The sequence below is a fragment of the Myiozetetes cayanensis genome, unplaced genomic scaffold, assembly GCF_022539395.1.
Source record: "Myiozetetes cayanensis isolate MyiCay16 unplaced genomic scaffold, myiCay2020 scf76, whole genome shotgun sequence".
Taxonomy (NCBI): Eukaryota; Metazoa; Chordata; class Aves; order Passeriformes; family Tyrannidae; genus Myiozetetes; species Myiozetetes cayanensis.
The window spans coordinates 1-57303 of NW_026088031.1; the positions used below are offsets into that span (position 1 = coordinate 1).

Genomic DNA, 57303 nt, shown 5'->3' on the forward strand with positions numbered 1-57303 from the left:
ACAGCACTTCTGGGATGTCGTTTCCTTCCCTTGACCACTAAAGGAGGAATCTCAACCTGGGCTTTCCTCCAGGGGCAAAAGGGAGAAGCCTTTCTGTGCAGGTGAGTGCCAGGACTTGCCCACACTACCTGGAAACTAAACCCTGCCTAACACAAAGAAGATACCAAGACCTGTTGTGCCTGAGGGCCCAGCACAGTGAGGTCCAATAATCCCATCTGTCCCTAAATTCCCACTTCCAAGGGCCTCCAGCCAGTGCTTTGTTGTATTTCCCAGCCCATGCAGGCCCCCAGGCCCCAGGGTGCAGAGCTGCCCCAGAGTGGCTTTGCCAGCCCAGCCCAGCCCAGCCTGGGCTCTGCTGGATCCCATGGTCCCCAGGTTGTAAGGCAACTGTTTGTCTGTCCCTGCTGTTTGCAGCTGGGATGGGGGCAGGGGAATGTTCTTCCCTCAAGGAACACTTGGAAATCAGCATGGCCTGGGCTCTCAGCCGTGGCCAGGCCATTGGGGAGTGAGGGGGCCGTGGGGTTCCTGTCAATGCTCCTCCCCAGCAGCACAGGAGCTCCAAGCCCGTGTTTCTAAGGGCTCCCAGTGGTGCTGAGACTCCTTTCCACAGACAAAAGCTGGAAGAGAAAACAGTCTCCGTGTCCCAAGGAAGAGTGGAGCCCCAGGAGAGAGACCAAAGCTCCTTCCCAGAGCAAATTCCTGGTGGAAAAGGATTTGAAAGCTGGGGAAGAGATCACTAACAGTGCCCACAGTGCATCAGCTTGGGAATTGCCCAACTCTTCTTTTTAAGGGATGAGTGAGTCCTTTTCCAAGACTGCTGAAATTATAAAGGGTTCTCTAAAGAAAAAGAAGTGTGAAGCACACAGATTAGTAAACAGGCCAGACTGAGGGAACTGAGTCTGAGTTTCTTGTTCCCTCCCTGCATGAAGAAGTAAGGCAAAAAATCCCATTTCCAGTTTGCACCTTGAGTGCAAAGTTTAATTCCTCTGGAGTGAGTATTTTTCCAGAGGAGAGGAATTAAAAAGACAAACCTGCAGGAAGGCCTAAGAAGAGACTCTCAAGGAGAGACTTGTAACCATTGAGGATTTGAGCATCCTCAGGGATGATGGGTGGTCTCCCCTTCAAGGGGACAGTGTCCATCTCCTACTGAGACCTCTTTTTTTTCACAGAAAGAAGAAGGGAGGCCAATGCCTCAAAGGTCCAGGGATCATGCATGAAGGAGGACTTGCAGGAGCTCATCCAACAAATGAAAGCTTTGCATGAAGATCTCCAGAAATTGCAGGAATCCAGTAAGTGTGATGTTCAGCTGCTCAGAGCAGACTGGAACAAAGAATTAGTTGATCAGGGCCATTCCCAAGCAGACTTCCTTTTCTCTGAACACCAAAGCTGCTCTACAGGCAAACCACTCTGGGAGCTCATCCTGCACAGCTCCTCAGAGGGGATGGAGAAGGATGGACCAGTAATTTTTTCCACTGATTTCCTACAGCACAGTTCTAAGCACCCACACTGCCCCTCCGACCTTTTTTGTGACCTGTGACACTCCTTGTATTGCCTTGCTTGCTACTCCATGAAAAGGTGCATGGAATAGTTCATCTTCCTAAAGGAAGGCGTCTGGCAAGGGTCAGAGGTGAACTGCTCCGGCACATGTGCTCTGGAGCCCAGGATTGCACCAGGGGAGCATGGGGAGCTTTCTGAAGTGGGAAAAGCCCTGAGTGAAGTGCAGAGAGAGGCACCCAGCAGCCCCTGAGCAGGAAGCAGTGGATGCCTGAGGAGAGGCAGCTCTGCTTCAGTGTGGTGGGGCCAGGAAGGATGGCATCACTGACAAGCTGATGGCCACCATTTCAGCCAGGGCAGCCAGGTGAACTGCTCCACAGACCTGCTCTGGAGTGGAGAATCTCACCAGGGGGGCCTTGGGAGTCTTCTTAAACAAGGAAGACTTTGAATGTAGTGGAGAGAGAGGAGCCCCAGCCCCCCTGACCGGCGAGTGGTGAAACCCTCAGGAGAGGCAGCTCTGCCTCAGCATGGTGGGTTGTGGGGCAGGGGCCGGAGCAACAGAGTCAGATCAAAGCCCGATGAAACTGCTGCTTCCTTGGGTCTCTGTCATCCTGGCTCCCAGAAGACTGTTTTTTCTGTTTTCATGATGTATAGGGAGCAGCTGGCACCCCTAAGTTTATCCCTGTAGGGACAGGACTTCCATACCTTGGTGTCAGCCCTGTCCAACTCCTTCTGCAAGTGCAGATTCTCTTCCTCCGGGTGAGCCTCATGGGTTCCAGGAACCACAAGAGCAGTCCTAAGGCATCCAAAATTTAATCTGAAACATGTCTGATCCTGCATCATTTTTCCCCTGCTTGCTCCCAAAACAGCTCTTCCCCCTTTCCTACAAGCTCTGTGAAAGCAAAGCCAAGCACATGGAAGCACTGGAGAATTCAGCTGAGAAGGGGCCTCCCTAAAGCAGCCTCAACTCCGAGGTCAGGCCATGCTGTCCAGGGCTCCTTGCACTGCTCTCCAAAGTCCCCACAGATGCGGCTGCACAAACTCCCGGGGCTGTTCACCCCCTGACCATCTGCATGGCAGGGAGTTTTCTCCTCAGGTGCGGTGTCAGCCCCTCGTGTCCCCTCGGACAGTGTTGCTTCTCTTTCTGCCAAGGCTTCCCTTCAGAGCACTCAATGCCCCAACTGTGCCTTGGCTTGAACCTCCCTGTCCTGCAGAGCAGCCCGGCTGCTGAGCTCATGGCAAGTGTCCCACTGGCTCTGGGGCTGTGTGGGGAGAGGGCACCACACACAAGGCTTTCTTGCAGACCTCAGAGGGCAAAGGACGAGCCCCTAAGCTATGAGAGCAGCCAAGTGCAGACCTGCTTTCACCAGTCACACAGGGAACAGCTTCCACGTGGCTCCTCCTTCTTTTCCCAAGCCCATTGCCATGCCCCTCCTCTCAGTCCCACTTTCAGACTACTGAGAAGACCTGGGTGCTGGTTTGACAAACCCCTCACCTCTCAGGCTCAGCTTGAGCATGCCTGTCAGCTGCTTTGGTCAGAAGGCACTGCAGAATCTCCTCATGCTGGAGGAAGGCTGCAAGTTTTAAGGGGGTAAATCCCCACTAAAAGGAGAAATAATCCCCATTAGAAAAACACAGACAAGCTCTGCACCTGTTTGAAAGAGCAGCTTTACCCACACGCCAAGGTTACCTGGTTCTGAGCATCACTCTTGGCATTATGCTGGAGTAACAGCCCTGCTACAGCTGTATTTTTAGACAGCACAGCCAGGTGAAGGGCAGTGTTGCCGTCAGCATCTGCCAGATTCGGGTCGGCACCGTGTTCCAGCAGAACAGCAACACATTCTTCCTGCTCCTGCTGTACTGCCTGGGAACAACACACAGAAAGGGAAAGACTTGTAACTTTTACATCCCCCTCTGTCACAACTCCCTCAGCTCCTGAATGCTAGGATAGAAGATCATCTTCAAAGATTAGCTAACAGAGGTTCATGCCATGCTGAATGCAACTTGCATGTTTCTATGGGCCTGCGGGGCAAGGAATCCTGCCAGACATCTCCTCTTTAACACAGCAGCACTAACCCCACCTACAAGATCGTAAGGCATTCCACACACCTTCATCAGTGCTGTTCTCTTGAAGCTGTCAGCGAGGTTCGGCTGGCTGTTCTTTCTCATCAGATATCGAACGACATCTGCATGGCCATTTGCCGCAGCGAGATGCAGAGGGGTCCTAAAAATTAAACATACGCTCTTAACCTGGACAGACAAAGGAAAACCAAAGCTGTGTCTCTACCCAGCACCCTGGGGACCCTGCCCGGACACTGCTCCTCCTGCTTGCTGCTCTCTGCTGCTGCTGCTGCAATCCTGTGCTGATGAGCCACAGGGCAGAAGAGAACAGGTGAGGGCTGAGCAGCTGCAAGACAGCCCTGCAGAGAGACCACGGTGAAGCGGCAGGTCGGGGACACGCGTTTCCAACAGTGCTCGAGCCCAGCCGGCAGCTCCAAGCAGTGAAAAGCTCCAGAGTTCACTCTCCCAGCTGACAGGGCACAGCTCACTTTTCAAGCCTTGTCCTTCAGAAAGGGCTGCCGAGGACTGCTGCAGCTTGGCTCAGGAGCAGCCCAGCTGTGCCATCAGCGTCCCACAGCACTCACCGCATCTCCTGGTCTCGCCTGTCGATGCCAACTGCCCTCACAAACCAGCGCCACCGCCTCAGCCAGGCCAGGTCGCCGCGGGCGGCCGCGCGGTGCAGCCTGCCCAGCCCCTTCTCCCTGAGCTCGGAGGCACTGGTGGAGCTGGGGGCAGCCCAGGGCTGCCCACTGGTGCTGCTGGACGGCGACTGCCGTCGCTTCTTGCTGAGAAGCCACGGCATGGCCCTGCTCGGAGCTCCCAGCAGCAGGAAGCGCAAGAAGCCCCCGGCGGGGCTGCCGGGAGCCAAGTAGGGATGAGGAATGGGACGAGGGTGAGGTTTAGGGTGAGGGTGACAAAGGGGGCAAGGATGAGAATAAGGATATAAAGGGTATAAAGCACAAGGCAGACGAGGTCGCCCTGCGCAGTGGTCGTGGCTGCAGCCACCAAGCCGGCAGAACAGGCGCGCAAAGCTCCCAGAGCGGGATGTGCTGCTGCTCCCAGAGAGGCCACAGCAGCTCTGAGCGCCGGCTCCGGGCACCACCAAAGCCGTGCCCTGCTCACACCTGTGGCGTCACAATGGCTGGGGGGACGCTCAGCACGTCCCGTGGCGTGTCCCAGAGGCCACGGGGCAGGGCGGGGCCGGGCGGGACATGGCCGGGCCGGGCAGGCGTGAGGGCGGCCCTGCTGGGCCGTGTGGGAAGGAGGCGGCCTGGGCCTTGTGAGGGCGGCCGGCGGGAGTGGGCACTGCCCCGCTCAGGGTGCCCGGGGCAGGGCCCGGGCCGCTCCCACCGGGCCGGAGGCTGCGGGAGGCGCTGGAGCAGGTCCCGCCTCACCCGCTCCGGGTTTTGGCTTCAGCTGTGGCCGGGCTGCGTCGGGACACACTGCCATGGAATGAGGCTCAGCATGGGCTCGGATCCCAGCCCGAGCAGGCGGGGGGCACCCGAGCTCTCAAGAAATGCCCACCGAGCGCTCCAAGCCTGCCATGCCAGAGTTCCGGGACAATTCCCCAACGCCTTTGTCTTGGCCCTCTTGAAGAGCAGACACCTCACCCCCCACCCCATCGTCACTGCTGGCACCTGCTGCTTTGCCAGATGCCAACAGGGAATTTCTGCTCTGCTGCTCCACCAGCCAAGCGGCAGCACACAGCAGGGCAGGGAGAAACTTTAAAACACATCTTGTCCCCGTTTGTCCCCATGACAACACAAAGTAAAGGCCCAGAGGTTCTGCACCAGCTTTCTCAGGGGAGAGACGCTACAATGTACCACTGTTATAATCTGCTTAAATACTGTAGAAAGAACTTCCGATTTGGATATTCCCTTGAGCAAAATTAAAACTCACATAAGTTATCTGTTGATACCAAAATCTGATTTTATTAATTGCTAAGAAATGCAAAGAGAAAAAGGAAAAAACAAGAAAAGATTGGAAAATGCTTAAGATTATATTTTAGAAGCAGAGAAAAGATATCACCATACCACCTTTCCTGCCAAGCTACTGTGTGTGTGAAGGGGGGGAAGTAGTTTTCTGCCTTTTTTTTCCTCTGTCTCTGCTGCTTTTTTGATGTTATCTTTTTAGCTGCAGGGGGTCTGACAGCTTTAGTCCTCTGGAACTCACACCCAGCCATGTCCCAGGCTGTGCAGGGTCCCACTCAGCTGCACTTTTAGGCCTTCAGAAATATGACAAGGCTGGAAGGACAAGGTAGAACTCCCACATGTGGCACGGTGGTCTCAGCTCTCTCCAGGCTGGCACAGTTCCAGTCTCCGGTGGCAGGCAGGCAGCACGCGGTGGCGGAGAAAAGGGGAGGGGAGGTGGGGAGAGATTCTCAGCTACAGTCACCAGCTCTCTCTCCCTTTTCTGTCCCCTGATTTTCCAAAATTTTTCCTCAATTTTTATAGTGTTCAAAGCAGGTTGTACGTGGTTTCTTGGTACGTAGCCAGTTCAGATGTTTGAGGAGATATGGTAACCTTAAACAATGGCAGGATCTATTGGCAGGAAAAGTGCTGTGAGAAGTCCTGGTGAGAAATTCTGGCAGAAAGCTGATAGAGAATGTTTGGTAGGAAGTTTATGATATGCAGAAACAATGGAGAAAAGTATTTTTTGGTATTTCTTTATTATCTGTGTGGTACACCTTCCAAAAGCATGTCCCTTTGGCTGCCTCAGGGCTTCCTGCAGTCCCTGGGTTCTTCTCTTCGTCAGCTCCAAGAAAGGAAACCAAAATCAGTGCATGACTTTAGCAGCACATCGGCCAAACCCCAACCATTCCCACACTCACCGTCTCCTAAGTGCACCCAACTCCTCGTGTGTCTGCTTCCAGCAAGAGGTGCAGCTTGCAGCTCCCACTGCATGGCACACCTGCAACAGGGAACAAAAGCTTTCAGTGGCATTTCTGACACTTCCCTGGACCCCTGCTCCTCCTCCATACCTCCCTGACTCACCTGGGATGCTCATTTCTTGCCAAAGGTTACCGGGCTGGCACCTCAAAAGAGAAGAGGGCAATGCTTAAATGCCCACCCCTGAAGTCCCTGCCATTGCCCACAAGGCCAGCAGAAGAGCACCTGAGCTTGTCGCTCGGCTCCTCGACCCGTGGCTCTGCTCCTCTGGCAATACGGATGGGCACTGCAAAGAAATCACAGAGGCAAAAGCAACTACAGACGGATCCCCTCCGAGTGCGACATTCTGACCAAAGTTCCCCTCTCAGGTTCCTTTACACTCACCTCTTACTGCAAGGACCTCCTTCCCATTCTGCTGATGCTTGTCAGGTTGTGCACCATCAGAAAAAAAGCAAATGACAAAGGATGTGTTTCGATTCACGAAAGTTAAACCCACCAGAAGTATCGTCTGATTCTTACTGGCAGGAAAATGCTGACCTTGCTCGTCTGCACTCCAGTGCTGTTAGCCCCAACAACCACCTGCATCCCACCTCGAAAGGAAGAACAAAAAGAGGCTCACACAATGACCTCTGATAAGAAGTGCCTGTAAGAACTGCTAAGACAGACCCACAAGAATCTTACATGGGGGATATGCTGTGCTCTGCCCTGCACACCCTAGTGCTGCCCGTAATACTCAGCCTCTCCGCTTCCCACTCCTATGGGGCTTCTTCTTTGACATCCCCTTCCCTATGCTCATTTCAAAAGCTCTCTTGGAAATTCCCAAACCTGTACCCAGCTCTCATCCCCCTCTCTGCCTCAGAGCCCTTCACTTATCTGGCAGAGAGATGAGACTGTCAATCCACCTTCCAAAAGCATGTCCCTTCGGCTGCCTCAGGGCTTCCTGCAGTCCCTGGGTTCTTCTCTTCGTCAGCTCCAAGAAAGGAAACCAAAATCAGTGCATGACTTTAGCAGCACATCGGCCAAACCCCAACCATTCCCACACTCACCGTCTCCTAAGTGCACCCAACTCCTCGTGGGTCTGCCTCCAGCAAGAGGTGCAGCTTGCAGCTCCCACTGCATGGCACACCTGCAACAGGGAACAAAAGCTTTCAGTGGCATTTCTGACACTTCCCTGGACCCCTGCTCCTCCTCCATACCTCCCTGACTCACCTGGGACGCTCATTTCTTTCCAAAGGTTACCGGGCTGGCACCTCCAAAGAGAAGAGGGCAATGCTTAAATGCCCACCCCTGAAGTCCCTGCCATTGCCCACAAGGCCAGCAGAAGAGCACCTGAGCTTGTCGCTCGGCTCCTCGACCCGTGGCTCTGCTCCTCTGGCAATACGGATGGGCACTGCAAAGAAATCACAGAGGCAAAAGCAACTACAGATGGATCCCCTCAGAGTGCGACATTCTGACCAAAGTTCCCCTCTCAGGTTCCTTTACACTCACCTCTTACTGCAAGGACCTCCTTCCCATTCTGCTGATGCTTGTCAGGTTGTGCACCATCAAAAAAAAAGGAAGTGGCAAAGGATGTGCTTAGATTCAACAAAATTAAACCCATCGTGCTGCTGCGGGACGAGCTGACCCCTCTGCACAGTCTCTGCTGTCCCTTCCAGCCAAGTTCTGCCCAGGCTCTGTGCACGGGGATGGAGCGCTGACAGTTTTCAGCCCCCACACTGTTCCACAAAGGCTGTGATGTCACAAGGCCCTTGCCTGGCACCCAGGAGATGGGCAAGGCAACACAAGGACAGAGTCCGGGGATGGAGTAGGTGCAATGGGAAGGAGGTCCTTGCAGTAAGAGGTCAGTGAAAAGGAATCTCCTGAGGGAGGACCTTTGGTGCAAATGTTGCACTCTGAGAGGATCTGTCCAGATGTGCCTTTGCCTCTGTGATTTCTTTGCAGTGCCCATCTGCATTCCCAGGGGAGCAGAGCCACAGTCCCAGGAGCCCAAATGACAAGGTCAGGTGCTGTTCTGCTGGCCTTGTGGGCAGTGGCAGGGTATGGCAGGGCTCAGCAATGAAGCATTTCCCTCTTCTCTTGGGAGGTGCTCTGCTGAGCCCTGGCTCTGCTGCTGAATTGGACTGGCCTTGGATGCTGCCTGGGTAAAAGAGTCAGGAGACACTGGGGAGAGGTGAGAGAGAGGGGTCAGGCTGGTGGGATGGTGCTTGGGGGGGCCATGGGTTTAGAGCAGCCACGGCAGTTCCCATTAAGGGGCCATATTTTGAGGTTGTTCAGCTTATCCACTGGCCACCAAGAATTACAATATTCAACCAGTTTCTCTGGCATCAGGGCATTCCTCCCCTTCCCCACCCCCGCCTTTACCTTTTCCTTAAAATACAACCTGCAGGGCAGCTTTTTGGGATCTCTTCTCTTGGGAATTGTGAAGATACAACCACTCCCATGTTTAACCCCCCCAGGCCAAACCACCCTGTGAACACCTTTCCCAGCCTTTCCCAACTTTTCCCAAAGCCGAGATTTTACGGGCATCCCGTAAATATCTCCCAATCTTACCCAAGCCTGCAAACCATGACAGAAACCTCTCAGCCTCACACTGCATCCCTCCGATTGGTGTGACTGATGTGCTGGCAAAATACCTTAAAAACCAGTACCCTGAATTGGTGTTTTGTTCTTTTTCCCAGAAAAGAAGGCGTGGTGAACTCTCCAGACCAGGGAATTGGAAGATTACCCCAAAACTCTTTTGGTACCCACTGCAGGGCCAGCAATTCCTCTGGTCTGCCGTGCTGGCATTGCTTTGTCTCATCGGGGTCCCCAGAGACTGTCACTGAAAACTGGGGAATAAACTCTCTAATCACATGGTTAGGGTTGAGAGTTGACCTTACTTTATTCAGCACTGAAGGGACATGGGTATTGCTCTCTAACACCTGGGCATCAGTTCTCAAAACTTTGAATCTTTATACATTTTAGCAAACAAAGGAATTCGTGTCCATTGGCTGACAAGTTCTGTATCTCTCTGCATTAATTCTTATTCTCTCTTCTATTGGCCATGGATTTCTCACTTTGCATGATACTTATTTTACAGTTTTTGTCCTTTTCTTATCTTTTCCTTAGATAGGCAGAGTCTCAGTAATTGTCTGTGTTAGTTTTGTCTTCATCTCTGGTTTCTCTAAGTGACTTTGTGGTTTAAAAATTCTGCATTTTTGGTGTCCAAGTCTCAAAACCTGATTTCTATCCCAGGTCTAGGACCACTGAATTCTGCCAGGCCTTAAACTTTTAATTTGGTTTTCTAACCAACGGACATGGCCCAGAACTTTTTCATCATCCATTATCTATCTCACCGATTCACTCTCCTGCCAACAGTTTCTCCCCACTGCTGCGTGGGCTCCTTTGTCAAGAAATGGAACTTGTTCAGCAACAAGTCCACTCCTGTTTCATATTTTTCTTGGGGATCTGCATGAGGGGATCGAGTCTTCCATGAGCAGATTGGCAGATGACCCCAAGTGGGGTTGCAGTGTCGATGTGCTGGAGGGTAGGAAGGCTGTGCAGAGGGACCTGGACAGGCTGGATCTCTGGGCCGAGACCGTGGGCATGAGGTTCAAGAGTGCCTTTGGTGCCTTTGGTGCCTCTGGCCACAATAACCCCCTGCAGCTCCAGGCTGGGGGCAGAGCAGCTGCAAAGGGTCCCTGGGAGTGGGAAAGGCCCTGGGGGTGCTGGTCAACAGAGGCTGAACCTGAGCCAGCGGGTGCCCAGGTGGGCAAGAAGGCCAAGGGCATCCTGGCCTGGATCAGAAATAGTGGGGCCAGCAGGAGCAGGGCAGGGATTCTTCTGCTGGACTGGGCACTGCTGAGGCCACACCTGGAGTGCTGTGTCCAGTTCTGGGCCCCTCAATTCAGGAAGAACATTGAGGGACTGCAGTGGTTCGAGAGCAGGGCAATGGAGCTGGGCAAGTGAATGTCCTGTGAGGAGCAGCTGAGGGAGCTGGGGTTCTTCAACCTGGAGAAGAGGAGGCTCGAGGCTGACCTGCTCACTGTCCACAACTTCCTGACAGGTGGGGCTCAGCCTCTTCTGCGAGGCAACAGGTGATAGGACAAGAGGACATGGGGACCTGCCTGTCAGGGGATGTTTGTCAGGGGCAGGAGCAGGAATTTTTGGACAGAAACAGGGATTAGGTATTGACATGGGCTGCCCAGGGAGGCGATGGAGTCACCATCCCTGGAGGTGTTTAAGGAAAGACTGGACATGGTACTTTGTGCCGTGGTCTGCTTGACGTGCTGGGGATGGGTGGAAGGCTGGATGCCAGTTGATATCCCCCAGGCATTTCCAATCACCCTATTTTTGGAGTCACGGGCTCTGCTCCTCTCTGCCTAAAAACAAAATCGAAAGATGAAAGGAAAAAGGCCTGTCTTTATTGCACATTTTTTTCTCCTGCTTCTTTCTGTGCACTGGGAATTTTGCTTTAAAAGCAGAACAACTTTTAATTAATCAGAGATTTGAGACTCGAACAGTGAGTTTCATCTGCTCCCCAGCAGGTGCTCCTGGGACCTCGTTTTCTCCAGGCTCCCTCTGTAGTCAGTGGAGACAAGAGAAGGCTCTGCAGGCTGGGTTCTCCCAGTCTAAAATTGGCAGGCAAAAGAAAGCTTACAAATCTCTTCCTGGCACTGTTCTCTTGCTCTGCCTTTTGGTTGGAACATTTGAGAGCAAGAGCAAGGAGCAACTGCATGGAAACAAGTGCCTTTTTGTGCAGATGGGTGCGAGGTGGGACTCTGTGACACACTGTGTGGATCCATAACAAATGCTGCTCATTATTTGGAGGACTAAAAAGGCAAGTTATACTTGGGACAATCTCTGTGCTAGACAGGAAAACTGCAGGAAAAGAAAGGAGCAGAGAGGGAAGGATGGAACATTTTGTCCAGACTGTGAAATTATCACCTTGGGTTTTGCCACGTTCCTGTCTCGGCAGGAGGAACTGAAATTCAGCATGGGACCAGCAAATGAAACAGCAGTTACTGAGTTCATCCTTGAGGGTTTCCCAGAGCTTGATCAAAGGCTGCAGCTGCTTCTTTCTCTGATCCTTCTGTTCATGTACCTGACAACAGTGACAGGGAATGCAATCATCATTTTCCTCGTGCATGTGGATCACCACTTGCAAACCCCCATGTTCTTTTTCATTAGCAACCTGGCCTTCCTGGAAATCTGCTTTACATCCTCCACAAGCATCAAATTGTTTGCCATCCTGAGTTCTGCTCAGAAAACCATCTCCCTGAGCAGCCCTGTAGTTCAAGACTCAACAATGCACTACATTTCACAACAACCGGTGAAAACTGAATTGGATATTGCCCCCACTGTGGGAGAAACTCTTCAGGCCGTACAGCAGGTGAAAACTGGCAAGGCAGCTGGGGTCGATGGAATCCCACCTGATGTCTGGAAGCATGGTGGCCAAGCACTCCATGCTGAGTTTCACGAGTTCGTGGTGCGTTGTTGGGAACGAGGCAAAATCCCATCAGACCTTCGTGATGCAGTCATCGTCACCTTGTACAAGAAGAAAGGAGATAAATCAGATTGTTCAAATTACCAAGGTGTTACTCTGCTCTCCACTGCTGGTAAAATCCTTGCAAGAATTCTTTTGAACAGATTAATACCCACTATAGCAGAAGAACTACCTGAAAGCCAATGTGGTTTCAGAGCCAACAGGGGTACCACAGACATGGTATTTGTTCTCAGACAACTGCAAGAGAAGTGTCGGGAACAGAACAAAGGACTCTATGTAACCTTTGCTGATCTCACCAAGGCTTTTGATACTGTGAGCAGAAAAGGTCTGTGGCAGATTTTGGAATGTTTAGGATGTCCCCCCAAGTTCCTTAAAATGATCACCTCGCTTCATGAGGACCAGTGCGACCAAGTCAGATATGGTGATGCACTTTCTGAGCCCTTTCCAATAGCCAGTGGTGTGAAGCAAGGCTGCGTTCTTGCACCAGCTCTATTCACAATCTTCTTCAGCATGGTGCTCCAAAGGGCCACGGCAGACCTCAATGAAGAAAACAGTATCTACATCCCATATCGTACTGATGGGAGCCTTTTCAACCTAAGGCGACTGAAGGCCCACACTGAGACCTTAAATCATCTTGTCCATGAGCTGCTTTACGCTGATGATGCCTCCCTCATCACCCACACAGAAGCAGCTCTGCAGTGTTTAACATCCTGCTTTGCAGAGGCTGCTGAGCTTTTTGGGCTGGAAGTCAGCTTGAAGAAGACAGAAGTTTTCTATCAGCCTGCATCTCAGGAAGTCTTCCATCATCCCCATATCACTACTGGCAAATCAGAGCTCAAATCAGTCCAGCAGTTTAATTACCTGGGAAGCATCATCTCCTCGGACAGTAAGATGGACAAAGAAATAGACAACAGGTTACCAAAGGCATACAGAGCTTTTGGTAAACTCCATAAAAGAGTTTGGAGAAACAAACACCTGAAGAAAAGTACAAAGTACAGAGCCATTGTACTGTCTACTCTTTTATAGGTATCTGAATCATGGGTCATTTACCACCACCACTTGCGTCTCTTAGAACGCTTCCGTCAGCGCTGCCTCCATACAATTCTAAACATCCACTGGACGGATTATGTGACCAACATGTCTGTCCTTGAACAGGCAGTAGTCACGAGCATTGAGGCCATGCTGCTGAGAACACAGCTGTGCTGGGCAGGGCACGTCTCCAGGATGCAGGACTGCTGCCTCCCTAAGATTGTGCTATATGGGGAACTTGCCACTGGTGCCGCAAGAGAGGAGCCCTGAAGAGGAGATAAAAGGACTGCCTGAAACAGTCCCTTAGCCTTGGCCATATTGATCATCACCATTGGTCTACCCTGGCTTCCAATCAGGAGGCCTGGAGACACCATCTATAACACTGCTGCTGCTTTTGAGAACACACGCAGGATCACTCTCGAGGAGAAAAGACAACGCAGAAAGAATCGCGTCTTGTCGATATCACCTGGGGAGTCTTTCTTCTGTGCTTTCTGCAACTGGACTTGTCTATCTCGCATTGGCCTTTTTAGCCATCAGCGCGCTTGTAACCAGCATGGGTAGAGCCCTTCTCAAATTTTTGTTCGCAAAGCCCAGCCTTGATGATGGTTTTCACAACTAAAGCTTGGTTGTTATCTCTACAACAGTGACGGTTTCCCTATAATTCATACATTCTCAGACAACAAGGCCCCTAGAAGATCAGAATTCTGCCATAATTCATTTTAGGAAAGCAGAGATGGTTTATAACTTATGACCTTGATGACTTTACAAATGGTCTACCTTATCTCTTTATGGGGGTGTAATTAAGTTTTGCAATCCGTTTCTTTTATTCTTTTATGAGGCTCTAGTAATTCATTTGTTTCTTTTACTGAGGTGAATTATAGCGGTGTTAACAACACTCAGTGGGGCTCCTTAATGCTTCAAGATACTCAAGGTTTGTTTAGGCACTTATTTTTGACAATCTCTGAGAGATTTGTGCAATCATGGCCTCCAAAGATCTGCTTTAATTAGGCCCTTGAGAGCCTTTGTCAATGAGGAGGCTCAGTGGGGCTCGTTAATGCTTCAAGGGCCTGCAGGTTTTTCAAAGTACTTTTCATTTTCCTTTCCACACTGAATCTCCAAGAGGTTTGTGCAATCCTCTGCAATTATCTGCTTTAACCAGTCCCTTGAGAGCCTGTGTCAGTAGTGACACTCACTGGGGCTCATTAGTTCTTTCAAGGAGTTCAGTTTTAAGGGGGACTTGGGTTTTGCTTTTGATACCGAGTCTTTGAGAGCTTTGTGCTATCGTGGCCTCCAATTATCTCCTCCAAGCAGGTCCATGAGAAGCCTGTTTTGGGAATGGCCCTCAGTTGCACCCACTAATGCTCTGAGATACTTGGAGTTTCTCTTTGACCCATGGGAAGGTTTGTGCAATCTGCTTTCAGTCCCTGAGGTTCAAAGGCTGTGGGGAACCAAAAGCCTGATGGTTATGAGATGTGGAAGCGTGAAGTGGAGACTAAAGAAGTCTATGAAACTTCCAAGATTTACACATTCACTACCTTCAAGTGATTACCCGAGCTGTGTGGACTTATGTTAAACTATAAACTTCATATTGTTGTATTCTGTACCCTTGAAATATACTCCCCGTCCTTTTGTCATTTTTATGAGGGGTCCCCTATGTTCAGTACCCTGTGTTAACCCCCTTTTTACCTGTTGCCACATTGGAATGTACCTTATTTATTATTATTTATATTTTTTTTATTTTTTACATGTTACATTTATTCCCTATTTATTAATACAGTTTTGTCCCTTCTATGGTCACTTCCATGTTTTGTTAGCACCACCCCCATTTTCCTTCTATGTCCCTGGATGGTTTGCTCCTCCCTTGCTACCCCCACTTTGCTCCCCCCACCTTCCCTCAGAACCCTCTAAAAGCCGGTGCTACCCTGTAATAAAGGACCATTTGGCTTTACCCCAGCTCCGTGGTGGGGCCCATTCTGCCCCCAGGCTGTGACAGATGGTGCCCAATGCGCAGAGGAGCCAGAGGTCACTCATATGGAGGGAACTCGCCCGCCTCACACGGGTTTCTCACTGTTCACTGGGGGTTGTTCAGCACCGGCAGCTCCCTCGGTTCACCCTTTGTCATAGGCTTGATTGAATCATTATTTTCAGCGTATACGCTCACCCCAAACGATCTGCCAACAATAGCTAAGGCAATTTTAAACACTATGCAATTTGCTTTGTTTGAAAATGAGTGGTGAGATTTAGTAAAAAGGTGTGCACAAAATGCTTTGGCAATGTGATGGTTTTGGTCTAGGCCTTCCTGGTAACCAGCTTTTAACCAAGGAAGTATTCCCAGTATTCCATACGATTTTTACATAAACCAGGGTATAAATAAGTTGGAGATCAGAGACCCCACTCTCTTCTCTTCCAGCAAGGTTCAGGGCAGGGGGTCCTTGCGTTGGTCTCGCTTATCTAAGGCTGAGACTGCATCGTCCGCTGGCCTACCACATGGAGGTTTGGAGAGTGCTGGCCCTGTCTGCCAATCCTGCTTTTTGATTTGTTTTGCTAGTTATTAATATAGTTCTTGAGTTTGATTGTGTATATCTGTTTGGTGTCCCTTTTTGTCCCTTTTTATCCCTTTTTCCCCTTTCTCTTTCTCTTGGTGAGGGAGTGTTTGGATTCCCTGCGCTATGTACATAGCATCTTAACTGTATGTAACTGTAAAATATGTAAATAAATATATTTTTATATAAGTAGCTTGATTTTGGCTTCTTTAATTTTTTTTTTAATATTTTTTTTTCCTTTGCCCTAAGGGAAGGGGGGGAAGGGGGGGAAGGGGGGTTGCTACTGTGAGTTTCGGGCATTTGGCAGGGAACCAGGTCAGAACCATCACAGATTTTTGGTGGCCCTGTACAGGGAGATTGTTTTGGTTATCCTGGTTTGTTTTGGAACAGGTACCAGGAAAACTACCAAGAGAGGTTCGTTTATATAAACATACCTTTTGTTTAAGAACAGAGAGAAAGAATAATATAACAATGGCTATTCTAACTACTTGTTTCATTGTATTAGCTGTATTTGTGCCTGTCTTGGGCTATCCTGTAGGGAAACGCCCAACTGGAGATGAATGGGAAGAGTATGTCCCTTTCTTTGATTGGGATGAATGAAAGGAGTATTTCACTTTCCTTAATTAGAATGAATGGGAGGAGTATTTCACTTTCCTTGATTTTGACATCAAAGGCCTACTAAAGGAGATCCCCATCATTACAATTGGCTCCAATTTTTACTTAAATTGTTCAGTAACAATCCTAGTACTGGTGAAGGTAGTGGAAGTGTTATTTAAAATTGGAAGAATGGTGGTGTGTTGCTTTCCATGTTGTAGAAAAGGCCAGACCTCGAGAAGATTTGCTAGAACTTTGGGAAGGGTCTTGGAAAGGCCAGTTTCTGGATGGCAAGGAGCATGGGTAAATTTTGGCAAACTGGTAGGGCATGTGACACCTCCCATTGCTTTGGACTTCACGCCAGGACAAGTGTCCGACCCTGACGAGATGGCACGTTGTTTAGCAGAAGGGTGTCTTTCATACGATGACCCAAATACGCAGTTCCTTGCTTTATGCTGGGGTCTGGCGATGGCTTATAGAGCTGCCATAGACTACTCTCGAAAGCCTAAGGCTGAGGCAGGAAGTCAGACTATGTCACCTGAAACAAATGATACCCCTACTGAGTCCGCAGACATGGGGATCCAGACTCAACTTGAAGCCAGTGGCATCTCTATTAAGTCGACTGAGTGTGGGACTCAGACTCAACTTGAAGTCAGCACAGCTTCTGCTAAATCTGTTGAAACTGGAGTCCAAACCATAGATCTCGTGGACACTGGAATTCAAACTATGACATCTAATGTTAAGGTTACAAAGGAGATGGAGACCCAAACTACCAACCTGAGAATCACTATTGCCCCCCTAACTAAGAAGATATGGGTAAGGGATAATGCAGAAGCTACAGGTCTAGTTCCATGATTAAGGCGTATGGAAGGAGAAGAAGGAGAAGAAGAAGAAGGAGAAGAAGGAGAAGAAGAAGAAGAAGAAGAAGAAGAAGAAGGAGAAGAAGGAGAAGAAGAAGGAGAAGAAGAAGGAGAAGGAGAAGAAGAAGAAGTACTCTACGTTGGTGAGGCCGCACCTTGAGTATTGTGTTCAGCTCTGGGCCCCTCAGTTCAGGAAGGATATTGAGGTGCTAGAGAGGGTCCAGAGAAGAGCAACCAGGCTGGTGAAGGGACTTGAGCACAAGTGCTATGAGGAGAGGCTGAGGGAGCTGGGGTTGTTTAGTCTAGAGAAGAGAAGGCTTAGAGGTGACCTCATCACTCTCTTCAACTACCTGAAGGGAAGTTATAGCCAGGTGGGGGTTGGTCTCTTCTCCCAGGCAACCAACAACAGGACAAGGGGACATGGGCTCAAGCTCTGCCAGGGGAAGTTTAGGTTAGATGTTAGGAAGAAATTCTTTACAGAGAGGGTGATCAGGCATTGGAATGGCCTGCCCAGAGAGGTGGTGGATTCACCATCCCTGAAGGTTTTTAAAAAGAGATTGGACATGGCCCTTAGTGCCATGATATAGTAATTAGAGTTGGATCAGGGGTTGGACTTGATGATCTTGGAGGTCTTTTCCAACCCAATCTATTCTATGATTCTATGAAGGAGAAGGAGAAGGAGAAGAAGGAGAAGGAGAAGGAGAAGGAGAAGGAGAAGGAGAACCAGCAGCACCAGCAGCAGCAAAGGGACTTGCTCCTTATGCATCCACTTACTCCAGTGTAGGCTCTTCCACGAGCAACATGGGGGTCTTTATGGCTGTTATTTTTGTTTTCTCCATACTTCCTCTCATACTTGGAGCCTCTAATTTTGGATTTACAATTGCTTAGAGGGAGGAGTTTGGTCTTTCTCCTAACTCATCTTCCTTAGCCAAACGCTTGTGTTTCATTAAACTGAGAGGTGCAAATTCATGCTTTGTTTACAGCCCAGAGATCTTGCAGGCTCTTCTGATTTGTCTCTGCCCTCTCAAAGAACTCATGTGGACACCTTCCCTGCCTGCACAAGAGGATTTCACAGAACTGGGAGTGGGGTATTTCATGGAGAAGGACTTGGAGGTGTTTTTAGGTCTGTCCAAGTAAATGTTTCCTTCAGGAAAGCTAAAGCCAGGACAGTGGGGGGAACAGCAGAAATGTAGCTCCTCCAGGAATGGCAGCACTGTGGGGATGTAGGGCACTGGTTCTTTGGTTGCCAACATCCATAGTCGAATGGAGGGGATATGCCACGACATCACAGATGGGCACATGGCACATGGCTTTGTGGCATGTGAGCCGTTGGTTCCTTGGTTTCCAGGCACAATTGTGGAATGGAGAGGATAGGCTGTGAAATCAGAATGGGGCCCATGGCACATGGGTTGGGTTGTACTCTAGGGTGTGATGCGTTGGTTCTGTGGTTTCCAGGAGCCAATCCAGAATGGAGAGGATAGGCTGTGACATCACAAAGAGGTCCATGGAAGGCATGTTGGACTGCATTCTTGAGGTATGAAGCATAAGTTCTTTGGTGTCCAGGGGCCATTCTGGAATAGAGATGATTGGCCGTAAAATCACAAGGTCAATGGCAAAAAGGAAAGGCTGCAATGTGAGGGTGTGGCGCATTGGTTCTTTGGATTTCAGGCAACATTCTAGAATGGAGAGGGTAGGCTATGACGTCACAAAGGGAACCATGAAACACTTTTGTGGCTGCAGTGAGGGGGTGTGCACTGCAGTTCCACCCAGGAAAGAAAGCCCTGAGCCTCTGTCTCTCAAGTGCAGTTGCTGCGCCACTCTCAGCACTACACAAAGAAAAAGAGCTTCCTGTGTGGGCACCTTTGGTCTGGCAGGTATCTTCATCCGTATTGAACACTAGACCTAAACTTAAAAAAAATCCTAAACCCAAACCTAACGCTAAACCTTAACCTGTAACCATAACCCTATCCTTACCCTAATCCAAATCTTCCCTAAATCCTCTCCTAATCTAACCCTAATGCTAAACTTATCCTAAATTCTAGACCCTAACATTAACCCTAACCTTGACTCAACATCTGTCTAGTGCAGTTGGTGCATGACTCTTGGCACTACACAAAGAGCAGGAGTTTTCTGTGTGGGCACCTTTGATCTGGAAGGTGTCTTCATCCATACTGAATTTTGGCTGTCTGTCTCAGTTCAATGAGACAGAAGGGTTTTGCTAAGGAGTATGAGTTATGAGGAAAAACCAGAAGTCCTCCATCTAAGCAATCGTAAATCTGAAATAAATAGGCTCCGATTGAGAAAGTGTGGAGAAAGGAAGAAAATAACAACCCTTTAGTAAAGTATATATGTGTATTGGCACAACAACGAAAGAACACAAAGAAAACAACCAAACAATAATCCTATGCCCCAAAGTCCCCTTCAAACAAAAAAGGAAACAGCTCAGTTTGTCCTTTTTTGGTGTAATTGGAACCACAGCCAGCAGGGGGCGCTGTTGGATCACTGGAGGAGCAGAGCCTGCAGTGTTCTCTGGTGTCCAGCAGGGGGCGCTGTTGGATATGGCGGTTGCCATGGGGGGTCCCCGGGGGTGCAGGAGAAGCCGAGAATGGAGATTTCCCCACACACACTAAGAAGGGGAAAGAGGAGAGAAGGGGTTCTTCCCAAGAAAACTCACGCTGTCTGTGGCTGGCTAAGTGACTTCACCTTTTTCTTCAGTGTGTTTAAAAAGAAAAAAAAAACAACTGCCAAAAACATGGGAGCAGAATAGGGAAAAAAGGGTGACCTCCTTCCCAGATAGTTCCTCTCTGATGAAACCTGAGTAGGTCTGGGCTGGGGGTAGAAAACAGGGCTCAGGCAAGCTGCCAAGCTGAGAAGAAAGCAACCTTGGAGTTTTTCCAACCCCCACCTTGTCTCAGTTCAGGCAACAATGAAGTGTCTTGTTTCCCAGTGTTATAAGTAAAATGAAACTGAGTTGAAATATAGTAATAAAAATTTATTGAAGATTTATAGAAAATGCAAATAAGCAAAACACCATGCTGGGCGGCCGGGGAGTCTCCTGCTCCACTCACAGCACGCAAGTGCAGTAAGCAAAAACAGTAACTTTTATTCCCTTATCGGTTCCCCTCCCATATGTAATGAGTAGTAGTGGTTTAATTTACTCATCAAATTAGTAATAGTGGCTTACTCATTAAACTGTAGTGCATGTTATATTCTTATATATATATGTCATTATAATCACTGTTCTGTTACGGGTAAGAAACTGTAAGTTGTAGAATGGTTCATTAATCTATCAGCATTGTAAGCTGAAAAAGCATGAAGTTTGCAGTTCTAAAGCTAGAAAGACAAACCATTGTGCCTTGTTAAGTAAATATTTTTGTATCTTATTTTTCTAAAAAGCTTATTGCCACAACACGCATAAAGTAACGAAAGAAAGGAGAAGGATTGAAGAGTCAGGAACTGAAACGATACAGAATATCCAAGATGGACATCTAGAGATGCCTGCACACTAGGCCTCAAGGTCTAGGGACTGATTGGAACTATGGGAGGAGAAAGCACCTGGCAACCGAAGCGAGAATGCAGAGAGGCCAACCAGAATCAGACCTGCAAAGCTCAGATCCAATAGAAAAACAACAAGTGACAATGGGAGGGAAACCGATAAGGGAATAAAAGTTACTGGTTTTGTTCACTGCGCTTGCGTGCCGTGAGTGGAGCAGGAGACTCCCCGGCCGCCCAGCATGCTGTTTTGCTTATTTACATTTTCTATAAATCTTCAATAACTTTTTATTACTATATTTCAATATTTTTATATATATAGATAGATATATAGATATTTCAATATTTATATATATATATAGATGCAGTTGGTGCACCATTTTCAGCACTACACAAGGAGCAAGAGCTTTCTGTGCATGCACCTTTGGACTGGGAGGTATCTTAGACAGTACTGAACCCTAGAACTAATATTGAAAAAAAAATCTAAACCTAAACCTAAACCCCAACTCATAACTGTAACCATATCCCTTATTCTAACCCAAAAGTTATCTAAACAATAACACTAACCCTAATCTAATCCTAACCCTAACCCTAATCCTAAACCTAATCCTAACCCTAATCCTAACCCTAACCTTTAATCATAGCCCCGAACACTAACCCTAACCCTGACTCACCATCTACCCAGTGCAGTTGGGGCGCCTCCCTTGGCACCACATAAAGAGGAAGAGCTTTCTGTGAGAGCCCCTTTGGTCAGGGAGTTTTCTTCGTCCTTACGGAATTTTGGTTGTCAGACGGCAGTTTCAGCCCAGCGTCCCTACAAGCGAAGGACTGGCATTGCACCCGGGAAAGAAAGCCCTGAGCCTCTGTCTCTCAAGTGCAGTTGTTACGTCATACTCGGCACTACTCAAAGAGGAAGAGCTTTCTGTGTCTGCACCTTTGGACTGGGAGGTGTCTTGAGATAGCACTGAACCCTAGACCTAACCTTAAAAAAAACCCTCAACCTGATCCTAATACTAAACCTTAACCATAACCCTAGCCCTTACTCTAACCAAAATGTTACCAAAAACCGAATCCTAACCTAACCCTAAAACCTAAGCCTAAACATAAGCTTAAGCCTATCCCTAAACCCTAAATCCCTAACCCTAACCCTAACCCTTAATCCTAACCCAAACCCAAACCCTAAACCCTAACCCTATCCCCTAACCCTAACCGTAAAACCTAAGCCTAAACCTAAGCCTTACCCTAACCCTAAACCCTAACCCTAACCCTAGTGAAAGGGACGTTGGTGACATCATTAGGCATGAGTGTCATCACAGAGGATTGGTGAAAACAAAGACACAGCTGTGATGTCACAGGAACATCGGTGAAGTCACAGGGGACCGGGGTAACATCGCAGAGACACCAGTGACATCATCTAGGACACTGGTGACATCACAGGGGACAGTGGTGCCATCACAGGATGTCGATGACATCACTGGGGATCAGAGACATCACAGGGGGGTGTTGAAAACAAAGGTCAACCCTGATGTCACAGGGACATTGGTGACTTTACAGGGACAGGGATGGCATTACAGAGACACCATGACTTGATCGGGGACATTGCTGACATCACAGGGGACAGTGGTGACATCACAGGGGACCAGTGACATCACAGGGGACTGCTGACAACAAAGGGAAAACAGTGATATCACAGGGACATGGGTGACATCAAAGGGGACATCGGTGACTTCACAAGCACAAGGATGACATGACAGAGACACCAGTGACATCATCGGAGACATTGTTGACATCACAGGGGACATGAGTGATATCATTGGGGACCAGTGACATCACAGTGGACTAATGAGAACAAAGGCTAAGCCCTGTTGTCACAGGGACATTGGTGACATCAGAGCTGACATCAGTGACTTCGCAAGGGCAGAGGTGACATCATAGAGACATCAATGACATCATCTGGGACATTGTTGACATCACAGGGGATAGTGGTGAAATCACAGGGACAGCGGTGACATCACTGGGGACCAGTGACATCACAGGGGACTGTTGATAACAAAGGGACAGCCGTGATGTCACAGGGACATCACTGCCATTGGTGACATGATGGGGACATGTTGCCATGGCTCAGCACAGTGGGGACATCACAGAGACAGCAGGACATCATTGGGGACATTGTTGACATCACAGGGGAAAGTGATGACTTCAAAAGGCCAGGGGTGACATCACAGAGACACCAGTGACATCATCAGAGACATGAGTGACATTACAAGGACAGTGGTGCCATCACAGATACATCGGTGACATCATTGGGGACCAGTGACATCACAGGGGACTGGTGACCACAAATGACAGTCGTGATGTCACAGAGAGATTGCTGACATCACAGGGGACAGTGGTGACTTCATAACTACAGTGGTGACATCACAGAGACACCAGTGACATTGTTTGGGACCAGTGACATCACATCGGTCTGTTGACAGTAAAGAGACAACCCTGATGTCACAGGGACATCGGTGTCTTCAAAAGGACAGGGTTGACATTATAGAGACACCAGTGAAATCCTCGGGGACATTGCTGACATCACAAGGGACAGCGGTGACATCACAGGGACAGAGGTTACATCACTTGGGGAACAATGACGTCATAGGGGACTGATAACAACAAAGGGACAGCAGTGATTTCACAGGCACATCGGTGACATCACAGGGACCTGATGTCACCGTTGGGGACAGTGGTGACATCACAGAGACAGCAGTGACATCATTGGGGACATTGTTGACATTACACGGGACAGTGATGGCACCACACAGTCACCAGTGACAGCAGTGGGGACATCTGTGACATGATAGGGGACATCAGTGACATCACAAGGTCGGGAGTGACATCACAGAGACACCAGTGACATTATCAGTGACACTGGTGGCATCCCAGGGGATAGTGGTGACATCACAGGTACATCGGTGACATCACTGGGGACTAATGACCTCACAGGGGACTGTTGACAATAAAGGGATAGCTGTAATGTCATAGAGCTATTGGTGACATCACAAGGGACCGTGGTGACATCACAGAGACAGCAGGGACATCATTGGGGATCAGGGACATCAGAGTGAAAACAGAGGGACAGCAGTGATGTCACAGGGATATTGGTGACATCATAGGGGTCTGGCAACATCACAGGGACATCGGTCACATCACAGGGACATGGTGGCACTGCTGGGGACAGTGGTCATATCACTGGGAAAGCAATTAAATCATTGGAGGCCAGTGATGTCACAGGGGACTGCTTACAGCAATGGGAAAGCCGTGATGTCACAGTGACATCACAGGGGGTGGAGGTGACAACACAGTGACATCAGTGACATCATTGGGGACATTGGTGACATCACAGGGGACAGCAGGGAAATCATTGGGGACCAGTGACATCACAGGATTCTGATGACATCACAGGGACATCAGTGACAACACTGGGGACCAGTGGCGCCACAGGGGACTGGTGACAACAAAAGGACAGCCGTGATATAATGTGGACATCGGTGACATCGTTGGGGACATCGGTGACTTCACAATAACAAGTGTGACATCACAGAGAAAACTTTGACATCATCGGTGACACTGGTGACATCACAGTGACCTCCATGACATCACTGGGGCTAGTGACATCACAGGGGAATGGTGACACCAAAGGGATAGCCATGATATCACAGTGACATCAGTGACATCATTGGGGACATTGGTGACATCACAGGGGACAGTGGTGTCATCACAGGGACAGCAGTGACATCATTGGGGACCAGTGACATCACAGGGGTCTGGTGACATCACAGGGACATTGGTGACATCATGGGGACATGGTACCACGGCTGGGAACAGTCGTGACATCACAGGGAGAGTAGTGACATCACAGGGGAAATTGACAACTTCACAATGACATCAGTGACATAACAGAGAGACCAGTAGCATCACTGGGGTCATTGGTGACATCATAGGAGTCTGATGACATCACAGGCACATCAGTGACATCATGGGGAAATGGTGCCACCACTGGGGACAGTTTTGACATCACAGGGAGAGCAGTGACATCACAGGGACATCGGTGACATCACAGAGAGACAAGTGACATCACCAGGGACATTGGTGACATCACAGGGGACAGTGGTGACATCACTGGGGACCAGTGACATCTCAGGGGAATTGTGACAACAAAGGGATAGCCATGATATAACGTGGACATCAGTGACATCACTGGGGACATTGGTGACTTCACAAGGACAAGGGTGACATCACAGAGACACCAGTGACATCATCTAGGACACTGGTGACATCACAGTGACATCAGTGACATCATTGAGGACCAATGGCATTGCAGGGGACTGGTGACAACAAAGGGACAGCAGTGATGTCACAGGGACATCAGTGACATGACAGAGGTCTGGTGAAAACACAGAGACGCCAGTGACATCACAGGAACATGGTGACACTGCTGGGGACAGTGGTGACATCACAGGGACAGCAGTGACATCATTGGGGTCAGTGACATCAGAGGGGACTGGTGACAACCAAGGGACAGTTGTGATGTCACAGGGACATCGGTGATATCAGGGTGGACAGCGGTGGCTTCACATGGACAGGGGTGACATCACTGAGGACACAGGGACCACCCCTGGGACACCTGTTGCAAATTCTTTTGCATCCCCCTTTGTATAGTCCAGAGCACACGTCCGTGTTGTGCTATGGTCTTAATCCTCCCCCACACCCAGAGACTGGTGATTGTCAGAAGGAAAGCTGCAGCATCAACACTAGGACAGGGGGGACCAGGAAGTTAAACAGTTGGGCTGCAGTGGGTGATTGGATATTGGTTATTCCCAGAAATGTGCTCCACCAGTGATGTTCTCCAGTCTTTGCCCCTTCTGTAAGGATGTTTTTAATCTCTGTGGTGTCGTGTTTCACTTGCCACAGCGTGTGAGGTGAAGCAGCATTTCCCTGTTCCAGCATTTGTTCAACATCAGGATGACAAAACATTTTCTGGAGGATATTAATGTCCATGTTTGTAGTTTAGGCACTTCATGATATAACACATCTTTATCCGAGATCAATGGCGTGGTGGTCACAGGAGCAGGGTAACTACAGTCACATCGTGTGTGTTTAGCCAACAAAATCATCGAGTCTGCAGGGAGAGATTGTGTTTCAGCTCTAGTCATTAATGATGATCTTAGTGGTACGTCCAGTTTTCCCGAATCAGAGGTTACAGTGCTGAGGTTGTTAATTAATATTTCCTGATCTATTGAATTTAATACACCCAGTCCTGATCCAAACCATCCTGTTAGATCTCTTCATATTCTCTCATGGTGGGATGTATTTCTTAACCAAGCACTCCATCCTTTAAGGCTTTGGAGAATGAAGGGCTGACAATCCTCTCTTATAGAGGATGTGTCTGTTTGGATTTTTACCTGGACCTTTTTTAGTGAATGTGTAGGGTCCAGGAGTAACTCCTGCTCGTTAGATTGTCTAATTACAGAAGGTCCAACAAGGGACAGATTGGGACTGTTTTCTGTACATTCTGAGGGTGTGTATGAGGAAGGAGTCAGTTTAGCAGGAGTCTGTGCTGTTGGAGTAGATACTGTTGTGGTGATATCTATCACAAATGTCTTTGGCAGTGCCTTGTGTCCTTCCAAAGTAGCCCAAAGACACACTGTGGAAACTGGTTTGTCCAGCGTAAAGTTGTGCCAGGGTTGATCAGACACACAGACAGACTGACCAACCAGTTTTCCCCTGTTCTTTCTATGGAGTCTTTCACAGTGATTTGAGTGTGGCAGATGCTGCATTTTCCCAGCCAGGGCTGGGCTCTCCGGTTTGGATTCCCTGGGGATGCAAAGGATGCTCTGTAGGACCAGGCCTGGCCCCAGTTGGGATCCCATGGAACAGGAACCGCTGGGATTTGCCTCCCCTTGTACCAAGAATGTGCAAAGCAAATGAAAGCAGAGTATGACCTGTCAGTGGGACCCCTCTGGGCACAGGTATCCCCAGCCCTGGGGAGGCCATGCCAGCACCCTCAGACACCTCCAGCCCTGGGAACCCAGAGCAGAGCCAGGGGTGGTCTCGGAGCACAGCAAAGGGTGGTCAGGGCAGAGGGTGCTCTGGGAGCTCCAGAAGGGTGCAATGGCAGCAGGGGAATGGCTGCACTGTGCTCGTCACTGGGCACTGGCAGTTCCACATGGAACACAGGCACAGCTCTGGCAGCTGGGAGGTCAAACAAGTTTGTGATGTCAGGGCCACTCCACACTGAGGGATGGGGATCATCAAATGATTGAAGCCTTGAATGGTTTGGCTTGGAAGGGATACTAAAGATCATCTCATTCCAACCTGAGCAACTTTCTACCTTTCCACTGGCCCTTCAATGTTTCCAGGGATGGAGCCTCTCAGCCACAACCTGTGCCGGTGCCTCTCCACCCTCAGTGCAAAAAACCATCTTCTTTAGACTAAACCTAAATCATCCTCATTCAGTTCCAGTCATCCCCCCATGTCCTCTCCCCACAGGCCCTGCTGAACACTCTGTCCCAGCTTTCCTCTGGGCCCCTTCAGCTCCTGCCCGGCCGCACTGAGGCCTCCCCGGGGCCTTCTCTTCTCCCGCCTCAGCAACCCCAACTCTGGCAGCCTTTCCTCAGGGCACAGGGGCTCCAGCCCTCGCAGCACCTCGCAGGCCTCCTCTGCACTCTCTCAGCAGCTCCATGTGCTGCCTGTGCTGAGCACTCAGTGCTGGAGGCCGTGGTGAGCCCTGCAGGGGCTGCAGCTTCCTGGGGAACAGTGGGGAATGGGGGTTACCCTGCAGACGAAGCAAACTCACTTTTGTGCTTAGAGAAAGGCAGGAAGATGCTGCTGGTTCTTGGTGGAGTGTGCAGGGACGTGTCAGGAGCAGGTCCTGTGTGTCCCTGTCCCAGCACACAGCCCAGAGCAGCTCCATGGGGCGCCTGGGCCGGGCCGCGGGTCCATCCCCAGCTCAGCTCACAGATCCCTGTGTTCCAACAAGCACAGGCTCCAAAGCAAACCCTGCCCATGGGGACACGGCATCCATGCCATGCTGGCTCCCTCCAGCTGAGCCTGGGCCTGCAGCAGCCTGGCTTGCTCACCCAGCAAAGATTTCCCCAAAGGATTGGTGGAGCCTGAGCACAGCAGACCTTGCAAAAGCCAGAGGCCCCGTCCTGATGCCTCTGGGACTCTGAAGCCCTGCTGAAAGGAGAGGCACAAGGCATACAAATCTTCACGAGGTTTATTGTCAGGAGAGAAATTCCTTTATAGGAAAGATGAGTTTCAAAACAGCACTGCTCTGCTCTCAAAATTAAATGTACATAGATATCTACACACACACATACATATTGATAGAATAATGACCATTTTGCTGTGTGATTTGAAAACCAAACAAGATAGTACCAATACTCAAACAATTCTGCCCTACCAGGGCAAGGGGATCTGACAATTCCTGCCACCTGCTGTCCCAGGGGAGCCCACCTGGGCACCATGGCAGGAGCGGGACAGGCATTGCTGGCCCTGCCTCTCCTCTGCTGCCCACCTCTTCTTGCCCCACCACTTGGCAGCAGAGGCTGAGACAAGAGAAACTCCCAGGGTGGCACCACTGTAGGTTTTTCCTCTTGCAAAGCAGCTTGCCAGGCTCTGGGGCTGTGCAGGGTTGGGTCATCCTGGTTGTTCCATGGAAAGGCCGAGTGTCCCATCTGCCCAAAGACCTGTCTGGCCACACAGTCATCTCCCCTCATCCCAGACCTTCCAGCTGGGAGGAACGAGGCAACAGCCATGGGTGAAAGCCCTTGGCTTCACAGCAGAGGTTCTGATCAAGGTCCTTTTTGGCGCTCTTATGATTTTTTTTAAAATCCAATCCACATCCCCCTGGAGGTGTTGAGATAGAAGGACAAACCCTGATGCTTTACCATAACCTGGCAATAACAATGCCTTGTAGCTCCTGTACACATCCCTCTGCCCCACTCGAGGGCTGCAGCCCTCTGCCAGGATCCCTTCTTGTGGGCAATCTGCTTTTCCAAGTCTTCAAGTGTGGCCTCACCTGAGCAAGTGAAGGTGCTGAGGAAACAGCGTGAGCCGGACGGGGTGGGGGGCAAAGAGATTTTGGCTCTTGAAGAAGCCTAAAATTCTGCCCAGCCCTGTTAACTGTCCCTCCCTTCCCCGGGTGGGCTCTGTCCCCAGTGCCCTGCACCCAAGCCAGCCCAGGCTTCCCCAGAAAGGATCTTTTTCTCAGTCAGGCTCTGCAGGATGGCCACAGTGTTCGTCTGGAACTGCCCCAGCGCCTGCACTCGCACGGGCTGTGGATCTCTGCATGCCCTTTGCCTTCCTCTGGGATGGGGGGCTTTGGCTGCGCTCAGAGCCACAGCCCCACAGTGCCCCCACGGCTCTGCCTTGTTCTGTGCAACTACCTTGTCCCTACAGCCCCCCACCAGCACTGGATCTGAGCCTCAGGGCTCTCCCCACTCTTTTACCCATTTTTTTCAGCCTCTCTCTTTTTGCCAGGCTACATCCATAGAATCCACAAACCTCCTAAGAGGCTCTCCTCATAAAGGCCATGTCCTCATAAACCCCATCCACCTCACAATGGGGCAGCCTCAGAAGGTCTCTGTGCTCATAGAACCCATCCACCTCATAATGGGGCAGCCTCATAAAGGCACTGTCCTCATAACCCTCACACCCCTCAGAATGGTGCAGGCTTCACACCTTCTTCATCACTGTGGAGTTCCCTGTACCCACTGCCCCATCCACGGCACCCCAAGAAACACTAAACCAAAGATCACCACCCTTGATCATGCAGACAAGACTGACTGTAAAACTGCAGAATATCAAGCCCCTCTGGGAATGGCTTGGGGGTGCTCTGATGGAAAGGTTTATTCCCATTTGTCACTAGAGCAGCATGCTAGACTTAGGGGTGGACCTGGAATTCCCTCCCTTTGCCCCAGACGTGTCTTTACTTTCACTCCAGTTTCTAAAGAACGTCCCCATCGCAGTGTTATTCCCTCTTCCAAAGCAACACAAAGACCAGAATGGGCAATTAAAGGGATTGATTTTCCACATTATTATACCACTGGACAAAAAGCATCCCTCTTTCTTGAGAATTTCTTTACCTCCTTTGTCACCTTAAACAGACACCAGTTTCTGTTAGAAGATATTCCCTGACAATGAAGTGTTTTAAGCAATTGGACACAGCCTGCATTTGAAGAATTAAACACTCCAGTCCAGCAAAGTGCTAAGATGACATTGCAAACCAGATGAGCCTTCGCTCTGTTGCTGTTCAAAGCACAAGGTGTGTGTGGAATGTTCAGTCGATCAGAACTGAACGCTGGGTCACAATTGACCCAAATCTCGCCGTGCGCTTTGAGCCGCTGCAACTACAACTCCCGGCGTGCCCCGCGCGGAAAAGGGGGCGGGGCGGGCAGAGACGGGCACCACGCGCTGATTGGCTGAGCGGGGCGGGGTCTCTGCCGGCGGTGCGCGCGCACAGCCCCGCGGTGGCTGCCGGGAAAGCGATGGCGGCGACAGCGGAATCTTCGACTCTGTGAGAGCCGGCGGGGCCTGCGGTGAGTCTGGGGATGCGCTCGGGGGCTGCGGGGAGCGCGGCTGTGGGCGGGAAGGCTGGAGGGCTCGGCAGAGTGGAGAGGAGGGGTTCGGAGGTTCCCGAGGGGTTTTTGAGGTCCGTGAGGGGCTCTCGGGAAGTCGCGGAGGGGATTTGGTGTCTTGAGGGCGCTCAGAAGGGAGGGTGAAGCTGCCTGAAGGGGTTTAGGGGGTCCCTGAGGGAGTTTTAGTCTCTAAGGGGGCTGGGGTGTCCGAGGTTATTTGGAGGGTCTCTGAGGGTGGTTGTGGGTCCTGGGGGGCTCTACGGGGATCTTTGAGGCAGTTTTGGGGGTCTTTGAGGGGATTTCGGCGGTCCCTGAAAGGGCTGGGGGCCTTGGAACCCTCCCGCGGGGGGCTGTTTAAACGCCACGGCTGCACTGCGCAGGCGCCGGCGGAGTTCCCATGAACGAACTACAACTCCCACGAGGCCTCGCGTTGCGGTGCCATTGCCGCTCGTGCAGCGCCCCCTTCCGGCTGGGCGGACCAACCACAGGGAAAGGCGATCCTAAGTGGTCCCCCTGAACTCCAGAGACCCCTAAAACTCAGCACACAGAGACCCCACAGGGAGAGGGGCTTGGGTGTACTCTGGGGCAAAGATGTAACACATGCGGGTAAGGGGATCCCAGTGCCCCCAGTATAGCCCAGTGAGCACCCAGTGACCCTCAGTATGGCCCAGTAACCTCCCAGTGTCCCCCCATGTGTCCTGGTAATCCCCCACTAACTGTCCAGTACTCAGTATGTCCCAGTTCCCTCCCAGCATCCCTCAGTCCATCCCAGTGCCCCCTGGTTCCCCCCAGTGTGTCCCAGTATCCCCCAGTAATCACCCAGTGCCCCCCAAAGCTCCCCAAGTGTCCCCAATGTGCCCTCAGATGCCCTTGACCTTTCTGTGAGTATGGAGTGAGGGGGGGAACGTTTTTGGGGTCAGAGGGTCCAGGGGGGGTTCGTGGGGGGAGATGGAGGGTTGGGGACATCAGGGATGGAGGTTTGGGGTCAGTGGAATGAGGGGTGTCAATCGGGGAACTGGGGATACCAAGAGGGTCTTGGGGACACCAGAGGGGTGTCAGGACTCACCTGCTCACCACCCAGGGCCCAATGACCCCCACCACAAATGTCCCCTAACCCCCATTTTCCCTTTAATCACCTCCCTCCACAAATCCCTTTCACCCCCTAATGCCTCAAGACCCCTTTTAACTCCCCCAAATGCACCCAAAGCCCTCCCAAACTTCCCAGATCCCCATCCAATCCCCCCCAAGAGGGATCACCCGGCACCCTGGGAGAGGAACGCAATGGGCTGTACTGGGGGCACTGGGGGGGCTCAGCTGTCCCAGGACAACATGGCCCAGCTCCAGGAGAGATCTGGGGAGCAGTGAGGAGGTCCTGGTCTGTACTGGTCTGTCCTGGTCTGTACCCCCAATCCCCAAAGCCCCTTCCCAGCTCCCTCAGGACCCTCCTGGACCCCAAAGACCCCCCCAGCCCTGCCTTGGTCCTGCTGCCCCTGCAGCATCTCCAGCTCCTGCAGAACCAGCATTTCATGAGCAAATCTGCAGCTGACACCAAGCTGGGGGGGAGTGTTGATCTGCTGGAAGGCAGGAGGGCTGTGCAGAGGGACCTGGACAAGCTGGATCCATGGTCTGATTCCAAGGGGATGAGGTTCAACCAGGCCCAGGGCCGGGTCCTGCCCTTTGGCCACAACAACCCCAGGCAGCCCCCTGGGCTGGGGACAGAGTGGCTGGAGAGCAGCCAGGCAGGAAGGGAGCTGGGAGTGTGGAGTGACAGGAAGCTGAACATGAGCCAGAGTGTACCCAGGGGGCCAAGAGGGCCAAGGGATCCTGGCCTGGCTCAGGAAGAGTGTGGCAGCAGGAGCAGGGCAGGGATTCTTGGCCTGCACTCAGCACTGGTGAGGCCATCCTGGAGTGCTGTGTCCAGCTCTGGGCCCCTCAGGTCAGGAAGGACATGGAGGGGCTGGAGCAGGGGCAGAGAAGAGCAAGGAGGCTGGGGAAGGGACTGGAGCACAAGTGGTGTAAGGAGAGGCTGAGGGAGCTGGGGTTGTTGAGCCTGGAGAAGAGGAGGCTCAGGGGTGGCCTCAGCACTGTCCCCTCCCTCCAGGACACTCCCCCAGAAATCCTCGGGGGAGCCTTTTGTGTCTATTGCTGGTTGCTGCTTCATCCTGGGGACCTGAGGGCCCCTCTGCAATCCCATCCCTGGGGCACAATCTGCTCTCCAGAGCTCGACTGACTCCCTGCAGACTTTGCAGGGCAATCTGTGCTCGCAGCTGCATCCTGAGCCCGAGGTCAGTTTGTACCCCTGAGTGCTGATCCAGCCTGGGGACCCAGGGGATCCTGTGCCATTCCATCCATGGTGCAGGAGTCACCCTGCTGCCCTGGAGTCCCTGCAGAGGAACAAGTGCCATCTCTATTTTTGTGAGCTGCCCAGGGTGGAGGGCGGAGCGGGCAATGCCGGAGCTGGGGGACCCCCGGCAGGCTGGAGGGGGGAGCACGGAGAGGGAGGAGCCCCGGGACCCCCGGGAGCCTGAAACGGGGGGAGCGGAGAAGGGGAAGCCTGGAGAGTGGGGACCCCTGGGATTCCCAGGACAACAAGGTGGAGAACCTGGAGAGGGGGAATGTGTGGGAAGGCGGCACCCCAAAGGGGAGAGTCAGAGGAGAAGAGACCCTTGGGACCCACAACACTCCCAGCATCCCTAAGTGGGATCCCCAACATCCCAGACAGGGGAGACCCTCTGAACCCCAGGGGGAAAAGACCAGAAGGGGGAACTCACGGGAGAGATTTTTTTGGCTAATCCTAATATTTTGGAGGGTTTTTTTTCTCAGTCTTAACTTTTTGCAGTTTGGGGGGGGTCATCTCGCTGTTTCTGAGGGGTTTTTTCCCTCGGTGTTTTGGGTTTTTCTGGTTTGAATTGTGGTGTTTTGGAGGTTTTTATGCTCAGAGGATGCCTGGTGAGTTCTAGAGGTGGACTTGGGCAGGAGGAACCCCCAAGCCAACATGCTCAGCCCTTGTTTCCCCCCAGCAGGATTTGTCCTTCCCAAAGCTTGGGCGGATGGAGGAGGAGGCTGCAAAGAAGAGGAAGAGGCCGCTGGCCCCCCAGGCAGGTGAGGAGGAAGTCAGTGCCCCTTTGGCCCTGTCTTGTGGTGCATCTGTTGAGCAGCCTCCCAGCAGGGAGAAGGCCATCAGGTGCTTGGAATGTGGGAAGAGCTTCACGAAGAGCTCCAGCCTGATCCGACACCAGCGCATCCACACTGGGGCACGGCCCTACACGTGTGGGGAATGTGGGAAGAGGTTTCAGACCAACAAACATCTCCTCCTGCATGAACGGACACACACAGGGGAGAGGCCTTTCCGCTGCACCGACTGCGGGAAGGGCTTCAACCGGAACTCCACCCTCGTCAGCCACCGGTGCATCCACACCGGGGAGAGGCCCTACAAGTGTGGGGAGTGTGGGAAGAGCTTCAGTGACAGCTCCACCCTAAGACAACACAAGCTCATCCACACTGGGGAACGGCCCTACAAGTGCTTGGAATGTGGGAAGAGGTTTGAGAGCAGCTCCAATCTCCTCAGGCATGAGCAGACACACACAGAGGAGAGGCCCTTCCACTGCACCGACTGCGGGAAGGGCTTCAAACGCAACTCCCACCTCGTCACCCACCAGCGCATCCACACCGGGGAGAGGCCCTACAAGTGTGGGGAGTGTGGGAAGAGCTTCAACCAGACGGCTGCCTTGACCAGACACCAACGGACCCACCGGTAAGGGAAGCCCCACGAGTGCCCCAACTGCGGGAAGATCTTCGGCTACTGCTCGCACCCCGAATGACCCCCCTAATGGTGAAGCAACCCCTGGAGTCCAGGGACTGTCAGTCCATCCCTTTCTACCAGAAAGGGCCAATCCCCTTTTCCAGGGCCAGGTTCTGCCAACAGAACCCTTCTTGAGGGGTGTGTCGAGATTCCTACCTTGGCTGGGGACCCCCCAAGGTCACTGCTGGAGGTTGAGAGCAGAGATCTCCCCATGAGTGTTGGTCTGGGGGAGTTCCATCCCTCTCGAATTCATAGTTCTTGGTTTGGTGCCAGCTTGAGTAGAATTGCTTCAACAATTGCTTTAGTGTAGAGCACTGTCCTATCTTATGCTGTACTACTGGTAGTTTTAGTGTTTTAGTGTTTCTGATGAAGATCTTTTGATCATTTGTAACCCTAAATAATTCATTTCTATTAATAGATTGGACTTGTCATCATTAAAGCCTTGGGGGACAAAAGTGATTCAGTCCCACCTCTGTAATTCCTCTAAACTGAATGTGTTGGCATAACCCAAGGCTGAGATTGGATCCAGCAGCCCCAGCACCCCACAGTAAGTTGGGAGGTCAGGGAGGCCACCGCCCCTTGTCCCAACCCCCTGTGCCTGAAGACCCCCATGGGACCATTAGAACCGCCATACCACCCCATCCCTTTCCACCCTTCTCTCTCTTTCTCCTGATGCCCAAAAAAAGGCAGATAAACCATCATCATGGCTAGGCTTCGCGAACGAAGATTTGAGAAGGGCTCTACCCACGCTTGCTACAAGCGCGCTGATGGCTAAAAAGGCCAATGCGAGATAGACAAGTCCGGTTGCAGAAGGCACAGCAGAAAGACTCCCCAGGTGATATCGACGAGACGCGATTCTTTCTGCGTTGTCTTTTCTCCTCGAGAGTGATCCTGCGTGTGTTCTCAAAAGCAGCAGCAGTGTTATAGATGGTGTCTCCAGGCCTCCCGATTGGAGGCCAGGGTAGACCAATGGTGATGATCAATATGGCCAAGGCTGAGGGATTGTTTCAGGGAGTCCTTGTACCTCCTCTTCGGGACTCCTCTCTTGCGGCAGCCAGTGGCAAGTTCCCCACAGAGCACGATCTTAGGGAGGCGGCAGTCCTGCATCCTGGAGACGTGCCCTGCCCAACGCAGCTGTGTTCTCAGCAGCATGGCCTCAATGCTCGTGACTGCTGCCTGTTCAAGGACAGACGTGTTGGTCACATAGTCAGTCCAGTGGATGTTTAGGATTGTACGGAGGCAGCGCTGATGGAAGCGTTCTAAGAGACACAAGTGGTGCCGGTAAATGACCCATGATTCAGACCCATACAAAAGAGTAGACAGTACAATGGCTCTGTAAACGCTGATCTTTGTACTTTTCTTCAGGTGTTTGTTTTGCCACACTCTTTTATGGAGTTTACCGAAAGCTCTGTATGCCTTTGCTAACCTGTTGTTTATTTCTGCATCAATCTTACCATCTGAGGAGATGATGCTACCCAGGTAACTAAACTGCTGGACTGATTTGAGTTCTGTTTCACCAATGGTGATATGGGGATGATGGGAGACTTCCTGAGGTGCAGGCTGATATAAAACTTCTGTCTTCTTCAAGCTGACTTCCAGTCCAAACAGCTCAGCAGCCTCTGCAAAGCAGGAAGATAAAAAAAAAAAAAAAAAAAAAAAAAAAAGGACTGCTTAAAGGCAGAATTTTGAGCCCATAAACAGCAGGTATTTATTGAATGATTAACGACGCCAGGGTAGCTTCCAGTTCAGGCTGGACAAAAGCTCCAAAGTGGTTCAGTAAAAACAAGCAATTTATACAGTTTCTAATCGTGATTACAACATAATCACATGCATATTCATATTATTGCATCATTAGATTACAATATTCATAGCAGGTGGAGTTGGGGTGGAGACTGAGGCGTGGTATCTATTTTGAGGAATAAATTAGGGTAGTTCCGGTCTTGCCTTCATCCTGGGGTTGCAAATCTACTCATCTTCCTCAGGTGACATCCGTGACCTTTTGTTCTATCCAGTGTTCTGTGTTCTGATCATCCAGGTTTGAAGAAAACCTTGGCTCTAGGCCTACTTTACCTATTCAAATGTCTACCTTGGCTCCTCTGGATGAGATTTATGTGTGTTGAGTTCTTTGTCTAGTGTTTGTTGTGGTTCCTTTAAGGTCTAATGCTCTTAGTACAGCACATTGCCTTCCTCCAAAAGTACAGCTTACAGTGAACGAAATACAGGGGGTAAGGGGGGCTCTTGTGGGTTTACAGTAAAAGTGTTTCGATTAACCCTTCCTGCTTCACTCCCTCTTTTCCATTGTCTTTCGTTACAATCTGCTTAAATATTGCAGAAAGAAGTTCAGATTCGAATATTGCCTTAAGCAAAACTAAAACTTACACAAGTTATGTATTGATACCAAAAACTGATTTTATCATTTGCTAAGAGATGCAGAGAGAAAGAGGAAAAAATAAGAAAAAGTTTGTAACTGCTAAGATTACTTCTAGAAGCAGAGAAAAGATACCACTGAAAACTCTCTTTTCCAGCTGAGCTGGTGTGTGTGGGAGGGGAGAAGCAGTTTCTACCATTTTTCTTTCTCTGTCCCTGCAGCTTTTGGATGTTATCTCTGTAGCTGCAGGGGGTCTGACAGCTTTAGTTCTCTGCAATGCACCATGTGTGGTTTCACCGCTCACCCCCTGTCCCAGGCCCTGCAGGGTCTCAGCTCAGCCGAAGCTTTGGGCCCTCAGAAATATGGTCAGGGTAGAAGGATAAGGTAGAACTCCCACATGTGGCACGGTGGTCTCAGCTCTCTCCAGGCCGGCACAGTTCCAGTCTCCGGTGGCAGGCAGGCAGCACGCGGTGGTGGAGAAAAGATAAGGGGAGGCGGGCAGAGATTCTCGGCTACAGTCACCAGTTCTTCTCCCTTTCCTCTCCCTGATTTTCCAGAATTAGGCCTCAACTTTCATAGTGTTCAAAGGAGATTGTACGTGGTTTCTTGGCACGTAGCCAGTTCAGATGTTGGAGGAGATATGGTAACCATAAACAATGGCAGAATCTTTTGGCAGGAAAAGTGCCGTGGGAAGTCCTGGTGAGAACTTCTGTCAGAGAGCTGACAGAGAGAATGTTTGATAGAAAGTTTTTGTCAGGCAGAAACAATTTTTGGCATTTCTGTATTATCTGTGTGTTACAGATGGTTGCCAGAGTAAGTGACGCAACTGGGAATGCATAATGGTTACCATGGTAACCGACCCTAGTAATGGGAATGTATGATGGTTGCCATCATAACCGTCCATAGGAAATGGAATGCATAATGGTTGCCATGGTAACTGATTGTAGCAATGGGATATATGATGGTTGCCATGGTAACCAACTTCACAATCAGAATGCATAATGGTTACTGTATTAACCAACCCTAGCAATGTAAATGCTTAATGGTTGCCATGGTAACCCATATAACAATATGAGTGCATAATGATTGCCATGGTAACCAAGGTATCAATGGGACTGCAAAATGGTTACCATGGTAACCAAGGTATCAAGCAGACTACATAATGGTTGCCATGGTAACCGACCATAACAATGGGAATCCATAAGAGTTTCCATGGTAAGCAACAAAACAATGGGAATGCATAATGGTTGCCATGGTAATTGAGGTCACAATGAGAATGCTTAATGATTGCCATGGTGACCGAATGTAATGATGCAAATGTATAATGTTTGCCATGGTAACCAAGGTCACAATGAGAATGCTTAATGGTTGCCATGGAAACTGATGTCACAGTGGGAATGCATAATGGTTGCCATGGTAATGGACATCACAATGAGAATGCACAATGGTTACCATGGCTACCGACGTCACAATGAGAATACACAAAGGTTGCCATGGTAACAGATGTAACAATGATAATGCATAATGATTGCTATGGTAACATAGGTCACAATGAGAATGCCTATTTGTTGCCATGGTAACGACATAACAATGAGAATGCATATTGGTTGCCACAGTAACCGATGTTACAATGAGAATGCATAATGGTTGTCATGGTAATCACTTGTAACAATGAGAATGCATAATGGTTGCCATGGTGACTGATGTCACAATGAGAATTCATAATGGTTGCCAAGGTAACTGATGTAATAATGAGAATGCATAATGATTGCCATGGTAACCACTTGTAACAATGAGAATGCATAATGGTTGTCATGGTAACCAAACCTAACAATGAGACTGCCTAATGATTTCTATTGTAACCCAGGTAACAAAGAAAATGCGTAATGGTTGCTATGGTAACCTAGGTAACAATGGGAATGGACAATGGTTGCCATGGTAACTGACATAGCAATTTGAATACATAATGGTTGCCATAGTTACTGGCATAACAATGCTAGTGTATAATGGTTGCCATGGTAACCAAGGTAACAATGAGAATGGATAATGGTTACCATGGTAACAGAGGTAACAATGGCAATACATAATGGCTGCCATGGTAACTGGCCGTAACAATGAGAATGCATAATGCTTAACTTGGTAACCCCTTGTAACAATGAGAATGCATACTGGTTGCCATGGTAATAGGTGTCACAATGAGAATGCACAATGTTTGCCATGGTAACTGAAGTAACAATGAGAATGCACAATGGTGTAAGGGGGTACTTTTGATTTAGATGATCAGTGGAACACAGAGGGGTGAGAAAGTGATTATATTCACATGTGAAATGAGCCAGAATATTGTACAATGTGACTTTATTGCACAAGTTGACTGTAAGGCCCACTGTGCCTTTAGCAAAGTTAACTGGATGTCCCCTATCAACCCTTGGCTTGGCTCCACTCTGCAAGAGAGATACAAATCCCCTTGAAACACAATGGTACAGGTCGTCCATAGGGCTGAGGAAGGTGATGGAGAGGAAGATGATGTGGGCAGGGGTCGTTGGCCCCTTGCCCTACAGTGGGGCACGCCCAGACTGTTGCCATGAGGTGATGAACGGGCGCTGTTTGGCTGCCACTCAAGCACCACCTTCTGCTGCATCCTGGCCCTACGTAGTGTAATGTAGAGCTGATGGAATGGGGTGTCAGCACTGCTGGGTGGAGCGATGCTCATCCTTCCATCCACACTGTGCTGCTCCGCGGGGACACCCGCCAAGCACGGGCACCGACCAGCCCTGCAGAGCCTGGTAGGCCTGGCCTGTCTGTGCAGGTGAGCACAGTTTGTTGATAGGAAGCAACCAAGAAAGCAAAGATTTTTTTTAACACCCTTTTTACTAGCTAGTGCTGTAATAAAAGCTGCTCTTAGTATTGTATGCATGGCAACTGATAATGTAGTGGATTTGTATTTTTCAACTTTTGATTCTCTTTGCCAGTAGTGTTTTTAAATTTTAATCTCACTGCAATAAAAGATTTTTTTGTACTGTTTGAATGACTGTTGTGCTTGTCTTTATTCCGGGCACAGATTCAAACAAACGAATACAGAAGGGACTGGCAAGAGGATTCAGGGGGTTCTGGGTGGGCTGGAAGAGACCAGGGTGGGGTCCTGGGTGCTCTCTGGGAGGTTTTGGGGGTCCTGACCTGTTGCAGTATGCTTTTAGGATATAAAGTATGCTGAAGTTGTAATGATTGTTTAAAGTGAGCACGCTTCCAAGATGGTGATTGTAACTCTTTGTGTAACCCTTCTTGTTCCCAAAATCCGTCACTGTACCTTGGAATGTCTAAGAGATACCTGGAAACTCATCTATTGGCTGTTAACCCTTTCTTGTAATTGGTTGGTTTGTAACACCTTCTGAACTCCCAATGGTCACATTGTGATTCCTCCAAGAGCTATTTAAGCCGTTGCCAGAACAATAAATGCTCTCTCTGCCTGCTTCCCTCCTGCCTGGCTGACGGCGCTGGTGGACCCTCTGGGGGGCCATGAGGTGCCACGGGGTGGGGGGGCCAGGGGGAGGGCACACTCCCCCTCGGAGCAAGGGGTAAAAGGAAAGGCCTCTTGCTCTGGGGTTCCCTCTCCCTATCCACCTCAGCGTTCATCACTGACCGCCCCGGCTCCTCCCAGAGATGCCACAGGACACCGTCCACTCCCACATATCCCAGCTCTCTCCCAAGTGGTCCCCCAGCCCTTCTCCCTGTACCCCAGTGTACTCTTGAGTCCCTCCCAGTGCCATCCCAGTTCCTCCCAATGCCATCCAAATCCCTAACAATGTCCTCCAAGCCCTCTCCCCTCTATTCCAGTGCTCCCCAGCTCATCCCAGTGTCTCCCCTGTCTCTCGTAGTTCCCCCCAGCTCATCCCAGTGTCTCCCCTGTCTCTCGTAGTTCCCCCCAGCTCATCCCAGTGTCTCCCCCATCTCTCCCAGTGCCCCCAGCGTGTCCATCTCGCTGATGCCATCGAGCTCCCAGCCCGGCCCCGGCCGCCTGCTCTGCTCCGTGATGGATTTCTACCCTGCCCGGTGCAGGTGAGGTGGTTCCAGGATGGGCAGGAGCTGCCGGAGCACGTGGTGGCCACCGACGTGGTCCCCAACGGGGACTGGACCTACCAGGTGCTGGTGATGCTGGAAATCCCCCCCCGGCGCGGGGTCACCTACACCTGCCAGGTGGAGCATGTCAGCCTGGAGCACCCCCTCAGCCGGCACTGGGGTACGGCCCGGCCCCCCCAGCACCGGGGGGACACTGGCAGGGGGACCAGGGATCTGGGGGCTGTGGGGGGAACTGAGAGGGAAACTGGGGGGGAACAGGAAGAGTTTAGAGGTAAATGGAGAAGCTGAGAAGGAGGTTGGTGGGTCCTCGGAGGGCTGAGAGGAGCTGTGGGGAGTCCTGGGGGCAACTGCAAGGAAGTTTTTAGAAGTGGTCTGGAAAGGCTGGAAGGAAGTTTGTGAGGTCTTGGGTTGACTGGAATGGATCCTGAGGGGCCTGGGAAGGGACTAGGGGATGGGAGGGACTTTGTGGGATCTCAGAGGGGCTGGGAAGGGACTGAGAAGAGGTTTCAGAGGGTCCTGGGTGGGCTGGGAAAGACTAGGATAGGGTTTGTGGGGTCCTGGTTGTTCTATGGGAGGTTTTGGGAGTCCTGACCCCCCTGGGTTCCCCCAGAGATGCCAGAGGACACCGTCAACACTAAGATCCTGGTGGGGGTCGGGGGCTTCGTGTTGGACTTCGTCTTCCTGGTGCTGGGGCTCGGCTTCTACCTGTGGGAGAAGGTAAAGGGTCCCCACTTCCCCAGAGCGTGTGTGCCCCCCTGCTCCCAACCACCTGTCACCCCCTTTTCTCTCCCCACAGAGCTCCTGAGCCGGTGGTGGCCGCAGCCCCTCCCCGTGGCCTCGGGCCCAGCCGGGACCCCCCAGTCCATCCCCACCCGGAGTTTGGGGGGGTCGTGTGTCACCCCTGGCCCTGCTTTTGTTCTCACACCAGCTGCCTGCTGCTCCCAGTGCTCCCAGTAAAGCTTCCCAGTTCTTTGCAGTCCTGGTGTTGAAGGGCGGGTGCCCTCCCAAAGCCCCCCCAGAATCAGTGCAGGGTTTGGGGGGTGGTCCAGGCTGGGCCCAAGGCCCTGGGGAGGGGCTCAGGAACTCTGTGGGGAGAGAATACGGGGTGACACCGGGGTGGGGGGACAGGAGGGACACTGGGATACACCAAGAGCTGTACTGGACCCAGCGGGACCAAAACTGGGGCAACTGGGATCATACTGGGAGTGGCTAGGAGTGCCTGAAACATTATGGGGTGAATGGGAGCAACTGGAACCATGCTGGGGGCAACTGGGATCATACTAGGAGCAGCCAGGCCCCTACTGGGCTCATACTGGGATCACACTGGGCTGACAGGGATCATCCTGGGAGTGACTGCAATACTACTGGCAGTGTGTGAGAGGGACTGCAACCATACTGGGGATGACTGGGATCAAACTGGATTCCCTGAATCCGCTGGAAGTATCTGGAAGTTACTGGGATCCTTGGGGTGACTCATAGTGGGATCATACTGGGAGCAACTGGGACCATGCAGGGGCAAATGGCATCGTCCAGGCAGGGACTGACAGTGCCTGGGGCCATACTGGACTCAGACTGGGAGTCCCTGAGAGGGAAAGGAACCATCCTGGGGAGCCTGGGAGCAACTGGGACCACCTTGGGGGTAGCTGTGAAATGAAGAACTGTATTAGAAATTGTCAGCCATAGAATTGCTGTATTTTAGACAAGCTCTTGAAAAGGACAATTCTACCACACAACTCGTGGAGTTTAGTGAGCTTGGAAGGTCTTGAGGGAAAGTGCAGAGTTACCATTTCTTGTGAAAGGCAAGAATTTTGGTAAAAACAGAGACAGTTCTTGCATCTGTGAAGAGACTGATAGAAAGTGAGACAGGACAGAAAACAGATCCACGAGACTGGGCCTAGGCCTTGGACCAGTTCCAGAGGGCAGGAAAGCGTGCCAGAAGCACGGGGTCCAGAGAAGAAGAGAGCAAGAAAGGTGTTGGTGCCTGGCTCCAGGGGTGGCTTTATGACCTCCGAAGCAATTCCAGGGGATGTAGGGTGGGTGGAAATGGGGTGGAACAGGGGAGGTAATGGAGTCCAACCCTCAGCCCTGGCCAGGCCCATCCCCAAGAGTCACAGCCTGTGCCCCAGAGGATCATCCAAGTGCTCCTGGAGCTCTGTCAGCCTTGGTGCTGTGCCCCCTGCCCTGGGGAGCCTGTTCAATACCAACCACCCTCTGGGGGAAGAACCCAGAGCAGAGCTCAGGGCCTGCCCCTCCCGAGGAAGTTGGAACTGCAGGGAGGTCTCCTCTTCTCCAGCTGAACACACCAAGTGCCCTCAGTGTCCTCACACGCCTTCCCCTCCAGGCCCTTCCCCATCCTCGTGGCCTCCTTTGGACACTCTCCAATGGCTCAATCTCTCCCTTCCACTGTGTCCCCCCAAACTGCCCCAATGTTGAGGTGAGGCTGTCCCAGGGCAGAGCAGAGCGGGACAATCCCCTCCCTGATGCCCCCAGCACAGGCTTGGCCCTCCTGGCTGCCAGGGCACTGCTGACTCAGGGCCAACTGGCACCCACCAGCACCCCCAGGGCCCTTTCCCGGCACTGCTTCCCAGCCTCTCATTCCCAGTGTGTCCATCCAGCCGGGGTTGCCCCATCCCAGGGCAGGATCCGGCCCTTCCCCCTGGTGAACTTCCCATGGTTGGAGATTCCCAGCCCTCGGATCTGTCCAGGTGTCTCTTCAGGGCCTCCCTTCCCTCAGGGGACTCAGCAGCTCCTCCCAGTTTTGTGTCATCTCCAGACTTGCTCAGTGTCCCTTCCAGGGCTGTGTCCAAGTTACTGATGGAGATGTTGCAGAGCACAGGCCTGGGATGGAGCAACTGGGATCTTTCTGGGAGTGACTGGGATTATAGTGGGACTGACTGGGATCATACTGTATGTGACTGGAACCATACTGGGGGTGGCTGGGATAACACTGGGATCATACTGGAGAGACTGGCATTACAGGAGTGTGAATGGAACCTTCCTGGGGGTTACTGGGAGATCCTGGGCCCACCCTTGGAGCCAACTGGGGGCACATTGGGAACAACTGGAAGATAATGGAACCATGCTGGGAGGACTGAGACCACAACTGGAGCAACTGGGATCATACTGGGAGCAACTGGGTTCACAGTTTGGGCTACTGGGAGCAACTGAGGGAATCTGGGATCATCTGGAAGCAACTGGGAGTACTTGGGAATGACTGGGTGCATGCTGGATGAAACCAGGATATCCTGGGAGTGACTGGGATCATAGAGGGGGTAACTGTAGCAAGCCTGTTGCCTAAATGGCTGTGGGGAAAAAAAGACTCCAAGCCAAATTAGGTAGGAGATAGGGATACAAAAGCTTTAATGAGCCCCCAGGCTTTCCGGAATACCCCAGTGCGCGCTCCTGAAATACAGATGTTCACAGTTTTTATAATGATTTTCACCCAATCCCCGTCCAGCCACCACCCAGGTTCTGCCCCCGCCACGCCTCTTGGAAATTGGGTCTGGGGGCGTTTTGGGACCCCCTCTTCTTCATCTTCATCTTCCTCAGAGCATGTAATGTCCTTGGAGGCCTTCCAGAGTCCTAGGCCTGAAGGTTGTTGGGTCTATGGCTATATCTTGTTCCGTAGGGTTAGGGTGTTCTTCTACAATTCTACCTTGAAAAAGAGACTAAACAGGCTGTGGAATTTATAGGAATTGATGTGGGAATGGGTAACAGGGGTTGGAGCTGGTGTGTTAAAGGGTAAAGGGATAATATGTTGCTACTCTAAAATCTACATTTACTACATAAGTACTTCTAAGATCTACAAAAATTTAAAAAATCAAAACATCAAAACTCCAAGGTATCAAGCCAAAGGTGAGAACAAGAAAAGGAAGGCCTGGGAAATGTCTCGATGGCCTTGCCTTGTTTCTCTAAAGCCTTGATTTAGGGTGCAGGGATGGAGCTGAGCTCGTGGTGGGGAGTGTGGGGTAAGTGCAGACTCCCAGGTCTGGGTGTGGGGGGTGTGATGGGCCGGCCTGTGTGTGATTGAGGAGTGACTGCAGCTGTTCTGCCTTGATTGGCTTAACCACTCCCAGTGGGAGGTGAATGAGATAAAACCCTAGAGCAGGAGCAATGAAGGGATTGCTGTCCATCAAGCCAGGAGTCACAGGTGACTGAATCTGGCACTTTTCCAGAGTTTTCCAGTTTTTCCATAGTTTTCTCTGTTAGTTGCCTGAAGATGAACACCAACCCTTTGTGCCACTGGGTTCAAATGTGATGGCTTTGGATCGTGCTCTGTTTTGTCATCAGTTGAAGACTGGACTGCCAGAGGAGGCTCAGGATGAGCAGTTGTATGAGAGGTCCTGGCTCCTGAAGTACACATTGCATTGCCTTGACTCGCTCCTTTCTCCAGTGCTGCTTTCCTTGCCTGTGGTAATCCTTCAGGAATTTCTGCTCTTGGGATTTTGGAGGGTTGCCTTTGAGCAGGATCATCCTCTGTGTCTCTGCTGCCTCTGTCAAATGTCTCCATGAGGAACCTCACCCGTGACTGGCAAGGCAGAGTTGGGATATTTGTGTCTCCACAGGTCTGCTGAGGAGGATGTCCTGCCCTGCAGTCAAAGATGTTCTTTGCCCTGTCGATGACAATGTCCCTTTTTGTCCCTGCCCTTCCTGGGGCAACTGGGAGTGACTGGGAATGACTGGGGTGACCAGGATGTACTGGCACTGTCTGTAACCAAAGTGGGGGTGGAGTGGGTTTGACCTTGGCTGGATTTCAAATATCCACCAAAAGCTGTTCCATTCACTCCCCCTCCCCCTTCTCTGCAGCAGAAAAGAAAGAAAGAAAAAAAAAAAAAGGAAAAAAAAAAAAGAGAGAGAAAAAGAAGAAAAAAAAAAGAGAAAAGAAAAAAGGTAAGAAAAAAGGAAAAAAGAGAAAAAAGAAAACATGAGAGAAGAAAAAATGAGAAAAGACAAAAAGGGAAAAAGAGGAAAAAAGAAAAATAAAAGAAAAATGAGAAAAGAAAGAAAAAAGAAAAGAGAGAAAAAATGAAAAAGAAAGGAAATGAGAAAAGAAAGAAAAAAAAGAAAAAATAGAAAAAAGAAAGAAAAATGAGAAAAGAAAGAGAAAAAGAGAAAAGAAAGAAAAAAGGAAAAAAAAGAAAAAAGAGAAAAGAAAGAAAAAAGAAAGAAAAAGAGAGAAGAAAGAAAAAAGAAAGAAAAAGAGAAAAGAAAGAAAAAAGAAAGAAAAAGAGAGAAGAAAGAAAAAAACAGAAAAGAAAGAGAAAAGAGAAAAGAAAGAAAAAAAGAGAAAAAAAAAGAAAAAAGAGAAAAGAAAGGAAAAAGAAAACAAGAAAGAAAAAAAAAAGAAAGGAAAAAGAAAACAAGAAAGAAAAAAGAGAAAAGAAAGGAAAAAGAAAACAAGAAAGAAAAAAGAAAGGAAAAAGGAAAAAGAAAACAAGAAAGAAAAAAGAGAAAAGAAAGGAAAAAGAAAAAAGAAAAAAAGAAAAAAAGAAAGGAAAAAAGAAAAAGAGAAAGAAAGAAAAAAGAGAAAAGAAAGGAAAAAGAAAAAAAGAAAGAAAAAAAAGAAAGGAAAAAGAAAAAAAAAGAAAAAAGAGAAAAGAAAGAAAAAAGAAAAGAAAAAAAGGAAAAAAAAGAAAAAAGAGAAAAGAAAGGAAAAAGAAAAAAAAGAAAGAAAAAAGAAAAAAAGAAAAGAAAGGAAAAAGAAAAAAAGAAAGAAAAAAGAAAAGGAAAAGAAAGAAAAAAGAGAAAAGAAAGGAAAAAGAAAAAAGAAAAAAAAGAAAAAAAAGAAAGGAAAAAGAAAAAAAAGAAAGAAAAAAGAGAAAAGAAAAAAAAAACAAGAAAGAAAAAAGAGAAAAGAAAGGAAAAAGAAAACAAGAAAGAAAAAAGAAAGGAAAAAGGAAAAAAGAAAAAAGAAAGGAAAAAGAAAACAAGAAAGAAAAAAGAGAAAAGAAAGGAAAAAGAAAACAAGAAAGAAAAAAGAGAAAAGAAAGGAAAAAGAAAACAAGAAAGAAAAAAGAAAGGAAAAAGGAAAAAAGGAAAAAAGAAAACAAGAAAGAAAAAAGAGAAAAGAAAGAAAAAAGAAAAAAAAGAAAGGAAAAAGAAAAAAGAAAGGAAAAAGAAAAAAGAAAGGAAAAAGAAAAAAAAAGAAAAAAAGAAAAGAAAGGAAAAAGAAAAAAAAGAGAAAAAAAAGAAAGAAGAAAGGAAAAAGAAAAAAAGAAAGAAAAAAGAAAAAAGAAAGGACAAAGGAAAAAAGAGGGAAAAAAATAAATTAAGAAGAAAGAAAAAGGAATAAAAAAAAGTGGGAGTGGAAACAAAACAGAAAGAAACCATAAATGTGGTGTTGTCCCAGGTGCAAGAAATGTGTTCTCTGTATTTAAAACAACACTTTTAAAACAAAAACTGGGGAATGTGGCACCCCAAGTAGACAAAGCTCTGTTTACCTTTTGTTTTTTGGATTTGAATCAACAAGTATTGAACAAAAACTCCCCAACAGACACCTGATGACAAGGCCCTCTCGAGTGCTCAGCATGGGGAAGGGCTCTGCTTGTGTTCTCTCTCCCCCAGGACCCTGCTGGCTTCTAGCCCCTTGGATGGATCCTTGCACAGATTTTAGGGTGTTCTCTACAATTCTACCCTGAAAATGAGACCAAACAAGCTAATGGAATTTAGGGGGATTGATATGGGAGTTGGGTAACAGGGTTGGCTCTGTGTAACTTCTGTGTTAAGGGTAAGGGATAAAATGCAGCTATGTTAAAAGCTACATTTCCTGTACAAGTGTAGTAGAAGGGTTAACTTTGTTCATAAAATCTTATGTGTATGAGGGAATAAGAAACTTTTGTTATAATTCAACAAGATAAGTTTCATAGACATCCTGTTAATCAAGTAAGTGTCAGTAAAATTAACTACAGACATCTTGTTAAACAAACAAGTATCAGTATCGGTGGAATTTACAACTGATAAGAACTACGACTTTCATCTCTAACGAATTCCAGATGACCACTTAGCAACAAGCCACGAACTCCCAACCACAACGCATTTGCATTCAAAACTCGGGACTTGAAAATGTATAAAAAGAAACATTTGCTGCATTTATGTGTGTGTCTCGGGCGAGGCGATAGCTTCCCAGACCACCCAGTGCTGTCTTTGCTTTATTATCGCTTGCTTAATAAATATCAGTGTTTAATTGGAACTGAGTTGTCTAAATTCTTATACTAATTTATAACACAAGTACTTCTAAAATCTACAAAATCTAAAAAATAAAAAACTCCAAGGCAACAGGACTCATAAAGCCCATCCACTTCATAATGGGGCTCTCATCATAAAGGCCATTACCTCATACACCCCATACACCTCCTAATGGTTCAGGCCTCATCAAAGCACTGGCCTCACAAAGCCAATACCCCCCATCATGGGGCTCTCATCATAAAGCCGATGACCTCAGTAATGCCAGAAACCTCCTAAAGGCTCCAGCACCATAAAGCTCCTTCACCTCATAATGGTGCAGGCCCCATAAAGACACTGCCCTCATAAAGCCCATACAACCTCATAATGGGGCTTTCATCTTAAAAACTCTGTCTTTATAACACCCTGACATGTCATAATGGTGCTCTCATCATAAAGCCCTTAAAACTCATAAGAGGCTCTCCTCATAAAGGCCATGTCCTCATAAACCCCATCCACCTCACAATGGGGCCTCAGAAGGTCTCTGTGCCCATAGAACCCATCCACCCCATAATGGGGCAGCCTCATAAAGGCACTGTCCTCATAACCCTCACACCCCTCAGAATGGTGCAGGCTTCACACCTTCTTCATCACTGCGGAGTTCCCTGTACCCACTGCCCCATCCACGGCACCCCAAGAAACACTAAGCCAAAGATCACCACCCTTGATCGTGCAGACAAGACTGACTGTAAAACTGCAGAATATCAAGCCCCGTGGTTGCGCTTTGAGCCGCTGCAACTACAACTCCCGGCGTGCCCCGCGCGGCAAAGGGGGCGGGGCGGGGGCGCAGTGTTGGCTGCCGGGCAAAGATGGCGGCGCCTCCGCTGCGCTGGTGAGACCCGGCAGGGCCTGCGGCGGGGCTGGGGATGCGCTCGGGGGCTGCGGGGAGCGCGGCTGTGGGCGGGAAGGCTGGAGGGCTCGGCAGAGTGGAGAGGAGGGGCTCGGGGGTTCCCGAGGGGTTTTTGAGGTCCGTGAGGTGCTCTCGGGGGGTCGCGGAGGGGATTTGGTGTCCTGAGGGCGATCAGAGGGGAGGGTGAAGGTGCCTGAAGGGGTTTGAGAGTCCCTGGGGGAGTTTTGGTCTGTAAGGGGACTGGGGGGTCCCATGTTGGTTCGGGGGGTCTCTGAGGTGGGCTGTGGGTCCTGGGGAGCTCTTCGGGGATCTTTGAGGCAGTTTTGGGGGTCTTTGCGGGGATTTCGGGGGTCCCTGAAAGGGCTGGGGCCTCGGAACCCTCGGGGGGGGGCTGTTTAAACACCATGGCTGCACTGCGCAGGCGCCGGCGGAGTTTTCATGTGAGAACTTCAACCCCCATAAGGCTCCGCGCGGCGCCGCCATTGCCGCTCGTGCCACAGCGCCCCCTGCCGGCTGGGCGGACCGACCCCAGAGAAAGCAGTTACGAATGACCCCCCGAACCCCAGAGACCCCCAAAGCTCAGCACTCAGAGACCTCACAGGGAGGGGATCCCGGGGGTTCCCTAAAGCCTATCATTGGGGTTCAGGGGGTCCCTCAGCCCTCAGGGGAGGGGTCCTGGCGGCGCCACCCAAAGTCTTGTGGGGGAGATGAACCACATGCGGGTAAGGGGATCCCAGTGCCCCCAGTATAGCCCAGTGACCTCCCAGTGGCTCTCAGTATGGCCCAGTAACCCGCCCAGTGACTACCCAGTGTTTCCCAGTAACCTCCTAGTGCCCCACAGTATGGCCCAATGATACCCCAGTGAGCACCCAGTAACCTCCAGTATGGCCCAGTAAACTCCCAGTGTGTCCTGGTAATCCCTCAGTGATCACCCAGTGCCCCCCAAAGCCCCCCAAATGTCCCCAGCATGTCTCCAGATGCCCTTGGCCTTTCTGTGAGCATGAGGGGACAGGGCCATTTTGGGGGTCAGAGGGTCCAGGGGGGCCTTCTGGGGGGAGATGGAGGGTTGGGGACATCAGGGATGGGGTTTGCGGACAGTGGGGGAGGTGCTGGGCCAGTGGAATGGGGGGTGTCAAGGGGGGAATTAGGGCCACAGGGAGGCCTTGGGAACAGGGAGGTCTCGGGGTGCCAAGTGGGAAATTGAAGAAACCAGGAGGGTCTTGGAGACACCAGGGGAGTCTCAGGACTCACCTGCTTTTGGTGCTGCCCCTCCTGTCCCCCCCAGGCCCCAGTAAGGCCCCCCAAATGTCCCCTAACCCCCATTTTTCTTTTAATCACCTCCCCCTCCCAGATCCCTTTTAACCCCGAATGCTCCCAAACCGTGGGAGCATTAACTCCCCCAAATGTATCCAGAGCCCCCTGAAACGCCCCAAACCCCTGCCAAAGAGGGATCACCTGGCACCCTGGGACAGGAACACAGTGGGCTGTACTGGAGGCACTGGGCTGTACTGGGAGGGCACTGAGGGGGCACTGGGCTGTACTGGGGGACCCCTCATCCCCAAAGCCCCTCCCCTGGGCATCCGTGCCACGGTCTGGGAACCACGGCGGGGTTGGATCAAGGGGTGCACTTGATGATCTGGGAGGTCTTTTCCAAGCCGGCTGATTCTGGGATTCTCTGGGTGCCATTGCCAGGGCAGCACATGCTGGAGGCTCTGTCCACAGGGGATAGATGTGTCTGTGCAGACAGAGAGACAAGGGCAGTCTGCAAAGATGTGGCGTTAGAAAAGCAGGAGAAGTTGTGGGGTGGTTGTGGAAGGAGAAAGAAGCCCCCAGGCCAGTGCAAGCAGGCCCCCCTGGGCTTGCACATCATCTGCCCTCCCTGCAGGTTCCTGTCCTGGAGAGCAGGCCCTGAGGTGTCCCTGAGCAATGGCCCGGAGGTGAGCCCAGAGCTGGCCCTGAGGTGGCCCTGAGAAGAAGTGGAAGGCAGAGGTGGTGCTGAGGCAGGAGAGCCCCGTGCTGGGGAAGAGGCTGAGCTGGGAGTGCCCAGCAGCGAGAAGGTGCTGTGTCCATGCTCTGTGTGCCAGGTGAGCTGGGGCTTTGCTGCAGAGCTGCGGGCGCTGATTGGAGCGGCTGCAGCTGCTGAGCTGGTGGCACCCAGGAACACAAAGTGTGCCCGGCCACAGAGCCTGCAGGGAGGAGCAGGGACAGGGTCAGGGCCACTGTCAGCCCGGGGCTGGCTGGGCAGACACAGCAGTTTTGGGGTCCCCCTGGGAGCTGCCGAGGGTGGAGGGCGGAGCGGGCGATGCCGGAGCTGGGGGACCCCCGGCAGGCTGGAGGGGGAGCACGGAGAGGGAGGAGCCCGGGACCCCGGGAGCCTGAAACGGGGGAGCGGAGAAGGGGAAGCCTGGAGAGTGGGGACGTCTGGGATCCCTGGGACAACAAGGTGGAGAACCTGGAGAGGGGGAATGTGTGGGAAGGTGGCACCCCAAAGGTGAGAGTCAGAGGAGAAGGGACCCTTGGGACCCCCAAAACTCCCAGCATCCCTAAGTGGGACCCCCAACAGGAGAGACCCTCTGAACCCCAGAGGGGAGAGACCAGAGAGGGGGAACTCCTGGGAGAGTATTTTTGGCATGAATCTTCATATTTTGGCTTAACGTTTTGCACTGTGATGGAAGGGTGTCAATCTTGCTATTTCTGAGGCGTTTTATTTCCTGAATGTCAGTGGATGGGGTTTTCTTAGGCTGAATCTTGGTGTTTTGGAGGTTTTTATGGTCAGAGGATGCCCAGTGAGTTCTAGAGATGGACTTGGGCAGGAGGAACCCGCAAGGCAACGCGCTCAGCCCTTGTTTCCCCCAGCAGGATTTGTCCTTCCCAAAGCTTGGGCAGATGGAGGAGGAGGCTGCAAGGAAGAGGAAGGTGCCGTGGACCCCCCAGGCAGGTGAGGAGGAAGTCAGTGCCCCTTTGGCCCTGTCTTGTGGTTCCTGTGGCAGCCGAGCATCGCCCCCGGCTGCAGGACAACCCCGCTGGCACCGCCGTCCTGCTGGGGCTGGATCTGGGGGATGTCCTTGGCCTTCCCTCTGGGCCGGAGACAAATCCCCTGCCTGTCCTTCTTCCTTCCTGCCCCAGGCCCCGAGCTGAGGACGGAGAGCACGGAGGACAAATCCCCCCGGCAGAGCCTGGTGGGAGAGGCCGTTTTGAAGGGCTCCCCGGCGCAGGAAGGCAGCGGGGAGGAAAAGGCCCGGAGATGCCCCCGGAGGAGGGGCTGCAAAGCCAGCCCAGGGAGCTCTGAGGAGGAAAGACCCGGCCTGTGCCGGGAAGGCGGCCGGAGCTTGAGCCGGAGCTCCGAGCTGGTGGTCCCTGAGCAGCCTCCCAGCAGGGAGAAGCCCTTCAGGTGCTTGGAATGTGGGAAGAGCTTCAGAGGGAGCTATCACCTCCTCAGGCACCAGCACATCCACACTGGGGAACGGCCCTACACGTGTGGGGAATGTGGGAAGAGCTTCAATAACAGCTCCAACCTCCACACCCACCAGCACATCCACACTGGGGAAAGGCCCTACACGTGTGGGGAATGTGGGAAGAGCTTCAGAGGGAGCTACCACCTTCTCAGGCACCAGCTCATCCACACTGGGGAACGGCCCTACCCGTGCTTGCAATGTGGGAAGAGGTTTAGAACCAGCTCAGATCTCCTCATGCATGAGCAGACACACACAGAAGAGAGGCCCTTCCGCTGCACCGACTGCGGGAAGGGCTTCAACCATAACTCCACTCTCATCACCCACCGGCGCATCCACACCGGGGAGAGACCCTACAAGTGTGGGGAGTGTGGGAAGAGCTTCACCCAGAGCTCTACCTTGACCTCCCACCAACGGACCCACCAGTAAGAGAAGCCCCACGAGTGCCCTGACTGCGGGAAGAGCTTCGGCCGCTGCTCCCACCCCAAATGACCCCCCTAATAGTGAGGCAACCCCTGGAGTCCAGTGACTGTCAGTCCATCCCTTTTTACCAGAAAGGGCCAGTCCCTTTGCCAGGGGCAGGTTGTGCCAACAGAACCCTTCTTGGGGGGTGTGTGGAGATTCCTGCCTTGGCTGGGACCCCCAAGGTCACTGCTGGAGGTTGAGAGCAGAGATCTCCCCACGAGCGTTGGTCTGGGGGAGTTCCATCCATCTCTAATTCATAATTCTTGCTTTGTTGGCAGCTTGAGTAGAATTGCTTCAACAATTGCTTTAGTGTAGACCACTGTCCTATCTTATGCTGTACTACTGGTAGTTTTAGTTTTCTATTGTGCAGTAAAAAATTCTGATAAAGATCTTTTGTCTAATCATTTGTAACCCTAAATAATTCATTTCTATCAATAGATCGGATTTGCCATGATTAAAGCCCTGGGGGACAAAAGTGGTTCAGTCCCACCTCTGTAATTCCTGTGAACTGAAACTGTTGGCATAACCCAAGTCTGAGATTGGATCCAGCAACCCCCCAACACCCCACAGTAAATTGGGAGCTCAGGGGGTCCAACCCCCTTCCCAGCCCCCTGCGCCCAAAGATCCCTATGGGACCATCGGACCTGCCAGACCACTCCCCCTTTTCTACCCTTCTCCCTGTTCCTTCCACTTTTCCATGATCCCCTCAATCCACAGCCCCCTTAGGATCACTTTGGATGTCCCAATCCCCACATTTTCTTCCCTCTCTCCCCCCCCTTCCACGTCAGCCCCCCTGGACATGGGGTGGGTCCAGGCTGTGCCCGAGGCCCCAGGGAGGGGCTGCAGCCACTGCTGGTTCAGGAGCTCTGTGGGGAGAGAAAAGGGGGTGACACCGGAGTGGGGGTCACCAGGGGGGCACAGACGCTCTGGGGGGGTCACACAACCCCCTGGGACTCCCCTCACCTTCTGATGCAGGTGGAAGGCAAGCTCCAGCGCAGGGAGACAAAGGCCAAGCTGAAGCCCCTGGGCCCAAATTAGGAGCCATTTGTCAGGCTGAGGAAGCCCAGCAGAGGCCTTGGCTGCACAGAGTGTCCCGGGGTCCTCCTCTTGGGGCCCCTGAGAGTGACTCTCAGCTGGAGCAGCTCTCAGGGATGTGCACAGACAGCTGCCCTGACTCTGGGGGCCCAAGGCTGCTGCTGCCTGTCAGGGCTGGCACAGAGGGGACGTGGCAGCCCCTTGCCAGCCCTGGGCCCTTTGGCATCCTGAGGCACAGCTGAGTGCTACCAGCATTGCCAGCCCTCTGCTCCTCATGTGCCACGGGTTGAGCAGATCCAGGTCACCTCCCATTGCTCTGCCAAACCCCTGGGCCTGCTCTGGGCCCTGCAGGTCCTTGCCCTGCTCCCAAGGGCTGTGGGGGTGCTCAGTGGTCAGGGTTTGGGCTTTAGAGCTCAGGGTGGGGATCAGGCAGAAGCATAGGGGGGTTTGTTGTTTTGCTGGCAGTGTCTGGTTCATGATGAGGGGAAGAGCTTTTTGGGCTGGGTCAGGATGAAAGCTTGGGTTGTCCCACGAACAGTGCAGGTTTGAGAGTGGGCTGGGCATTGGAGGACAAAGACGAGTCTGGAGTTCTGGGTTTGGACTTTGCCTTCAAGGTCAGGTGGAGGCTGAGAGTGGAGCAGTGGATTCCTTCCAGTGGGAGGGGCAGCACTTTTAGGAAGTGGTGGGGCTTGAGGTTCCAAAGAGGGGAAAGGCCCCTCAGGAATGTTTGCACAGGCAGCGCTGCAGCACCCTCAGCATTAACCTCATGAAATCTTTGATCTCTGTTTTTATCTCCTGAAATCTTTGATCTCTGTTGGCCAAGTCCCTCTTTCCTTCCCCAGTTGTCTTATCCCTTTTGTCCCAGTTCCTTCTGACCTCCACAAATCTTTCATCTGGAGGGGCTCAGCTTTGTGATGACCCTCAGGACCCCTGAGCATCTGCTACCCTCCTTAGCCAGTCAGTTCCTGGGAAGAGCCCTGGCAGCCCAGCCCCCAAGGGGACACGATGTCCTGCTGTGGCATTCTGGGGCTTCCCGGCCGGGCTGAGGGGTGGCTTCTCCCTGTCCCTGCCAGTGGGACCTGGGTGAGGGGCTGCAGGAGCTGTTCCAGTTTCCCGGGCTGTTTGGCACTGACAGCTACTGCGGGGCTTCCCCAGGGGGGCTGCTGGGGCTGCCCTGAGGCCACCCCCGCTCCGTGAGGTTCCACCCATCCCTTCCCCCTCCACACACACCCCCACTACCCACAAGGTGGTTCTGACCCAGTAAGAACTGATCAGGTGTTTAACACACAGCCACCCCTCCAGGCACCACCCTCATCCCAGATTCCAGCACATCTCTTGGATTTGCACTGGCAGTCACGGGGGCAGAGGCTGGGAGAGGAGCTCTGTTCTCAGGGGACACGCAGTACCAGCTGTGCTTGCAGTCTCCTGAGCTGCCCCAGAGTGGCTTTGCCCCACAGGCTGATTCGTGCCCCTTGCCCTGTCCCTCTCCAAAGTGCAAAGGGACACAAGGAGTGAAGGGGCCACAGAGAACCAGAGGGAGACATTTGTGCCTCCCTCCCCGAGAACTCTTTGGGAAGCTCTTTCCTTGGGAAGCAAGCCCCTTGCCTCCCCAGGGATGACCCAAGTCTGTAGTTTTTTTGGGGAACACCAGCACAGCCTTAAGAACCCTGGCAGGGCTGAGTGACTTGTGGTCCTTGGAGAAGAGGCCCTCAAGCTGTAACTCCTATTGCTGCCAGTGTGTTTTCCAGGTCCAGCCTCCTGGCCTTCAGTGTGTGCAGGAAGGTGTTGAGGTGCACAATGTTGTGCAAGTGGCCCTTCAGGACAGGCCCCTTTACAGCCTGAAGTGCCCGTGTCCCTCTGGGTGTGTGCCCATGGCACAAGGGGCACAGAGAGGCAGGAGCAGGCCTGTGAGCTGCAGGTGAAACAGGAAGGGTTAATCGAAACACTTTTACTGTAAACCCACAAGAGCCCCCCCTTACCCCCTGTATTTCGTTCACTGTAAGCTGTACTTTTACAAGAAGGCTATGTTCTCTATTAAGAGCATTAGACCTTAAAAGAACCACAACAAACACTAGACAAAGAACTCAACACACATAAATCTCATCCAGAGGAGCCAAGGTAGACATTTGAATAGGTAAAGTAGGCCTAGAGCCAAAGGTCTCTTCAAGCCTGGACGATCAGGACACGAGAACAATGGATAGAACAAAAGGTCCCGGATGTCACCCGAGGAAGATGAGTAAAATGCAGACCCCAGGATGAAGGCAGGCAGGAACTCCCACCATAATATTCCTCAAAATAGAGACCACGCCTCAATCTCCACCCTGACTCCACCTGCTATGAATATTGTAATCTAATGATGCAATAATATGAATATGCATGTGATTATGTTGTAATCATGATTAGAAACTGTATAAATTGCTTGTTTTTACTGAACCACTTCGGAGCTTTTTGTCCAGCCTGAGCTGGAAGCTACCCCGACGTCGTTAATCATTCAATAAATACCTGCTGTTTATGGGCTCAAAATTCTGCCTTTAAGCAGTTTTTTTTATCTGCCTTTTTTTGGGCATCAATTTGGCTGAGGGTTTGTGCCATTTCAGTTGCACCAAGATGCAGATAAGGGGGAGAAAGCCAGTGTTTATTACTGTCAGGGCAAGGGGAGGGATGAAGTGGGGTCAGGAGAAGGGAATGAAAGGGAGGGAGGCGTCCATGGGGCTGTACAGGCCAGGAGCTGCCTGGCCTTGCCAGCTGGCTCAATTGGGCCCAGCATCAGCTGAAGCTGCAGCTGCGCTGGGAAGTGGTCCCTGAGCTGTGGTCCTGTGGGGTTGCAGGGACATTGGTTGTCTCAGCAGAGCTGGTGGAGTTCTGACTGCACATCTGTAGGTGGTCACCAGTGCAGTTCTCATGCTGGAGGTGGAGGGGCAGTCGTCCTCGCCCATGGCTCCAAGGGCTGGAAGAGAGAGGAAGGGAGCCGGGGTCAGAGCGTGGCTGTGTGGGGACCCGAGGAGCCCCTCGTGCCAGGGCCATGCCAGCCAACTCTTGGCACGGCCAGGAGGGAGCAGGGGCCAAGAGGAGGAGCGGGAAGGTGCTGGGCACCAATGGGCATGGTGCCCCTGCAGTGTCTGTGTGCTCTGGAATCTTTTGTCTGATTATTTGCAACCCTAAATAATTCATTTCTATCAATAGATGTGATTTACCATCCTTAAAACCTTGGGGACAAAAGAGGTTCAGTCCCACCTCTGTAATTCCTCTAAACTGAAACTGTTGGCATAACCCAAGGTTGAGATCGGATCCAGCAGCCCCAGCACCCTGTCACGGTCGAGGCGGGGAGGCGACATGGGTTTCAGGATACCAGCAGCTTTTTTATTGCAACAGTACAGCTACCTTTATACAGTTCTGGGGTGACACATGTACACACAGCATTGGTTTAGCACTTCATAACAACTCATGATTGGACATACAGCCACATGTCCTAACACAATAGGCTGACATTCCTCACAGGAAACCCACTGTGTCACAGTCCTACTGTCCGTGGTTAACCCTCTGCCAGGTATAAGAAGTTCCATCTTCAGTATCTCAGTTTACTGAGAGCCCAGAACCAGCTGGGCTCCCCCACAATTCCCCCTCTTTTGTATTATAGAAAATGCCAGCATCAGCTAATACAGGGCCCTTGCACTAGTGACATGGCAATATTAATAATACAATACAATTACACACATAGGCAAAGAATCAACCAGTCCTTCTTTCATCAGTCCACAAGAATGGTACTCCTTCTTCTCAGTGCTGAATGTCCATAAATGAGTTGTCCATGTAGCTTGTGCGTGTACAACAGGCAGGTAGAAAGTAGACTGTTGGAGGATAAGAACATTGCTCCTCAAAAGCTAGCTGAACAGACAAGTATCCTCCCCCCCCCTTTTTTTTTTCCATTTTTTTCTTTTTTCTATTTTTTCTATTTCTTTTTTTTCTA

General features: G+C 51.0%; 1 protein-coding gene and 1 pseudogene across 1 annotated transcript; one reads left to right on the top strand and one right to left on the bottom strand.

Moving 5' to 3' along the window:
• Nucleotides 1-2588: 2588 nt before the first annotated feature.
• On the bottom strand, nt 2589-3742 carry LOC126652315 (putative ankyrin repeat domain-containing protein 19). Its single transcript, XM_050339031.1, has 3 exons — nt 3604-3742; nt 3185-3358; nt 2589-3096 (listed from the first exon to the last, which is right to left on the bottom strand). The coding sequence occupies exons 1-3, from the start codon at nt 3661-3663 to the stop codon at nt 2986-2988; spliced, it is 345 nt and encodes a 114-aa protein (XP_050194988.1). The 5' UTR covers nt 3664-3742; the 3' UTR covers nt 2589-2985.
• Nucleotides 3743-32021: 28279 nt separating this feature from the next.
• On the top strand, nt 32022-55848 carry LOC126652306 (zinc finger protein 418-like; annotated as a pseudogene).
• Nucleotides 55849-57303: the final 1455 nt, after the last annotated feature.

Coding starts and splice junctions, on each gene's coding strand:
- LOC126652315 (XM_050339031.1), bottom strand. CDS start 3,663: ATGAGAAAGAACAGCCAGCCGAACCTCGCTGACAGCTTCAAGAGAACA. Junction 3,359..3,603: donor AGAGAACAGCACTGATGAAG/GTGTGTGGAATG, acceptor TGTTGTTCCCAG/GCAGTACAGCAGGAGCAGGA. Junction 3,097..3,184: donor AGAGTGATGCTCAGAACCAG/GTAACCTTGGCG, acceptor TTCTCCTTTTAG/TGGGGATTTACCCCCTTAAA.